We start from the raw sequence: 72,089 nt of genomic DNA, 5'->3' as shown, positions 1-72,089 counted from the left end.
TTGAGGGTCCATATCTGAGCTCTCTACTCTGCTCCATTGGTCCATGTGTCTGTTTTTGTGCCTGTACTATGCTGTCTTGGTGATCACAGCTTTGAAATAAAGCTTGAAATCAGGCAACATGATACCCCAGCTTTGTTTTTCTTTTTCAACATTTCCTTAGTGATTTGGGGTCTTTTCTGGTTCCATACAAATTTAAAGATTGTTTGTTCCAGCACTTTGAAAAATGCTGCTGGTATTTTGATCAAAATGGCATTGAAAATATAGATTCCTCTAGGCAGCATAGATATATTTTACGGCGACTAACACAACACAATTAAAAAAAAAAGTCTTAACTGGCCCCTGCTCTCCTAGTAGATGCCTTAGGATTAGCAAACGAATCTCCTTTACATATAATCCAGTCTTCTCTCATTCTGCTGCCTTTGTGCTGGTTCCTGGTATAAGTGAGTCTACATGCAAGCTTTCTGAAAGAAGCATTCTAGATCCCTATGATTCCCAGGCCTCAAGGACATAAATCCTGTTGGCTTCCAAAACCAGATGTTTGGGAGTCCTTGTTTCTCTGGTTCAGGTCCTAAGGGTTGAAATGTCCAATGTAGGGCCAAACCCCCTCACTCCTCAGGGGAAAGCTCCAAACTCTAAGCTCCTGCCCTATTGTGTGTCACCACACTGGGGGTGGGATTTTTGGTGAGACCTCATCTCTACCTCTTCTCCTCATCTAGATGTGGCCCTTTTACCCCTTGTTGTGGAGGCAGCTGCTCAGCTACCAGTTCTTTTTCAGAGGGATCTATTCCACATGTAACAATAGATTTGCTATAACTGTGAGAGGTGGTGAATCCTGGCTCTTCCTATATCACCATCTTAAACCCCTATGCTTTACCTTTTAAATTTATACTGGCAACTCACTATAATTAAATTTGGGGGTATGATACAAGGAAGGGATCAAGTTGGTTTTTTCCCATTTAGATATCCAATTGACTCAATGCCATTTATTGAAAAGATCATCATTTACCCATTGCATTGGAGTAACTCCTTTGTCATATTCAGATAATAGGTACACGTGGATTCTGCTTCCAGACTTTCTATAATTGTCCTGAGATCAGTATGCCTCTCTTTTGCAAATACTATTTTAATCAGACTTGACACATCTAGTAGTGTACATCCTCCAACTATGCTTTCATGGATATTAATTTTCTAGAAGCTACTTTTCTCCCCCCCCCTTTTTTTTTTGAACTTTAAGGACTACAGCTGTTTATTTCTAGTTTCCTGTCATGCCTCCTCTCCTCCCACAATCTTTTAGAAATTACTGACACTAATTCCTAGGGTGTTACTGCAAGTGCTGTCAGTTCTACGGGTTACAATCTGTCTGTGCCTGAGAACTAAAATGCCCACAAAGCAACAAGGAAATGTCTTGTTATATCTTGTATCAGTCAAGGTCCTGGAAAGACATGGAATCCCTTCCTTACTCCCAGAGGGATAATATCAATAGACTTTCACAGGCAGAATACTTACAGGGATGTGGACAGACTTAAGGAAAAAAAAAAAAAAAGAACAGGGATGGTAAAAAGACCAGAGATGGCAGGAAGCTGGTTAGACCCTGAATCAATCAGGGTACCAGTAAGAAATAGATGACACACTTGAGGGAATGAATAGTTTGCTGACAAAACCCTGGGCAGTGTTTCGGATAAATGAGGAGTGATAGAGTAAAATCCTAGAGCTAGTAAGGGAGGGAGATTAGGAACAAAAGTATCCCCTAAGCCTAAATGAGTAAGTGGAGGGAACTGCTGCTAGAATCCACAGATATTACAGTATGGAATAGCTCTGATAGAAGCTATATTTGGCCTTTGGTGGAGGCCCACCACCCAAAACCAACACAGCATGGCAAGGGGAGGGAGGATAGAGAGGGATAGGGGACAGAGGAATAAATACCCCAATCTCACTCTCCCCACCCCCACCATCCAAAATCCTACTGATGCCTCTCATTGATTGAACACACCTGGGAGCCAGAGAAAAGGGAGTCTTTTGGTGAAGTCCATACAGAGTAGCCTCCTAGACACAGAGCAAGAGGGACAATAGGGGTAAGTAGATCCAGAATTGCAAAGGATAGCCAGCATATCTCCTTTGGCTGAAAGGGACAAAAGGATGAAATATTACTGGAGCCCGCTGCAAACTAGAACTGGAGAGGAAGAGGAGTCATCTGGTGGAAAGCTGTAGATGTGAAGGAAGTAGGCACCAAAGCAGGGGAGGGTTCAGGGAAGAACGCCACACCTTCTCTCTTATCTAGCTCTCAACTCCTGCCCCCTGATTCAAACCCAACAAGAAGCTAGTTAACAAAGGAGCTCTTGTGATATAATCCATTTAGGGCTGTCTCCCAGAATGGGGAGCAGAGCAGGAAAAGATAGAGATGGAGACTAACCAGCAAATTCGCTCTTAGAAATTATCTTAACCATGTTTATTTTACATATCTCAGTTTGATGATAATTTTCCATTGTAGAAAACAGGGAAATGAAATAAGAATTTATTCATTTTGTCTTCTTAATATCATTTCATATAATCCCTGGCCAAGGAGTATGTTTTCCTTCTTTTTTCTCCTTTCTACTAAGTTTTTCAAAAGCTCTTTTTTTCCCCCTTAAGAATTTTTTTTAAGTTCTTTCTTTTTTTTAACACTTTTCTAGATATGTCTAGAAATAAAAGCAAAAAGAAACTATTAGGATGACATCAGACTAAAAAACTTTTGCACAGCAATCAACGAAACTAAAAGATAATCTACTAAATGGGAAAAGATATTTGAAAGTGAGATATTTGATTAAGAGTTAATATCTAAATACATAAAGAACTTATACAACTCAACACCAAAAGCCACAATGGTTCATCAGGGAGTCCCACATTTTGCAGAAATAGCCTGCATTCGAATTCTCACCCTTTTAGTCATTGGCTGGCAGCAGCCCACAGAAAGTTTGGGCCTCTATGTGAACACAGTGTCATATCAGGTTAGGGCAAAGTTGGGGACACAGTCAATCATGCTCCTTGCAACAGGAAAGCTGAGTGACATGTTTTCATGTGCATCACAACTACATTAATAGATAAAGACTAGAAAAGCTATAAGATTGACTTTATATAGCAAAAACCTTGTTTAAGTTCAATGTCCATTTGTGATTTTAAAATAATCCTTAGCACATAGGATTAGAAGTGAATACAGTTAATTGGAAGAGAAAGAAAGAAAGAAAGCGAGAGAGAAGAGAAAGGAAGAAACCTAGAGCAAATATCAAGCTTAACAGTAAATATTGAAATCCTTCTCTTTTAAATAAAGACCAAAATAGGAATGCCTGCCCTCACCACTTCTGTTCAACATTGTACTGAAGCTCTTAATTACAACAAAAAGCAGGAAAAAGGAATAAAAAATATTAGACTTGGAAAGGAAAAAGAAATCATCATTATTCATATGTGAATATATAACATAAAAACATATGTAACAAAAAAGAATAGCCAGAAAAATTGTTAGAATTAAAAAGAGGGTTTGACAAGATTGTTGGATATATGGTTAATATATAAAAGTCAATTACATTACTGTACACCACTAACAAAACATTAGAAAATATATCTTCAATAAATTTTTTCTCCTTTATTACATATGTTTCCCAGATTCATTCCTAGATACCATATTTTTAAAGATTTTATTTATTTATTTGACAGGGAGAGAAACCACAACCAGGAGGAGTGGCAGGAGAAAGAGAAGCAGATTCTCTGCTGAGCAGGGTGCCCCATGTGGGGCTCAATCCCAGGACTCTGGGATCATGACCTGAGCCAAAGGCAGACACCCAACTGACTGAGCCATCCATGCACCCCAGATACCATATTTATATTACTTTCTAAAATGGTATTTTTTAGAAGATGAAATACATGCAACATTCTGCCATGTATTTAGATGGGAAAACTTAATATTATAAACATGTGAATTCTCCCCAAATTGACCTTCAATTCAAAGAAACTGCAATCCAAATCCCAAGAGAATTTTTCTTGGAACTTGACAAAGCAGCATATATAGAGAAGACCAAATAGGTAAGGTACTGCTGATGTAGAAGCCCAGAAATCTATTGCAATTAGGGGAGCACAATTTCAGCTCAGCAAAACAGACAACTAGACAGTTGGAACAAAAGAGAAAGCTGAGAAATTGGCCCATACCCATGTGGGGGCTTGAGGAAGAGGTGGCATTGGGTTTCAGTGCAATGATAGGACAAATGGAATCTACATGGAAAAAAATAAAACTATCTCAACTTTGTACTTTATTCAAAAATCACTTTCAAATAGATTGTCGGCACAAATATGAAAAGCAAATCATAAAAATATTTGGAAGGGAATATGTTTATGATCTCAGATGAGAGGATTGTTTTAAAGATGTATTTATTTTACAGAGACAGAGAGAGAGAGAGTGCACGCATGGAGAAGAGGCACAAAGGGAGAGGGAGAGAGAGAGAGAGAGATGTCCGGCAGACTCCCTGCTGAGTATGGAGCACAGAGCCAGATCCTAGGACCCCGAGAGCATGCCCTGAGCCAAAATCAAGAGTCAGATGCTCAATCAACTGAGCTACCCAGGCACCCTCCATGGTAAGAGGACTTTTTTTAGTATATGTGCTGCCGAAGCGAGCACGTAAGAGGACTTTTTAATGAGACATGAAACACACAAAACCAAAGGGCAAAACTTATAAACAGAAATTACCAATTTTATCTTAGCCATGTAAGAGGACTTTTTAATGAGACATGAAACACACAAAACCAAAGGGCAAAACTTATAAACAGAAATTACCAATTTTATCTTAGCCATGTTTATTCAAAGGCGCTATAAAGATCAGGCAAAGGTAAACCTCATGATAGGAGATCGTATTTGTAACACAAATCAGTAATAGGGAACTAGAATTCAGAAAATCTAAAGAATTCCTTAAAGTAAATGATAAGTCAGCACCTACTCCGCCCCCCACCCAAAAAAATAGATAAACGGATAAAAGGCTTGTCCAGGCATTTCACAGAAGATAAAATATAAATAGCCAAAAAAGTTGAAGAAAAATACTCATTTGTAATCTGAAAAATACAAAGTAAAACACATTGATATACTATTTTATACCCATCATACTCACAAAAATTAAATGATAATGATGTTGGCAAGGAAGTGGAGAAACAGATATCTTAAACATTGCCAGTGGGAAAGAAAACTGATACAATACATACAATACCTGGAAAGAATTTGCCATTATCTACAAAGGTTAGGAATTAACATAACTTGTAACACAGCAATTCTGCCTCTACGTATGTGTTCCTTAAAGAAAATCTTCTGTGCATGCACAAGGAGATACTAGCTCTCTTCTTTATCATAGGGAAAAAGCAGAACACAACTTAAATTGGAGACTGGACTAAAATATAGTCAAACAACAGAAAAACCATAGTTCAGTGAAAATGAATAACATCCTAATGAATAAATACCTTAGGTTGAATAGTGAGCAAAAAAGCAAGTTGCAGAAGAAAACGTAAAATGACTCTTTACATAAAGGCCAAAAGCATGCAAAACTAAAATGTACCTTGCTTAAAGACACATACATATGTAACAAAATTAAAGCAAACTAAGAAAATGACAAAACACAAACCAATATTTATTTCAGATAAGGAAAAAGGGGCATGGAATAGAAAATGAATATAGGAAACTCCCAGGATACGGCTGTGTTCTGCATTTCCTTTCTTATTCTAGGACCGTTGTCTGCAGGTTTTCATTATATTATTTTGCTTCGAATCATGTGTGTGTACACACATTACATGTACATTATTTGGAATATTTTGTATGTATGATATAGCTTATAATAAAATAACACTTTTAAGGAAAAGAAGAAGACAAGCTCACATTTCAACCTTTCTCCTTAGTGTTATATAGATATGATTCCCAGAAATGAAGTAAATTATACACAACCTTGAAGACAATAGCCACATAAGAAAGATGGTGGCATGGGAAGACAGAAGAAGCCTGGGTTTTGTTTGTTTGTTTGTTTGTTTAAGATTTATTTATTTACTTATTTGAGAGAGAAAGAGAGCAGAGCATGCAAAACAGAACATGGCTGGCAGAGGGGGTGCAGACTGGGGCTCAATCCCAGTACCCTGAGCCAAAGACGGACACTTAATTGATTGAGCCACCCAGATTCCCCCAAAACAGGTTTGGATCATGTAGTTGGGCCCCTGTATCAGCCCTAGACAGTCTAGGAAACTTCTTGTGATTGAGAAATTTGCTACTAAAGCCAGGCTGTCTTTGGTTCTCGCTTGAATGAAATCCTAGAGCAAAGGTTATTGATGAAACCCTCAGGATTCTAGTCCCAACTATAGTCTTCTGTCTTGATCCTCTGGTCACACTGATGTCAATGAAATATATTGATCCATACCCCATTCTGATATTGATATTAGATATCAAATCTAATAGCAACATGTTTACAACACATTCCCAATTTCTTCACCTGCTAGAACTTCCATTTTCACCTATACTTTCCAATTCAACCACTTGCTTCGTTAATTATGTCTAGATTAGTATAGCTCATTATGTTCCTATGCATCATTACCCAGGCAAATGCTGAAAATTCAGAAAAATTCAGTAAAGCTCTAACAGAGAATTATGTTCTGGAATATTATCAGCAAATAGTCTCCTACAAAAGCAATCTATAAAAAATGTTCTCTGTATCTATAAAGATTATATTTTTAGAGATCCTTTACTTGAAGGAAGAAAAAAGTATGGCTTCTGGGCATGTTGTGACCTGAATTTCTCCCCTCTGTTATTTATAAGTCTTTTTTCTTGTTTATGATTGTTTCTTGATTTGTATTATCAAAAGATCAAAAGATGTCTTAGGACATGTTAATTTTTTTTATGCTAGAAATCTATTAATAGACAGAGAATAATAGATTTTCCCTTGAATTCAATAGCTGACCTTAAAATTAGGTTTCTTACGAAGTTCCTGTAGTCTAACTATATTGTGCTTTGTGTGGTCATAGGATCATACAACCACACATGCACATAGTGTCGCATGCATGTGCATTAGAGATTAAAACTTTGATTTGATTTTGAGAACGGTATTGTGAAATTTCTAATTTCACATGCCATTAAGAATGCTTGTTAAAACTTTTGGCTGTGACTATTTAGAAATCTTTCTGGGAACTGACAAATTCTATTGCCCTTGTTTTTAATCCATGATCCAATTACCAAATACAGGGATAAAATATTCTGCAGTTCTGTCATGGTGCTGTGTCCTTTCTTCCCAATGATTAAAGTGTTTAGTTAAAAAGAATGTTAACTGAATCATTCAAATCATGATAAACATGGAGTCATTATGAAATCCATGTCAATAAACAAAATAAACCATTTATTTCCAGCATCCACTGGAGATATTGAAGATGGATGGATTCTGCACCCATTGGTCTGAATTTCCAGAGTAGCCCAGCCTACTCTTCTCTCCTTAAACTATTTTGGTCTTCCTTTAGGGCAACCCCTGGGGCAAAACACCAGCCTAAAGAGAGCAAGAAAACTCTCCACATCCACACATCTGCTCCAGCAGGGAGTGCTGGTTGTCCAGAGAAAGACTAGGACCTTCACTGATGTTTACGTAATAGTACCCTTCTCTTTCCTCTCCCTTTCAGCCAGTTACATATGCTCAATTAAGTATACAGATTCATTTAAAAATTTTCTAATAGTATAGTGAGTATGGGTCTGTCCTTAGGATGCAGAAGGCTAAGGTTCAACTCCTTTCTCTAATGCATGTGCTACCATAACAACCTCTTCAACTCTCTGTGCTTGGTTCCGTCATCTACAAAATTGGAACAATATGTCTACCTTAGAGTGCTGCCATGAAGATCGACAGAGAAAGTATATATGACAATGTTTCATAAGCTGAATTGTAATATGCAACTTTAGTTTTGTTGCTATTATTTTTTTTCCAATTTATTTATTTTCAGAAAAACATTATTCATTGTTTTTTCACCACACCCAGTGCTCCATGCAAGCCGTGCCCTCTATAATACCCACCACCTGGTACCCCAACCTCCCACTAATTCTCAGCTTCACTCTGGGTAAGACAAGTATTAGCAACCTTCTGTAGAGGCAAGGACAGAAACAAAAAGAATCCTAAACCAGCATCCCAAAATGTGATGCAGAATACTCTTTCTATGAGCTACTAATAATTATAGTGTGTTAAAAATAAGTGGAAAGATCAAAATTAGTTGGGAAACATTTATCTAAAAAGTAAATCAGTTTTTGGAGATCATTAACACAACCTATAGAGTTGTCAAATCGCTATGTTATACACCTGACACTAATGTAACATTGTATGTCAACAATACTTGAATTTTTAAAAAAGGTGAATCAGTTTTTTAATTACAAGACTTCTCAGAACATTTAATGTGCTAATGTACATGGTCACTATCTGAAGGGAATATTATCTGTAGTGTTTCCCCAAATTTTTTGAACCCCGTCTGTTTTCTTTTTGCAAAATGCTATCTCTAGCAAACACAACTTTATCTTTTGCCCATTCTCTTCCATTTTGTTACTCTTAGGACATGTTAATTTTTTTTATGCTAGAAATCTATTAATAGACAGAGAATAATAGATTTTCCAAAATACTGTTTTGTTGGAGCAAAAACTACATGGGTAAGCCCATTCTATATGATATATTATAGCATATAAGAAAGTAAGGAAGAGGCACCTGGGTGGCTCAGTCAGTTGAGCATCTGCTTTTGGCTCGGGTCATGATCCCAAGGTCCTAGGATTGAGTCCCACATCAAGCTTCCTGCTCAGTGGCGAGCCTGCTTCTCCCTCTCTCTCTGCCTGCTGCTCCCCCTGCTTGTGGCCTCTCTCCCTTTCTCTCTCAAATAAATAAACAGACCAAAAAATCTTAAAAAGGAGGAGAAGAAGAAGAAGAAGAAGAATGCAAGGGATCGAGGATGCCTGGGTGGCTCACTCATTTAAGCATCCAGCTCTTGGTTTCAGCTCAAGTCATGGTCTCAGGGCTGTGAGAATCTTGAGTCGGGCTCAGTACTCAGTGGGAAGCTTGCTTGAGATTCTCCTGCTCCCTCTCCCTCTGCGCCTACCCCCATCTGCATGAGTGCTCTAAACAAACAAATAAATAAAACCTTTTTTTTAAAAAAAGGAATACAAGAGAACAAATTATTAAAAGGAATCAAAAACATGAGTTATACTGTAGTTATCCTTTCTGACCTACAAAACAGGGTTTCGTAAAGATAAATAATCAACATCATAATTTATATTTAATTATTCTTTCTTATGAAATAGCAGTATGAAATGAAGTCTTAGTTGTAGGTTCCTTTACTGCAGATTTTCCACACCCACCCTCTCAGTTTTTCAAGTTTTGAGTTACATGGTAGTTTAGGTGCCGGCACTATACAACATGGGGTTCAATAGCATTGGTTTACATGCAAATATAAAGACAGAATGCGTAGTAGGTTTTTTTCATTTAGTACATTTTAGGCCTTAGCACAATATAAGTGACACTCAGTTCCTAATCTGGGGCATGAAAAAGTTCCAACACGCTCTCAAAGTTACAAATTTGCTGTCCTGTGTGTGTCCATTCATATCTGTCTAAAGCACACACCTTCCCCTTCTCTCAAATGTTTTCATGCTTCTATGAGTCAGATCGTAACTTCTTGGGCCAGACCCAACTTCCCTGCCCTGCTTTTTTTTCCTTTTGTATTATACTTAGTACTTGTAATCCTTCCCAAACACCCAGAGGCCCCCCAGGTGTAACATATTTGTGACTGTGGTAGTTTGTGTTTCAAAATATTGCCCACACCTCCCCCAGCACGACCCCCACCCTCCCACAGACCCTCATGGCTCATTTTCTCCACTCCAGCTCGGGCAAGCAGGCACCAGCTCCACCTAATTTATAAATGACTATATTCTGCAAAGACCCATCTACAGTCAGAAAACAACCTTGGATTTGAGTGTGAAAACCACGTATTCACTTGTTTGTTAGAAGAGTTATGAAGATGTATTAATCACTTCAAATTCTGGACTACTCCCCACCCCCCACCCCGGAAAAATGAAGAAAAACAAGTGGGAAGGAAAACTCATACAGTATGATTTCATGCCTTGACACAAAAGCTCATCGAATTGTAGAATCTCTGAATTAGAAGAGTTCTGAAGGTCACGATGATTTCAGCACCTAGCCCACAACAAGACTGACACAAGCACTAGTGAAAAGAAAGGATGCTTTGAAGTTGGAGAAAATGGCTGACTTTGCTACTTCTTGACACATGGCCTTAGACAAGTTACTTTACGTCCCTGGGTCTCAGTTCCCTCAAATGAAAAATGCTGAAAATAGTGTTCAGGTTTATCATGAACATAGAAGGTTATATGTTTAAGAAGTTTAACATTGTGCTTAGCACCAAATAAATGGTAGCTATCATCTTATTTATTTACTTACTTAATTCCTATATATTTAATAAATGATCATCCACCTATCTTCCCTTTAGAGATGAGAAACTCTTTGCTTGCCTAGTCAGTCCTTTCCTTCTTTGGAAAATTATGTAGCAGTTAGTTACAAAGTGTGGCCTTGATATTGGGGTTGCCAACTGCCCAAGGAGGAAGACACTGGGGCTGGATGGTAGCAAGGGCTATATTAAGGACTAACAGAGGAGACTGTGGATACAGATAAATAGGAATAGATTTTAAAAATTCAGGCTCAGTCAGGTCAGCATGTACTCCTTAGCCCTCCTAGACAAATGTACCCTACCCTCAAGGCCCCTAAGCTTAGTCACAGAGGGTTGAAAGAATTTGACTATATAGTTGCTAGCAAAAATGTGAAGGGGTTGGCAGTGGTAAGCACTTTGGAACCTGCAATATTCAAGCAATTCTTAGCATAGCTCATTCTCTAGGTAAGTGACTTGTCTCCACAGGTGAACCTCATGGGGAAAAAAGTCTCAGATTCACATCTAAGAAATTATCACAAGTCATGGGCACTGATGGAAGAGACTACATAAAACAAAATGGTTAAGAAAGTGGCTCTGGAAATAGATTCCCTGAGTCTGAATCCTTAACAACCCACTTAAATTCTCTAAGCCTTAGTTTCATTGTATCTCAAAGGGACAAAATAATGGAACCAATCACATAGAAAAGTTGTGATGATTGGGTAAAACTATGTATATAATGGACATGTTACAGTGCTTGGTGCTTGTAAGCATTCTCGAAACATTGGCCATACATTACTATTGAAGATTCAAATATTAACTTCTTGAATGCCAATATATGGAAAGCTACACATATATTCATGACATTTGGAAGGAATTTAGAGGTAATAGAGGCTACAGAGATACTGAATGCAGATGAAGGAGTCCCAGCAAATACTGATACTATATTTTGGCATCTTCATCTGCAAGCTTAAGAGAATATAGTGTTAAAGTGAGCTTACATAGCAAACTACCCACCAAGTCAAGTTTCCTGATTCCAAATGTTAGACCCTTTCCCCTTTGCCATGCTTTGTTTCACTGCTACTCCTCCCACCTTGAGATAGAGTTTAATTCTCCTTCCTTAAAAATGGGTTGGTCTCAGTGACTCACTTCTAACCTCTAAGGCAAACTGCTTCTGCTGGATCTCTTGAGGGATCCTTGCCTTTGGCCTCCAGCTGCCATATGATTAGGAATCTTGGGCCATATGGAGAGGGTCCATGTTGGCCAACAGCCTCCAGCTAATAACATCCCCTGAAATTCTAGCCAGACAGGGGCACCTGGGTGGCTCAGTGGGTTAAGCCGCTGCCTTCGGCTCAGGTCATGATCTCAGGGTCCTGGGATCGAGTCCCGCATCGGGCTCTCTGCTCAGCAGGGAGTCTGCTTCCTCCTCTCTCTCTGCCTGCCTCTCTGCCTGCTTGTCATCTCTCTCTGTCAAATAAATAAATAAAATTTAAAAAAAAAAGACCTCAAATTCTTTAAAAAAAAAAAAAATTCTAGCCAATCAGCTGACAGACTATATGAGGAAGCCTTCAAGTTGGAAAGCCTTGGAAAACTTTGGAAAGCCTGGAAGCTTTCAAGCTTTCAAGAAGCTCCAGAGGCCCACTCAACAAGTTGAACCTAGTCAACTCTCAAACAATAAGAGACAATAATAATAATATACTGTTGTTGTTATTGTTGTTGTTATTGCTGTTGCTGTTATATGCCATTAAGTTTGGGATGATTTGTTACATATCAGTAAATAACAGAATGGAAACAGGGGTACAGAGTGAGGAGAGAACACTCACACCTTTCAGTACTATTTGTAGACATAGGCAACAACCCTCAAAGAACCAGCTGATCTACGTAGGAAATAGCTCTCCCCACATGTAAAAGGAATATAGTGCAAGCTCTGATGATTTGCCTTTGCCCCTCTGATATCAAGTCATCCTGCACATTTTGCACGAAGAGAAGAATCGAAGCTTTGCAGAAAACAAATCCCGCTTTGCAGAAAGCAAATCCCACTTAGTCCATTCCTTTCTATTCAGCACATAGTGCAGCAAAAAGGTCAGGATTGGATGGTTGAAATGGCCTTTCCCCATACTCTAAAAGAAATGAATGCTCAGGGCTCTCTGTACACGTATGTATGAGTGAAAGGTGACCAGAATCTCTCTCCAGACCAAGATTCACTGCTCTACCCAGCCCTAGATCCCGTTCCCCAGCACTATCATCTCACCCCATTGCTTAAAGATCTTTCATCATCTATGACTTCTCTTATTCCTTCAGCTTCCATTTCTGCCTTTCTACTAGTTGTCCTGTTTCCTTAAACAGCTTAAATCTTTGCCTTCTTACAACAACAACCAAACTTTCCTTTACCTAATTATTTCCCTCTTGCTTACAAATCAACAGACATTAGAGGGTCTGCCATGAACCAGTTACTACATAGTGTGCTGAACTTTGGAGATACAATCAAAAAGCTCCCAGACCAGTAAAGGAGCTCAGGTGCCAAGAAACTGCTCTTCAGAAGGAAATTTCATGCCATGAGTTCTACTCTCTTGATTTACCATTTTTCCCTGTCCGATCACAATTTTTTTTCCCAAGATTTCACTTCCACCCCTACTGTTTCACTGTAAGTAGTCTTACCCAGGCCCCAAAGATTTAGCCTCAGGCTAAATCCAAAGAGCTGATTTCATCCCTCATCTCACCTAATGACCACTGCTGACCACACTGTCAGACTTAGAACTTCCTTCTTCTTTAGAGTAAATGTAATGTTTTCTCATAACTGTATTTTTAGTTCAAAAATAGTCAAATAGCCAAGAAAGAAAAAGATGATAGTAGAATGCAGGGAAATTTTTTTAGCACAGTGAAACTATTCCGTATGTTATAATGATGAATACACATCACTATATATTTGTTAAAACCCATGGAATGTACAACACCAAGAACGAACCCTCATGTGAACTATGGATTTGATCAATAATGATGCATCAATGGTGTTTCACCATTTATTACAATGGTGATTGTAATAAATGTGCCAGTCTGGTGGGAGATTTTAACTGTGGAGAAGGCTTCTGGGGGCACAGAACCCTCCCCATGTATGTGTATATGGGATCTCTCTCTACTTTTTCACCTCATTTTGCAGTAAGCCTAAAACTATTCTTTCAAAGAATTATGTACTCATTTTTTAAATGTCAAATATTAGCAATTTCACATGATTCAACCTAACAGTTCTACTCCCTTCCTCTCCAGAAGCTCCTTTAAGTCTCTGCAGGTTTTCTTTCTCAATCCTTTTCTTAGCTGTTGGTACTCTCTAGGGTTCTGTGTTTTCTTCTCACTCTGAAAACACCACAGGAAAACATTTTCTGTCTTGAGGATCCTGCGTATGAGGGTGCAGGAAATGCTTTTCTACATCTCTTATCCTATGACCACAAAATGCTGGGTGAATGCTATGAAAGGTTTTAGGTTGCACCTCTGCCCATTTCAGATGCAGACTCTGCTTCCAAGTTTTGAGAATAATTGAATGCCAGGAACTTTTCATCAAAAGAAAAATTAACCCATTAAATTTTTCCTCTCAGTATAAATTCAATAGACCATTTTAAAACAAGATATCACTTCCCACTACTACTAAACATCCTTTTTCTTGCTTCTCTTCCAGTTCTAGTTTCTGGTTCCAGAGGTGCTCAAAAATTAGCACATATTTGCAATAAGGTCACATAATATTTTGGAATATTTTGCAATATTAAACAATTAAAAAGACTCCAAAAATTATGTATCTGTAAGCCTAAACAACATGTATGAAGACTGAAGTTGACTCTTTAGTATCATAGTTTAGGTTTCCTGGGACCAAACTCTGAGACTCAGAATTTATTAGAGCTTTTACAGGGGAAAAAAAAAATACTCAGTAAGGGAGAGCAATGAAGGAATTACAATTGAGCACAGGGAGAAACAAAACTGTGATGCAGTTGCTGTTTTAACAGAAAACTCAGTTAATACTACTAGAAGTTCTGGAGCAGAAATGGTTGGCCCTTCTGAACTCTCTCAATGGCGGAACTTTCAAATTGACCAACCACTAAACAAAGGCTGTTCTAAGGGAGAAGGTGTAACTCTGGGTAAAGCAATTGCCGTCAGCAAAGAGCAATTCCTAGAAAGGGTACCATCAGAAGCAAGCACTCCAACACCTCAGAAATAAAGGGCTGGGTCCTGCAGAGAATCTGGATGGCACATCTTAGCACCCACCACAATTGTGTGGGCAACTAAACGGACATTACACTGTAGAATCATGAAGTATACAATATTTATAAAAACATTATTACCATTTGGTTAAATCTTCAAAAGAAATAAATAAAATAATCTTAATAATTTTTCAATAGTCAAAAGAAAGTCTATGAGAATAAGGCTAACATGGTTGGAAAGAAAAATGTAAGCAAGCCAGAATTTTGGTCCAAAATACAGAGGTCATATAAGACTCATTGTTTGTATTTGGCACTATATGAGATATGACTTCAAATATGCTGTGAGTGATAACTTTCTCTGAAAAAATTGAAAGACTATGCGCAATACTTTATGGATTTGCCAAAAGACAGAAACCTTCATGAAACAGTAAATTTGACTTAACAACTGTTTTTAAACACATGATGGGAATCCAACTAGATACTGTTAAAGCAATTAGAGTTACCTTAGACCTTAGAACCCATTAGAAGAATGAAGTGAAATAACAGAAAATCCTTGAATAAAAAACAAATTGTGGTCTTGTTAGAAAAATTAGTTACTTCCATACTTGTTCTACACTAATTTGGTATGGACTATTACTTGTTACATATTATAAAAAGAAATAGATCTAAGTGTGGATGTTTTCTTTTTAAAAGAAACTTAGAGTATTTTTATTTCAGAATAAATTATTCTTCTAAATGAGAAAAAAACTCCATGTGAAAAATACAACAAATGCGGCATTGTAATAAAATATAAAGAAATGGATATGAAGAAGATCCACCCATAAATTATCCTGAAACTAATTTCTCTATAGATTCTTTTCTGACCATTTGAGATCAAGGCACAATCTCAATTTAGATGAAGAATTATAATGAATTACAATGATAATTCATTGTAAGTTGTCTCATTCAACATTATAGTCAATAATACATACACAAACTGTGTTTAAAATCTAGATTATAACACTTATGATTTGTGCTGAAATCAAAACAAGAAGAATAAATTTTATGGCATTAGTATATGATAAATTTAAAAACACTTTGCTAAGGTAGAACAATACAGAAAAGTGCACAAATCATATGTGTACAGCTCGGTGAAGTTTCAGAGCAAATAATAACCAACACGCCCCCCCCCCCAAAAAAAAAACAACCAGCACCCAGTTTCACCCAGTTTAAGAAACAGAGCATGCACTGTGTTTTAATCTGACTGCTCATCCAGACATCTCAGCCCATTAACAGAAGGCCGAGTCATGTGTGACAAATTCAGTTGTCCTTGACAACTGCTAACTCTTGGTCTTCACACATATTTTTCTATTTTATCATCATGAAGGTATATTTGTCCCAGTAGGGAATAGAACATATTTATTAACACTTTGTTGTCTTGATTTATGATGTTTAGGTATTTTCTGGGTCCTCCATCCGTTGGTACTTTATCCCGAGCTCCATGAAGATTAGGGCTTGGTCTGCCCATGACTTCTACTATAAAAGGCCCCCTGTTTAAAGACCTCCTTAATGCTCTGCACTCTGCAGGTTCAATAGAGAAAACTTACCTACCCACATATTTCTCCCCCTACCCCCAGTTCAGGTTTGTTTTATGCTGTTATTATATCTCATAAACCATATTCTTTTCTTCGCAGCGCCTACCTCAATCTGTAATTATGCATATTTTTGTAAGTTTTTGTGTTACTGTCTATCTCCCACCTCTCTGAAAGCTCCATGAAGTAAAGAGACTTGTCTGCTGTCGCCATTTTATACCCAACATGTAGCTCATAGAACATACTCAATAAATATGTGTTGAAGGAATAAATGAGAAAATGAATGAATGGATTGATGTCTGACTCAAAAATCTATCTCCTGGCCCAGGTCTGACTCCTGAGTGCCACAATTCTGTGTCCAGCTGCCTGAGAAGGCATCTCTACCTGGATTCCCAGAAACATGTCAAATTCAACATAACCAAAGTGAAATTCATCATCTTCCTTTCCCACTAAAATCTCTGTCTCCTCCTGCATCCCTTTCTCAGTGTAAGTTCCACCTGGTGTAGCACACGTTAGCGCCCAAAGAGCACCCTCTCCTCCCTCTAATATCTCCTAGTGAGCTTCCATCCTAACCTTTCCAAGTACCTTTCAGTAACCCCACCCTCCATCCTACATTCTTGCCCCAATTACTACAGCAGCTACTAGAGCACACTTCACATGCTAGCAAAACTCTCTTTCCAAAATGCTAATCTAATTAGGTCCCTCGTATGCTGAAGACTCTTCCAAAAAATTGGGAGGGTGAGAGTTAATGGAAGTGAGCTAAATTCTTCATCTTTCCCTGTGGAGAGTCCGTAAGTACTGTAAAGTTTGACAAATCAAGAAATATGAACATAAACATATTTTTTAAGATTTTATTTATTTATTTGACAGAGAGAGATCACAAGTAGGCCGAGAGGCAGGCAGAGAGAGAGGGAGAAGCAGACTCCCCGCTGAGTAGAGAACCTGATGTGGGGCTCAATCCCAGGACTCTGAGATCACACCCTGAGCCAAAAGCAAAAGCTTAACCCACTGAACCACCCAGGTGCCCCAGAACATAAACTTATTTATTATGAAAATAAATAGAAACTGTAAAAACTGAAGACCAGAACTAAGGGAAGGGACAAGGAAGTGGAAGACTCAGTTTTCATTTTGTGGCTTTCCATAATGTAAGGTTATTAATTATAAATTATAATAATTTAAAGTGAAGATATATATTAAAATATATGTAAATATTTATTTATTTATTTAGCTTTCCAGTGCCCTTGGAATAAACTCTGAATTTCTTGGCATGAGTTTGTTACAATATGATGTCAGCCCCATGCTCCTCTCAATTCTTACACTCCCACATTTAACCTGCCCTCTAGCCGCTCTGAATTCACATACTGAACTCCTCAAAGGCACTGTGCTTGTGTTTTTGTACAAGTTGGTCTCTCTACCTGAAATATAAATCTCTTTTCTGTGTTCTGGCAAAGTCTCCCTTGTCCTTTAAGATTTGGTTGTGTCATATGCTCCACAAATACTTTCCTGAGTCTCCCCAACTCTTCCCATGGTTAAATGGTGCTGCACCCTTGAGCTCCAAACTCTCCCTAAAACTTATTTATAATATATCAATAAAACATGGGAAAGATACTGTATCTCCCATAACCTGGAAGCTTTCTGAAGATGGGGGTTATTTCTAGCTCCCGTGCCAAGTTCAGGGCAGGCATCAAATGAGTGTTTCCTAGATATTGAAAAATGAACAATGAATCAACAGCTTACCTCTTTCCTCACTAAAATGAAGGAGTTACAACCAAAAGGCTAGTTTCCTTAAAGGGTCTTAAATTAAAAGGCAATAGAATAGCTGAAAGAAATGAACAAAAAATATGAATTGACAGGTCATGAAAAATAAGATATAAATTACTCTTAACCATGTGAAAAGATAATGAATCTGATTCATAAAAAAGGAAATGCAAATTAATTCAGTGATAAGATATCATTTTTGAACTATCAAGTTGGCAAAGATCAAAAGTCTTGATAACACTGTATTATTGGGAACAAATGGGATGAGAGCCTCTCTCGAACATCAGTAGGACCTCTATGCAAAGCAAATTGACAATAAAAATTAAAAATGTCGGGACGCCTGGGTGGCGCAGTTGGTTGGACGACTGCCTTCGGCTCAGGGCGTGATCCTGGAGTCCCGGGATCGAGTCCCACATCAGGCTCCCAGCTCCATGGGGAGTCTGCTTCGCTCTCTGACCTTCTCCTCGCTCATTCTCTCTCTCACACTCTCTCTCTCAAATAAATAAATAAACTCTTTAAAAAAAAAAAAATTAAAAATGTCAACACTCCTCCTCAAAGCATTTCTATTTCACACAAGGTTGAGAAGATGCATATATAGTAATATTCATTCCAATCAAGAGCCAGATATGAATTTCCAGTCCACAATCACCTTTCACCTCTGAATTTGAATCCTGTATCATTTAATCGGAGCTTAGTATCTATTATTTATGACCAGTTATTTCCCCAACCAGATCGTAAGTTTCTGAGGTCAGGATTATGTGTTAAACCACTCTGTCCTTCTCAGTGTCTATCACTATAATGAACACATGCGTGTTCAGTGTGCATTCTTTTCACAGGACACATGGCTTCCCCCGGGAAATCCCAAAGTCACTCTACAGGTTCATGTGTCATCCCAAGGAAAATCAGTCTTACCTGAGTAACCACTGCCAGAAGCTAAGAGAAACTGAATCAGTCAGGGTCAAGCCAGGTAAATCTACTTTGATCTTCTGATAAGATTTCATTAAAAGAAAGAGGGACTTTTTTCCCTTAATTTTAACCCACTAGCCTAAATTAATTTTAAATTTTAAATATAATTTTTAATTTTTATTTTTAATAAAGTATACTTTGATTTTTTAAAATTTAATATGTTTTAAAAATATTTATTGTTTTACACCTACTATGACCTCCCTCTCTTACTGGTCCCTAGAATTTAAGGAGCATTAAGAAATACAGGAATAGAATAAGACCACTCAGCTAGAAGAATCTTGAAAGACTTTACTGGTGTGTAATGTCTATACTGCAAGGAAGTAAGCCAATGTTCCTGGTCTTCACATATATATTTAATTCAAAAATAACTATGAATTTCCGAGACTCCTTCCAAGAGGTGCCCCTTTTTATTAGTTCATATAATAAAAGGAAGAGAAGGAGAACATCTTACTGATCTCTTGTGGGGGTCTTGTATCTTCTGCTATTCTACAATCTATAACACCCCATTGGGTAGTATGTTTGAGGAAGCAAGGGTCCCAAGTTTCACATGTCAGCAGATATGAATACTGTCCTGAGTGTGGCAGTAACATTTAGTTATTCAGAGTTATCAGAGACTAATTATTGAGCAGATCAACAACACAAGATACTATTGAGTCAAGGTCTGTGTATCTGCAAGTAATATAATCTATGAGTATTTATGAATATCAGTAAGCATGAAGATGGAATTACTAGTTACATGCTTTAAGATTCACAAAATAGAAAATCCAACTCAAATACCTTAAATAACACAGCTATTTATTGTCTCACATGACAAGAAGTTGAAGAAAGAACAGCTTCAGTGTTGGTTCAATCTGCAGGTAAACAATGTCATCAGAATCTGGGTTCCGTCCCTCTTCCTGCTCTGTCTACCTCAGCAAGTTCTTCTCAGGCTAACTCCCCTCACAGTCCTAAAATGACTGTTCCAGATGCCGCTTACAGACACAACACTCTGAAGCAGAAAAGAGACTTTTTATTTCCGCAGATATTTTTTTTTAAGAGCAAAGGAAAACTTAGAACACACTGCCATGGCTATTGGTCAGAATATTGTCACGTATCCCTGCTTAGGACAGTCACTAATCAGAAGATAGGACCACTATTCTGGCTTAACCAATCATTATCCACTTCCTGGAACTCCCCCAGAAACACGTGGAGGGGAGATACCTGAACACAATTACAGTTCTGTTTGTTGCCAAGGAGGGGGAAATGGGTATTGCTTCTGAATGTCTGAACAATGTCTGAAAATGTATATACTAAGAGAATACATTTCACCAATTTAAGAAATGTTGAACCTTCATCAGTAGTCCCCAGTCTTCCCAAGTCTTTTCATAGTAGTCAGTTCATCTAACCTGTCAAAGACCAAAACAGGTTGCAGATATTTAATCACATAAAAGATATTCATTCATCCATCATTTATTCATTCAGTTAAGATCACCCGAGCACCTGTTATATTCAAGACAGAGTTCAGCATGGGAGACTAAATAATATAAAGTTTATATCATAAAGTAGTTTATTATTTCAGGGGTGCCTGGTGGCTTACTCTGTTAAGTGTCCGACTCTTGATTTCGACCCAGATCATGGTCTTAGGGTCATGAGAGTAAGCCCTGCATCCAGGCTTCGTGCTCAGTGGAGCGCGAATTCTTACGATTCTCTCTCTCCCTCTCCCTCTGCCCCTCCCCACTGCTCACACTTTCAAAAAAGAAAAAAAAAAGAAAAGAAAGAAAGAAAATTATTATTTGTAGAATGACAAACTCTAAAAATGATGTAATAGTTTCTTACGTTATCATGTGAAGGTGCTTTTTATTTATATATATATATATATTTTTTTTAAGATTTTATTTATTTGATACAGAGAGAGAAGTCACAAGTAGGCAGAGAGGCAGGCAGAGAGAGAGGGGGGAGGAAGAAGGCTCCCTGCGGAGCAGAGAGCCTGACGCGGGGCTCGATCCCAGGACCCTGGGATCATGACCTGAGCCGAAGGCAGAGGCTTTAACCCACTGAGCCACCCAAGCGCCCCTGAAGGTGCTTTTTAAACTAAACTCACAAAAAAGCCCACAAGTTCCAAAAATTTTTCATGAGTTCTAGCCTAAACTTATGAATAAAATTCATTATTTTCTTAAAAGAAAGTGATGGAAAACCTTGGTGCTAAATTGTTGAATTTAAGAGTTATAGGAAATTGTAGGTGTATTCAAATAATCCTTACTGACAAATATCAAACATAAAATATTTATATCTATAAAACAGGAATGTGATGGTGGGCAAAACCCCAAAACAATGGCATTTATTTGGGGCAGAGTTATAATAAAGAATATGAAAACTATTATAAGTATCAGGCTTGAGGTTATTTAGTCTAAACCCCTCACATACTGATAACTATAAAGTAAGAGTAGACTCTGCCATTAACTGATAAGTTCCAAGGACATCCCCACAATGAATTCCAAACCTAGTGTTCTCCAGGTCACAGATTTTTTCTTCTGAGATCTGAGCCAGGAAGCTCCTTCTCACATTACTCCTAAAAAACAACCTCCCCCTCAAGCCCATCAAGATGCATTTCAGGAAAAATCAACCAACTGAATTAAACTGCGCAGAAAAGACTCAAGAAGGGACCCAAGAGAGAAATTTTTATTGTATTAAGAATCATTCCACTTTTTTGGTTGATTTTTAACTCTTGCTCATCCTGGATAATTCCTGTTTCGAGAATGAAGATCTAATTTATTCTATAGAGAACTCAGTAACCAAGGGCAGAGAGCCAAGTATCCTATCAGCGCCTCAGCAGCCCATATGTGTGGCCATTAGAGAAAGGTGTTCTCTCCCAGTGGACATAGCTCTTGCAGGTGAGTAGCTTAAGGGGATCCTACTGGTTTTCAGCCCCCTCCAGCCCCTTGGCTTGGGGGCCCTTGCGCGTGGCATACAGCACATAAATGCACACAGTAGCCCTGAATGATGGAGAAGAAAAATCTGGGAATTCCTGAGGCTGTTCATGTAGACTCAGAACTTGAATGCCATCAACAAAGTCAGGATAAATTCATTCTGCCAGAATCTTTATTCATTACTGACATCCTAGACTGCTGGTGCAATGATCTTAATCATCTGACCTTTTAGAATCAATTTCCTGATCTTGGCGGGACAGATCAGGCTAAATGCTCCGTTTGGCCCTATTTTTAAATTGCCCAGATGGTGTGAATGGGTGTGTGACTTGGGGTGCCCACGTATGCTGGACTGCTTCCAGGAACTGTTTGTACCTTGGGCGTAACCAGCAGCTGTAGACGGGAGTCAGGAGTAGGGATGAAGGAATGGTAAGGACCGGGTCAGTGCCCTCCTTATCTGAGTAAAACCAATTTCACCAGTTACCTGTGAAAGTTTGAATTCCAGTGTGGGGCTCATCCTTGGTCATCCATAAAATGACAACCAAGTTCAGACTGAAAGCACAGGTGATGGGCAGAAAGTAGGAGCCTAGTTCTGAGGAAGCTGCTTCTGACCTTTGCAGCACCCAGCCCATGTTGAATTTGACTGTGCTATGTGTGGAAGAGTTTGTGGGGAAAGTAGTTCTATTAGTTACATAAGACAAGGCCATATTTTTTGCCCTCTGCTTGCTGTGACTCAAAATTTACTTTGTTTCCTTGGAGATGAAGAGGATTTGATGCTTAGAAAAGAGCAGAAAAGGCAAACACGACTTGAGAGAAGAGTAACCACAATTCCCGAGATTTGTAGGCTTTTAGCAATAACGTGCAGGGGACTCCATCATTCTGAAACGGCTTCTCCTCCTCTTTACTTATCATGTTCCCATTCCTTCCACCTAAAATGGCTTTCCCTCTGATGAAGTTTCTTTCTTCTTCTTGAATGATCCATGCCCTTCTTTCAAAACAGATATTTAACATTCACCACTCCCAAGAAGCCTTTAACACATCCAAACTGATTGCTTCCAGCCCTACAAATGCAGATGGTGGCTGGAACTCAAAGATGTGCTTGTAGCTAAAATTGTGGCTTGGGTCTAAGTCAGCAAACTGCAGCCTGCAGGCAAATCCAGCCCACAGGCTGCCTTTGAACAGCCCATGAGCCAAGAATGGATTTTACGTGATAAATGGTTGAAGGAAAAAAATCAAAAGAATACTCATATTGGGTGACATATGAAAGTTATATGAAACTCAAATATCAATGTCTACAAATAAAAGTTTAGGAGAACACAGACATACTTATCTGTTCACATATTGTCTATGGTGGGTTTTGCACTCCAGGGGCAGGAGTTGAGTAGTTGCACAAGACTGTGTGTTTGCCAAGACTAGACTAGTTATTCTCCAGCGCTCTCCGGAAAAAGTTTGCCCATCCCTATCTAAGACATTAAATGTGTTAGCAATGTTAAATAAGAACATCTTAAAGAAATAAATTTCAGGTAAACCAACCAAGCAAAGGCTATCAAAGGATCACCTGAAGGTGTAAGCCCATAATTCAGAGTAAGTGGTTATCCAGAGGAGGAGCAGAGCCCTTCAGAAGAAGGAGAAGAGGAAGGGCTAGACGAAGTCTACATCTTACACTTCGCAAGGGAGGAGAGAATAATGCCCATGTTGCTCACTGCCACGTCCCCAGGACCTCGCCTGCTTCTTGGAGTGGAGCAGGCAGGTGCTCATAAAGTAGTTATTGAGTGAATGAAGAGGAAGGGAGGAAGAAGAAGCATAAAACAAGTGAAACAAGGGTTGGGAGTTGAAAAGTCTCCCCAACAACAAACTCAAGTCTGTCTGCCCTTGTATAATATGCCACGGGTTCTCAGGAGTTCGGAGCTAACATACCATTTGGAAGCTAACATATCAAATGTTAAGTATGCACCCAAGAGACGAAAGATATGACCACACTGTGGTTACAGCCATGATGCCCATTCGAGCCCACCTTTCTCCCCCACCTCCATCACCAGACACTTACATATTTAGTCCAGAGACTAAATTGAGACTTGGAGATTAACGAGGGGAAGGAAATCGAATATAAAGCTCATGAAATAAACAGCACTACTTGTTGATCTTTGATTAACTGGCTCTTCTTTCCGAAATGGGGCCTCTTTTTCTTTCTCTCTCTCTTTGCTTGCAGGTGACACCCACACATATCCTTCAGTGTTGGCAGAGATGCTCACTCAGATAACAACTGGAGTTCATGCTGCACATTTTCATCTTCATGTGTCATCATCACCAAGTAAAACCACAACTATAGGAAAACAAAGCTGTTTGCTGCTCTCTTGTCTCAACTGACATTTCCAGCCAGTTCTCACAACTTGTTCTCTGGAGCCAGAGGCACGTTTAATCTGTCGTTGAGATAGCACTATCAGATGCAGTGTAAGGAGAATCCAGTCCACCCCTACCTTGAGATAAATTCACCCTTCTGTGACTTTTTGTCCTCTCAAATTTCTGGCATGCCAAAACTTTCACAGTTTCAGTTGGCAAAAAGGATAGAAAACAGGGCTTGGAAAGCATACAGTCTGGTCTTCAGAGTGGCCTCAACAATGGGGTCAGCTTATAAAAGACCAAGTATTCTTGGATCACATATTTCATCCCAAGCTTTTTTTAGTTATGGAACCCAAGTGTCCATACACACTGAAAAGAACTAAAAGAACTGTCAATAAAGTGTACTCTGGACAGTGGTCTAGGTTTCTAAGGGCTGAGAACCCATGAATCTTCGAAGGGAAAACACACACTCCTTTGGGATGGCAAAGCAGCGAAAGTTGAGAGGTCCACCCACTCAGATTTGATCCTGAAGAACGAAACTTCCTTTGAGGACCAGGAAAACTGACGAAAAGTCAAGAGTTAGAGGGGTACCTCAGTTTAGGGAACACAGATAAGTTACCAAACAAGGGTCTGGTATGACTCCCCTACCCTCCGTTTTGCTGCTGCTTAGCGTGATGATTAAACATCTTTTAAGATGCATCCAGAAGTTTCCTTGATTTTTCTCACTCATTAATTATCTTTGTTACAGGTAAGATGAGAGAGGAGAAAGGGGGCTGCTTTATCAGATTGGAGAAAAAAGTTAATTCGGGGCTGTAAACAATTACACCATTCACATAGTTAGTAGCTAGAACATGGTGGGAGGTCTGTCAGGTGAAATTATGAAGTATGCATTTTATTTCTCTTTGAACTTGGGTTTCAAGGTACTAGAACCTTTTCACAGAACTAGGTTACACTATTTTTATTAGCCCAACAAAGGAGTGCTTACTGAGCAGATTCATTTAAGGCTAATTTTAACCAATCTTGTCCCTTTCCGACTGAATTGTTTCATCCAGTTGAACTCATGAGTGACTAGCTAATTTCAGTCATTCTTGGAGTATAATGACACATATAAGCTCATTTTTTTTTCAAGTTCACCTTTATTTAACTTAATGAGCTCCATTTCAACAAAGAAGAGTCGCTTTGGAGAAGAATTCATGGCACACTTATCTGACTTCAGGCCACTTTGAAAGCACAGTTTGCAATGAAATAAATAGGAGCTTCTATGTAAATTTCAGAACCAGCTCTGTGTATCCTGTTCAAGGACATTCCCCCACCCACAAGCTCTGTGTCTATGCGTCTGTCTGTGCATGGTGACTAACATGTTTGATTTGAATTTTCAGCTTACTCCAAACACTCCAATTTTGTTCATTGTTGTTCTTTTATTTTTAAATTATTGCAAGCCATTAGAGTGTTCAATTATGAGCATAACAGGTAAAGCAGCTGAAATTGTCTGTCCCCAGCATTCTCATCTTTGAGCTCTTTTTGAATCATAGCCAGGCAAGGGATTTCTAGAATTTGTTGGGGGGGGGGGATAAAGAGGGAGAGAAATGAGTAGCAATTCAATAGTAAAATGGGATTTAAACTAGGCAACGTTTTTAGAAGTCTTAGTCTAAAGTAATATTTAAAACATAGTCAAGAGTCCATTAAGAATAGATGTGGGACAATCTGAGGGGTTTGAAGTGGCGGGGGGGTGGGAGGTTGGGGTACTAGGTGGTGGGTATTATAGAGGGCGTGGCTTGCATGGAGCACTGGGTGTGGTGAAAAAATAATGAATAATGTTTTTCTGAAAATAAATAAATTGAAAAAAAAAGAATAGATGTGGAGAATTCAGTGGAGAATCAAACTTCTCTTGACTGGGCTTATTTAGCATGACTTTTCAAGATGTTTCTTTCTAACATTATTAGTTTTCCTCACTGCACAAAAATTTATAAAATGTGAATGAACTTCCATCCATCAGGTTTTCTTTCACCAATTTCAGCAGTAAATATATATATGTATTACCTCCTGTTTCACTGAAAAAATGGATTTTGGTCCTTATTAATAGAAAAGTAGAAAACAGAACTGTCTTTCTCCTTCTCTGAATGTGATTGGTACATTTAAACTGACCATTAATCCATAAGGTATATTAAAGTCATTCATTCAATAAATATTTATTTCATTCCAGGTACTATTCTAGGCATTGGGGATATGGCAATCAACAAAGCAGACAAAGTTCCATCTCTCATGGAGCTTACACTCTAGTTTGGGGAAATAAACAATAAACAAATAAATAAGTAAAAAATCTAGTGTAAGAGAGGGTGAGATGCTATGGAAAAAAGGCAAGTCAGGAAAGCATATAGGGTTCGGTGGGGTGGGGTAGGGAGGTTGTTAACTATGGTGGATAGCGACATTTGAGCAAGGGCCTGAAGGAAATGAGGGAGAAAACCAGGTGGATATCTGGAGACAGACATTCCAGATATAGGAAACAGCATGTGCAAAAGTCCTGAGGTGAGAACATGCCTGTGATGTTTGAGGAGGAATATGTCAGAAAGTATGTATATATCTATAACAGAGATTTCCTAAGCCTCAAATTTCAAAGAAGTCACTCAGTCCAGGACTTGAGAAAGTCATTGCTATGGTCCTTGACTTGGGTTAATAACCAGTCTATGGCAGTGATGACCCTGGTTCTGGGTCCATCACTGCCACCATCTCCAACCTCCAGCATGTACTTGAATTTAACACTGGGATCAGTCCCTAGGTAGGCCGTGGCTCTTATCCAGCAGAGCAAAATGCTGGAATAAGGGATCTAACATCCATTTAACCATCAACATCCCCATTAAATTTGCCATGAGAACTAGTGGTTCACTTAGTGAATCCAAGGGACCAATGGGGTCAAGTCTGATCTCTCTCACAGAGCATTCACGTCACACAGAATGCACACATCCCAGAGAGATAAACCATTGGTTTGATTAGAGATTGTGACTGAAGCCAAGTAAACAAACCAGGAGCGTACCTTGCTTGAAATAGAACTAATATATGAAAGTTTGGTATATTTTTAAAAGGTTGAACTGGAGATTTATTTAAAAAAAAAAAAAGATTTATCCCACACTATTTTTAAGTAGCAAGTTTTCTCCAGATTCATGACCAAAAGTTAAACATACCTGCTCTGAAAGACAGATACTAAAGCTCAAATTAATAACAGGCACATGGTAGTTCAGTAATTTTACCACTGAATACACAGAATATAATGTACACTTGGTCTCTTTAACTTGGCCTGCTCAGCCCAAAATAAGTGAGCTCACAATCAAAAATTATAGAAATACTACTAATTATCAGACTCTTACAATAATAGCAGCAAATGACATTGTTTTCTTCATAATTATCATATCGGAAACTGTAAAAGCATTGCTCCAACCACTGTTTTTAAACCATTTCTTGGCTCATACTAATAGTGAAAATGGACTTCCCTATTAACATTTCTACTTTGGTTCTGTTCAGAGTGAGTAAGAGAAAACTAAAGTGTGATTCATCTTTGGTAAACCTATTTTTCCCATCAGAAAATAAAAACCATTTTTTTTAACCAAAGATCAGATCTTTCCATTTTTTTAATTTATTTTTTGCCATTGCTCTTTATAAAATTCTCTAGCTCTATCATTTTCAAATCCAATTCAGTAACTTAGATTAAAGAACTCTGTGTGCCAAGAGGCTAGCAATGCAGAATGTGTGCCAGTATAAATTCAAGAGTTCTTTGTCACTCCAGTTCTAGTGAGTTTGACCTTCTCTGGATTAATTATTTTCATGGAATGGATGCCCATTTCAAAGCCAACCAAAGTACAATATTTTCTGCTGTAATTATAGGATTCTCCTCTCCACATCACAAAAAAATTAAAGAAGAACTCTTTTTATACATAAAAGTGGGAGACAGAACACTGCACATTTCATAACATGCTAAAATATTCCAAAACAGGAAAATGGTGGAAGTCAAGAGGCTCTCAGATTTTATAGCACCTTATCCCCAGATAGTGGGTTTAAATCTGTTAAAATATTCTCTCCCTTCTTGCAATATGAGCCAGGATATCCTTTTTTTTTTTCTTTTTTTTTTTCTTTTTTTTTTTTTTAAAACTTGAGAAAGAGAGAGCACAGAGGGAGAACCACACTCCCCGTTGAGGAGGGAGCCTGATGCAGGACTCAATTCCAGGACCCTGAGATCATGACCTGAGTTGAAGGCAGATGCTTAACCCACTGAGCCACCCAGGTACCCTCCCCCAGTTTAATCTTTATACCTTATTTATATGACAATAATAATAGTAGCTAACATTATTTGTCAGATATGGCACTAGTGCCAGGGACAAGCAGAAAAAAAAAAAGACAAACTTGGGCCATGCCCTGATGGTGATTATAGTATAGGGACAAACAATTATGATCATTACCTCCATTTTATAGTTGAATAATAGAGTCTTAGAAAGTCAGTGACTTGCTTAAGGCCAACTAGAAATGGGACTTGGACCAGATCTATTTTACCTGCTTCCAAAACCTAGACTCCTCTAACAGCTGAGTAAATCAAAGCACAAAACAAATTGTAAAGGCAGCAGTAAAGCTGTACTTCAAGGTCCCCAGGCATACACCAGTTGACGCCAACCAGAGGCAGAAAAATATCCATTGTCATGACAAGATCAGGTCTTACAGGGTACGGCTTTGCAGGGTATCTTGAGAACTTTGATGTTGTCTTAAAAGATACACCCCAAAATAATTTTCCATGTCAGTGGAACTCCAGGGTAAACACACAGCTGAACCCACAGAGTTCTGGAGTTCTGAGCCCTAAATCATATAAAGTCACTGTAAAGGAACTCTCGCATTGTCTCCTTCTGTCTTCTGGAAATCTTCCACCAGATATTGGCCACTCCCCTCAGTACATTGGCAAGAGTCACATGATTCCCTTCTATTCTCCTCCTCCAGAAGAAGTTTCTTGGGACTCATCCCCCATACCCTCATGAATACCAACAGCCCCTTTTCAGAGTACCATCACTGCTCTGGATGTCCTTTCAGTCTCCCACTTCAGACTTCCACACAGATGACAAAAAGACCAACCAGGCAAACCTGAAATACAGGGAACAGAAAAGCCCCCTATATGATTTGACAGGAATGGTCTTCTGAAGAAGTAACCCTTCTTCAGAGTATTCAAATGATTTTGACATCAAGTGGCTTCATTTCCTGACACATTCTTCCTCAGTAAGGGGGAAGACTATTTTATGCTTTTCAAATCATATTGTGAATACTACATTGCATTCCCATCACAGGGAGTAAAGGAGAGCAAGACTGTTTGCCTCAAATTGCTTCGAATGAATTCCATTGGTCAAGATGACTAAATATGACCAGAGTTCATCAAAAAAATAACGTCTATACAAACCAAAAGAGACTCTTAATGTCACAAAACAAACTGAGGGAGGCTGGAGGGAGGGGTGTAGGGAGAGGATGGTGGGGTTATGGACATTGGGGAGGGTATGTGCTATGATGAGTGCGTGAAGTGTGTAAACCTGGCGATTCACAGACCTGTACCCCTGGGGCTAATAATACATTACATGTTAATAAAAAAATTTTAAAATTAAAAAAATAATGTCTATATCTTTCTAAACTAAAACAGTATTAATAGGAACTAAGTGGTTCATTTCAGGAATGAGAGAGAGTGTTTTAATGGTTTTTGAAATGTGTAAGTCTCCGCCCTCCTCTCCCCCACTCTAAACTATCCCCACTATAAACCCCCATTTAACCAAAAGGAATGTTTTTCTATCCTTTCTTCTCCATCTAAAACGTCCTTCCATATTGCATTTCACTTGACCACAATGTTCAGGTGAGTGAGAAAGGAGTGAAATGGAAAGCAGATTTCAAGGTTGACAGAATCCATGGATTTTGTTTGTTTGTTTGTTTTCTACTATAACCTCTTAAGTCAATAAATATGTGTTAAGTTGGTATTTGGGTCATGGCACTACAAGATAGAGCCTGCCACAATAATATTCTTCAACTTCATTTCGGAGTCTCAAAGTAATATTATTTGGTCTAGTCATTCAAGAAAAATTGGCATCAGTGGCTTAAGAAGAGCCTATAGAAGGAGCCCGTGGCCGGCTGAAGACGAGGCAGGTGTTTCCTATCCAGAGCAGTTGTGTTGAGCGGGTGAAGAGCTGCCAGCCGGCTTGCATCTGGATAGGCGTCCATGTCAGGAACGGTATGCTGCAAAGTCACGTGCTGGTGCATAGGGTTGGTAGTGCCTTCGGGTGGGCCCCGGTCTCCGGGGGGTCATGTTCATGTAGTCACTCTGAAGGATCCTGCTCCTCCTACTCTTCATCTGCAGAAAAGAGAAGTGTCTCTGTGAAGGGGTGCCAGGGAACAGAACGAGATGTAGCGGGAGTAGCTCTAAGACGGAGTGGGGGCAGGCAACTACTCAGAATATGGACTGACAAATGAAGCTGAACACACCTGTATTCATTGAGTGCCTTGGACCAGGATCGTGCCTCATCAAACCTAACTTCTTTGGACTCTTCTAAATTAACATGCAAAATCTGAATCAAAGAAGGTATTTGGGTTGAATATACCCATGTTGCCCTCAATGCAGTCATTTGATCTAAATTCCAAAAGCACGTCTAATTAATATACCCACCGTTGATGTGTAAATACTTTTGAAGGCCCTTCCTCCTTTGAAAAGGTTAAGCATCCCCACTGCAATCTTCTTACATCTGTCATTTACTTAACAAGCTGTTTTTGCATCATTAATCTGAGAGAACCTTCACCCCTCTAGAGTCTGAAATAATCATAAATTCATAGCCCTGGAGTCCAAATTAGTGGAGAGGTATAGTTCAAGACAACAAGTTACATTCCTACTCTCTTGTGTGTATGTACATTTCCATAAAGATAATGGTGTCACTTATCTCTGTTCCTCAGATTCACCTCCTTCTCGATGAATTTCTATCAGGGGTGAGGGAAGTAGGGGCAATACTAAACCCAGAGCAAGAGTTACATGCACTATGAATCTTAGTGTAGTTTTTACTGGAGGTTAGGAGCATCTTTTCTGAACCAATGTGATGGCAAAATTTACATGTTTGTTAAAAGACCCATAAAAAATTCTAAAAATAGCTACCTGGGTTTCCAAATTCAGAATTCCCTATTATGGAAAAAAAAAAGTGTCTATTTCTAGGCACCTAGGCCTGATGCGTAGATACATGGAACGTGAATGACATGAACACTTGAACAAGTAAGTGAGCAAGAGACTTCTGCCCTGGTCTTATTTCCATGCTCCTCCCTGAGGCTTGTCAAATGAGCAGGAGCAAGCTGGAAAACCCTAGCCTTCACATTACTAAATCCAACTAACATGTCCTCATCTTTCTCAGGCCTCATCTTTTGACATCTTGGTAGCATTCTCTACTAATGATGACTCTTGCCTTTTTGAGATGCTCTTCCACTTTGCCTTCCCTAAGACGGCACCATGATGGTTTTCATCCTACCTATCTGGCTACTCCTTCCTTGCCTCTTTTGCAAGCTCATCCTTCTCTAAGTAGCCATTCAGTGTTAAAGCTCCTCTCTCTCTAGGCAAACTCAAACCCATTTGCAGCTTCAATTACCACCTACTCACCCAAATTTATATCTCTGGATGGGACCTCAAAGACACTTCAAACAAAACATGTCCAAAAGGAAACTGAGATCTTCCCCTAAAGTCTGGTCTTCTCCCAGTCTTTCTATCTCAGGGAGTGACACTTCTACATATACAATTGCCCAAGACTTTCTAAGCCTCATCCTTGACACTGCCAGCCCCCTATCCTTGTCCCAGGGGACATTTGACAATGTCTGAAGGTATTTGGGGTTGTCACCACTGGGAAAAATGCTATGGCATCTAGTGGGTAGAGGCCAGAAGTGCGACTAAACACACTATGTTGCACGGGGAAGCCCCTGACACCAAAGCATTACCCAGCCCAAAATGTCAATAGTGCCAAGACTGAGAAATTCTGATCTAAGGAATCTGATCATGAAAAGGAAGGGATGAAAAGGAAGCAAGTGATACAAAACATGGGACCAAATTTAGAATGAATACTGTCGGATTGCTTGACCTTTCCTTTTTGCTCATCCTCAGAAATGACCAATGATTTGAGCCTGGTAGACTGGAAGGAGGCTGTTCCATCCATGGATATAAGGCAGGACAAAAGGAGAAGTATATTTGTAAGAGAAGGTTACAAATTCAGCTTTGGTCATTTAGGATATAAATGATGGATGGGTTATTCAGCTGAAATGAAGAAGAGGATAGTGTTCAACAGACATAATTGGGAGACTCATTCAAGAGAGGTAGCCATGGAAACAAAGTGGGTGAGGGAAGTTGCTCTTCAAACATCGTGGCTTTACATCCTTTCCATAAATAAGGACCAGCGTTCTCTCGAGCACAGGGTTATGGCAGGGCAGGATAAGGGCAAGGAAACCTCTGCCTCTGACTACATGTAGAAGGCCGCTGCTGATACCCTGGAAAGCACTTTAGTACTTACTCCTGCTCTGACTTCCCTTGCCAGAACACCAAATAGCAGTCTTTGCCTCCAAACACTCAAATACAACTATAGCTGGTAGAGAAGACCTGATAAGGTCTTCACCGTTCTATTAAGTCCACTAAAGATGTGTGATCTCAGGACCATTCCTCCCTTGCCCTCGCACCACCCCCACCCTTACCCACCTGTTTCTTGGAAGCAACAGCAAGACACAATTCACTTAAAGACACAGTCTTCAAGGGCACGCTTGGTTTAAAGGAAGATACCATCTATCCACACACTGTCCACATTCCCTACATTGTGACTGATCGTGGAGAAGACCGTGTTTTCAAAAAGGTTCCTTTAGACTAAGAAAGAGAATAGGTTTTCCAGCTCAGCTGGGTGAGTGGAGGAATGAGTGACAGTAGCAGGTGCTGTTCCGCAGCAGGCTGGTAGAGGGGAGCACTTTATTTATTCAAATGTAAGCAACAAGTCAAGAGCTGAGATAGAATGTGCAGCTGCTCCCAGAAACCCGCTCAGCCTACAACTTCCTACGGTAGCACATCACAAGCCCTCAGGAAGTTCCGGAGAACAGCACCTCGCACCAAGGCATAGAGCAGATCAGTCAAAAATAGGCTCCCAGAATAGGACCCAGGAAATGGCTAATCTCTTGGGATCAACAAGGTGCTGGTTGCTTAAACAGTAACAGCAGCAAGAAAAGATGAGCTTGGGGTGGGGGGGGGGAATGTGATGTTATCTTATAAAATAAAGATATATATTTATTTCACACTATTTTGGTCAGATAGTACAAAGACCTAGGCAAATAAAGGGTTCTTATTGGACAACCTAATCGACTATAAGAGGCCGCAGAAGATAAGATCATGCCAAGCACTGGCTCTTCCTAATTCACAGGGAATTTACAAAACAGAATAAGACCAAAGTTAAGTTTTATCAAGACAAAGCAAGTAGTGCTACCAAAGAAAAACCTGTAGCATCTATGATGTTTTCAAGTTGAATGTGAACTGTTTAAATTCACTGAAAATGACAAGACTTTTGTTCCTCTGGGTGATTCCAGTCACTGAGCCAATTCGTGCCTGATTATAGTAACTGATATTCTAATGTGTGTTTACAATAAGTTTTTTTTTCCAATTTATTTATTTTCAGAAAAACAGTATTCATTATTTTTTCACCACACCCAGTGCTCCATGCAATCCGTGCCCTCTATAATACCCACCACCTGGTACCCCAACCTCCCACCCCCCCGCCACGTTTTAAATGGTGAGCAGTACCCTTCCTGCCACCAAAAGTTAAAGTAAGTCTCAAAACCATTTCCTGGGAAGCTGGTATGACACTGGCCTAGGTCAACAATAACAAAGGAAGTACCTGTCCTGGAAGTGTACCCATAAAGCCACTTCACCTATATTTTAGATTAAGAAGTTGAAATTCCCAAGAGATAAAAATAAGGACTAAGATTCTAACCTCTAAAATCATTGGCAAACACCATAGAGGTTCAAAGTGGGAACGTAACTTGTATGAAGACCCCAAGATCAAGAAAGATGAGGGACGGAACTGACATCAGAGAAAGAATTTAAGCAATATTTCTGTACATAAAAGGCTCTCGGGGTTGGGCAACTTGGAGGAAGCAAGACCGGTAAATATCAAGTTGCTATCTAGTATAAGGGGTTTCTAGGAATCAACAGCCACTTTTTTTCCTACTCTGCAGAAGAGACAGATTAGGCAAACAGGCAGCCTAACCAATGTCCATCTCTGCCCCTAGAGTTTCCCAAAATGTTAGCAGCATGTGGGGATCGATAGAGAGGCAGACTTTGGAAATAAGCCAACAGAGTTTAAAAGGAATAGCATGGAGGACATTAGGAGAAAAAAGGGAAAAAAGAAGGGGGAAAATCAGAGGAGAAGACAAACCATGAGAGACTATGGACTCTGAGGAACAAACTGAGGATTTTAGAGGGTAGGGAGGTTGGGGGGGGTGAGTTGGCCTGGTGATGGGTGTTAAAGAGTACATATATTGCATGGAGCACTGGGTGTTATATGTAAACAATGAATCTTGGAAAACTACATCAAAAACTAGTGACATACAGTATGGTGCCTAACATGATAAAAATAATAATAATAATTTAATAAATAAATAATTAAAAATAAAGGGATCTCAGGTAGGACACCTGGGTGTCTCAGTTGGTTAAGCATTGGACTCTTGGTTTCAATTCAGGTCATAACCTCATGGGTCATGAGACCAAACCCCATATCTGGTGCTCAGCAGGGAGTCTGCTTGAGGATTCCTGCCCTCTGCCCCTCCCCCTAACTCTCACACTCATGCTCTTTCTCTCTCAAATAAATAAATCTTAAAAAAAAAAAAAATCTCAGGCTAGATCCGTCATTTACATGATTGTGAACCCAAGGCTGCCCCCCTCACCTCTGTCCATCCCCTGCCCTGCCCCCTACCCAGCACCAAGTCTTTAGTAAATAGAATGGTTTCACCAGGTGTGGGTTCCAGAAATCACTGACCCATCTACGGGTTAGATATATTCCCATCTATGGGAATATCCATTAAAGATATGTTCATTTAAGTCCTTAGTTTGGCCTTTAGGAAGGTTATTAATGCATAAATCTGATAAGCACTCATTAAGCATTAAAAATGCTTAATACCACATGGATGGTGTATATCAAGAGAAATGGTCCTTTATCCTTGAGGAGCATACATTTCTTATTGAAGAAATGACTCACACATGCATCTAACATAGGAAAAAACTCAAAGACAACATGAAACCAGTGCAGGAGACATTCTGTCCCACACCGTGTACATGAGAAAGGGAGGTTTCTGAGTAAGGGAAAGACCATCAGTAAGGGAGTCCCATCTTAACATCGGTTATGGCCATCAAGATGTGTTCAAACCTTCGACTTTGAAGGAGGTAAAGAAAAATACACCAAGCTCATTACATGAACATTTGCACAAATTGGTAAACTCTAATTCAGTGCTGAGAACTCAGAAAAGTCTAACTCCCATTATGGTTTCATAATGACAGCAACCATACTTGGCCTCACGAAATTCAACTGCTTCAGAGGAGATAAAAATATGACTCAGATAAACAGACCTAGTTTCTTTGCTAGGTTTGAATGCATAATTTCAGTAACCAAATTTCTCACAATTTTGGACCCTGAACAAAAATTGTGCATTGGTTTCAGTGCCTTGATTCCCAAGTTGTTAGATTTTTATACATATATATATCAAAACTATTTTATATATCATCATGATATTGCAAAATGGGAAAAAGAAAAGTAACTGGCCCTAAGACTCGATCCCCACTTTTCAGATTCTTCTTTTTGCATGGTCACCTAATTACTACCTTCTGGAAAATAGAATTCACATTAGATTTTCATCTCAAATAAAGCTAAACAGGTTAAAAGAGAAGAGAAATAACAGCAATAATACTAACAATCATGCATTAAACAGAAAATGAACCACATGGGCAAATTTCTTGAATGTGTTCAAATTACACATGCATGGAAAAGTTATGCAAAATAGTGTTGCTTCTCTTACCCAGCAAGCACAAAGAGCCACTGTTACTAGCAAGCTATAGAAAACTAGGACTCCACACACCACCACCAGTGCCCAAAATGGCTTAGAAGATTGAGGAGACGGCTGCACTGGACAAAGATGTCTTTCTGAAAAATAGAACAGAATGGGTTAAACATGGGAGTGGCACTTGAGTACATTTCCTTCCTTCTGAACTTTATAGAAGAATGGGAAAGGGATCAAAATATGCAAAATATCACCAATTTATAATGTGTAGACTTCCTCTCTGGGACTTATCCAACCCCACCATTGATCATGACCTAGTTTTCAAGACTGCCACTGAAAACTCTTACTTTAGAGCAGTGCCCTGGTAGAGTTATGTGTTACCTTTCACATGGATAATGGTCCCATTGCTCTTCTCATTGTCTATGTAAGGAGGTGGATACATGACCTCGATTTTGCAGAAGTAAATATCTGTTTGGTTAACAAACAACTTCCGAAGGTAGAATGTCACTGTTTCATTGCCCAATTTCCCATCACAGTCGAATCCTGTGCTTGAGTAGAACTGAGGCTGATGGGAGTAATTTCCATTCACAACACAGACTTCCACAGCACTGTCTACTCCCTTATAAAGGGATGCCCGGAACTCCTTTGAGAAGAGGTTGTGGGTGTACTTGCAGCTCAGGTTGACCTCATTGTTGTATACCACAAGCATGGGCAACTGCTTCACCAAAATCTTGTTTTCTGAAGAAGGAAAAATCATTTGCTTAGAATAAGAGCATGAGGACTTTTTTTCCCCCTGAAATCAAGACATAATAATTAACAAAATAAACAGATCTCCAGCAAAGGCTTTCTCTTGGCAGATGAAGTTGCAGGAGTTCTTTGGAAGAAAATTATAGTGAGAGTTTAGAAGTTTGCATTTTGATATTATCCGCATCCTCCTTTGACTGGGACAATGCAGTATGTTTTCACTTGGAGGGCAGAATGTGGCCTTCTGTTGGCACTGAGCACCACAGCTACGCATTTGGAATTTTTGAATCTGTACTAAGATGATGTTAATCATGCTTAATTGTTTATCTTCCTGATTGAGTGGGATCCTTGGAAATGGCTTTGGAACACCTGACATGGATACAAAAATAGATTTGGCTTTAAGTTGTGATACAGGCTTTTGTGAACTAAAATGTTGTGAAACGTTTGGACTTTGTTTATTGGCCATTCCAAGAGTAGGATAAGAGAAGTAGGATAAAAAGTAAGAGAAGACACAACCCAAAAAGCTTAACTCACCTTCCAAATTCTGAGAGGAGCCTTCTCAGGAACTTCCCATATTTGTTCTCTTAAATCACAGCAGATGAAAGGGGTGTACAAGAGCTCCCCCTCTACTCCATTTTTCTGCCTCAATGCTATTCCAGTAAATGATCAAAGAATCTGGAGAGCACCTAGTTCAATCTTTCCACTTTTAAAGCAAAGAACCTGAAGCTAGGTATTAAAAGCCTACATGAGGAAGAGAACACATGTATTCCATCTTGTCTGCCACTGTATCCCCATTGCCTCTCTAAAATCGCTGAATAGTTGGTGAGCAAAGCTGCCACAAAAAACCCAACTACAACCACCTGAGAAACAGACCACTTAGAACCACCATTCTTAACCACTAAGAATCAACTTTGCAAATTTCTCTAAATTTTCCGTCACTCTTAAACAATGAATGTCTCAAAAATAATGAATGGCTTTGCATCTCTGATTCAAAATTGAGTTCCAAAAAAATTGCTGTTATTTTGGGTCATGCTAATAATAATTGTCTATGTATTTGCATTCTTTAAAAAAAGGTTTTTTTGAAGCCACACCCCACGCACCCATACTGAAGACCCAAATAAAATAAAAATCTATTAAAATAAAACCTACAATTTGCCCTGGATTTGCATTCAAGTGCTCAGGTGTTTTGTTTTTGCTTTAGGAGAAAGGAAGATGCATAGAACTAAATTACTAGCAGCTTTCCATCACCTGGATTGTTCTCAATTCTGGCTGTACATCAAAAACTTCAAAAAAAAAACCTTCTATCCAGTTCCCATTTCCAAAACTTCTGATTTAATTAGTCTATGCTGGACACAAGAAGGGCTTTGTATTGTTTCTTCTCATTTTTTTCACACAACTTACTGAGATATAATTCATGTACCATAAAGCCACTCTCTTTTTTTTAAAGTTCACCTTTTAAAAATATACAATTCAGTGGTTGGGTTTTATTTTGTTTTATTCGAGTATAGCTGACACACAACGTCACATTGGTTTCAGGGATCCCACACAGAGAATCAACAACTCTATAGCTACGCTACACTCACCACTGCAAAGCTACCTTCTATCACCACACATCAGTATTTACAATACCGTTGACTGTGTTCCCTATGCCCGACCGTTCATTGCCAAGTCTTACTCATTCCACAAGTGGAAGTCCTATCTTCTACTCCCTTTCACCCGTTTTGCCCATCCCCCCACCTCCCTTCCCTCTGGCAGTTGTTGTTTTTTTATTTTATTCACAAATTGCAAATAAATCGCCACTATCTGATTCCAGAATATTGTATTTTTATTGCCCCCAAACAGAAACCCCCATACCCGTTAACAACCACTCCTCATTCCTCCTTCCCTCTAGCCCCTGATAACCACTGAACTATTTTCTGTCTCTATGGATTTGCTTATTCTGGGCATTTCATATAAATGGGCTCGTACACTATATGGCCTTTTTTGTCTGGCTTCTTTCACTTAGCATCATGTTTGCAAGGTTCATCTCTGTTGCAAAATGTATCAGGAATTCATTCATTTTCATGACCAAATAATATCCTCTTGTGTATATATATACCAAGTTTTGTTTTTCCATTCATCATTTGCTTTCACTTTTTTGCTATTATGAATAACGCTGCTATGAACATTGATGGATGTACATTTTTGTACGGACGTAGGCTTTCAGGTCTCTTGGGTGTATGCCAGGAGTGGAACTGCTTGCTTATACAGTAATTCTGTTTAGCTTTTTGAGGAGCTGACAAACTTTTCCAAAGCAACTGCACTAGTTTCCTTTATTTTTTTTTTTAAGATTGTATTTATTTATTTGACAGAGAGAGATCAGAAGGAGGCAGAGAGGCAGGCAGAGAGAGAGAGGAGGAAGCAGGTTTCCTGCCCAGCAGAGAGCCCGATGAGGGACTTGATCCCAGGACCCTGAGATCATGACCTGAGCCGAAGGCAGAGGCTTAACCCACTGAGCCACCCAGGCACCCACTATTTTACATTTTACCGAAAGTGTCTGAGGATTCTGATTTCTCCATCTCCTTCCCAACACTTGGTATTGTTCATTTTCTTTACCATTGCCATTCTGGTGGATATGAAACAGTATCTTATTGTGGTTTGATATGCATTTCTCAAATGACTGATGATGTGGCGCATTTTTTACGTGCTTTTTAATCATTTGTCTTTCATTCTTTTTTAAAGACTTTATTTATTTGACACAGAGAGAGAGAGAGAGAGAGCGCAAGCACACAGGCAGTGGGAGGAGCAGAGGGAGAGAGAGAAGCAGGCCCTCTGCTGAGCAGGGAGCCCAATCCCCCACTCTGTCCCCAGACCCTGGGATCATGACCTGAGCCAAAGGCAGACACTTAACCAAACGAGCCACCCAGGTGCTCCATTTGTCTATCATTTTTAGAGAAATGTTTATTCAGATCATTTGCTCACTTAACCAGACTGTTTTTTATTGTTGAATTATCAGAGATCTTTACATATTTTTGATGCAAATTCCTTATCATATATAAATCTTACCAGATTTCCAAATAGTTTTTCCCATTCTGTGGGTCATCTTTAGTATTGTCATAAAGATTTCCCCCTTTGATTCTAATATTTAGTGAGGGTTGAAAATCACAGTCGTGTAACAGATTTCTCAAGGTGACAGCATATTAAAATCAGCTGCAATTTAAAAACCCTTGATTCCCAGGTCAATTTAAGCAGAATCTCTGTGTATAGAACCCAGACGTCAGTATTTTTAGTTTCTCAGGAGATTCTAATTTGCAGTCAAGTTTGAGAACCAGTGACTTAACAATTGAAAATTCATTTCTTATCCTCAATTCCCAGGCCTCCACAGGTTTTTCCAGTCTTACCTCCTCAAACCCAATCTTCCCAATCAGCCAGTCTATTTAACATGCCAGCAATATACTGTGTGAGCATTCCTCTTTCCATACTTTGCTAACTAAGCTCATGGCCTAGAGCGTCTCTCCCTTCTTAGGTCTCAAATGATTACTATCTGTATCACTCATTTGCCATTTGGTCAGGTTCTACATGTGGAACACCTCTTGCTTCATATACTTCAGGCTTTTTTTTTTTTAAGATTTTATTTTATTTATTTGAGAGAGAGAGACAGTGAGAGAGAGCATGAGCGAGGAGAAGGTCAGAGAGCGAAGCGGACTCCCCATGGAGCTGGGAGCCTGATGTGGGACTCGATCCCGGGACTCCAGGATCACGCCCTGAGCCGGAGGCAGTCGTTTAACCAACTGCGCCACCCAGGCGTCCCTACTTCAGGCTTTTATGTGTATTTATTTCCTCTAGACTTCCAGTTTCTGGGCCTTCTTTGAGCAAGGACAATCTGTTATGTTTCTTTATATACCACTGTGTGAATGATAAGATCTCATTAAATAATCAATAAGTGAAAGGTGGTAATCTGACTGTGTCGTTGTTATCAGCAGCGAGGTCTGATTACCATCGCATTAAATCTTTGTTCAAGATTTGTGTCTCCAGGGTGCCTGGGTGGCTCAGTGGGTTAAGCCACTGCCTTCGGCTCAGGTCATGATCTCAGGGTCCTGGGATCGAGTCCCGCATCGGGCTCTCTGCTCAGCAGGGAGCCTGCTTCCTCCTCTCTCTCTCTGCCTGCCTCTCTGCCTACTTGTAATCTCTCTCTGTCAAATAAATAAATAAAATCTTTAAAAAAAAAAAAAGATTTGTGTCTCCACAACAATATTAGCTTCATTTATTATTCACTCAAAACCTCCTTAAAGCACTGAAAAGCACATGTAGGTAACCAAAATTTAAACCCATCAAGATAGGGAAATTCATGGGGCGCCTGGGTGGCTCAGTGGGTTAAAGCCTCTGCCTTTGGCTCAGGTCATGATCCCAGGGTCCTAGGATAGAGCCCCACGTCGGGTTCTCTGCTCACCAGGGAGCCTGCTTCCTCCCCTCTCTCTCTCTCTGCCTGCCTCTCTGCCTACTTGTGATCTCTGTCTGCCAAATAAATAAAGAAAATATTTTTAAAAATAGGAAAATTCAACTTGTTTTTGTTGTGTTTCATTTTGCTTGGTTTTATTTTTATTTATGTAGAAAGAATCACTGGGCCAGTTCTGATTAAAAGAGCCAAATCCAGCAAGAAATGCCTGCTTTTCAGGGAGTCCGGGTTAGGCGCTGGTATTTCTGCTTACTGAGACCTCCAGGGATTGTAACTGTCCCTAATTATCTGGATTCTGTGTCAAGAGGAAATCAAATTCTTCCTACTCTGCCTTTGAGAGGTGACATAAGGGGAAAAAATGAGCATAGGAGTAATTTGCTAGGATAACAAAAGGGAGCATAAGCAGGAAAACCGAGGAAAGCAGGAGAGAAACCCTGGACCCAGTTTGGGTTCCTCTTCCTAGCACCCACAGTGAGGTGGAGAGAGGGAAGGGAGAGGGAAGAAGGAAGAAACGCTCTAGCATCTATACTCCAGTAGTTTACTTAACATGTCCTGTATCACTCAGAATGTGACACCCTTCCAAGAGGCACACAGAAGGAAAAAGTCTATTTCCCAAAGAGAACAGGGCTCAGTTTCTATCCTTGGGCAGCTACAGTCTGGTGGGAAGGAAAGATTCATAAACAGCTACTTTTAAGATAGTGGCACAGTGATCTGCAGGGCATTTCTGCAAGCAACTAGAAAACCAGCTAAGGATTTCTCAAGGTGACTGCTGACCTGACATGGAAGTAGGCATGCATTTATTCAATAAGTTTATTAGGTAAAAGCCTTGCAAGATGAGCCTTTGTGTTGGGGTGAAGTGAGGTAGGAGAGTATGTGGTGGAGAATAGGGTGTGAGGTCAAGTACTATAGGGAATACAAGACAAAGAGAGAAAAAGAAGGATCTACGCAGAGGAGATAAGGAGGTGAGAAAGAGTATGGCAGATATAGGGAATTAGAGCTGCCTCCATTTTGCCGGCCCATGACTTGTAAAAGAAAATATTGGCAAAACAAGCGTAGTTCACAGCTTGGGCTCTCTTGCTGGTGATGGGAACCTATTGAAGTATCTTGAGCAGAAAGGTGATTTCATTTGCTATATACCACTTTAGTAAAAATATGGAAGGCAAATTTGAAGGGCACAAGCGTAAAAACATGGAGACAAGTTAGGATACAATCATAGTGACCTAGGTAAGATGTGATAAGCGTCTGAACTATGATTACAGAGAAGTGGATGAGCTCAAGAAATATGTGCAGGTTAAAACTGACAGAACTCAGCGTTGGCTTAGATGTGGTGAGTGAGAGAGGAGGAGTTAGAAATGATTATCCTCAGGCCATACAGACCAACCAGTAAGTAATACTGTTTTTCTTTTACCTATATCTCTTCTTCACTCATTATGAGAAACTGAGGTGAAGGTTAGACATCTGAGCTATGAAAAAGACATTCTTCCAGCCTAAGAGATCACTGCAAAGAGCATATTAGTTACCTCAAAACTAACTGACTCCCTGGAGTTTAGTTCACTGTTTTCTGTTCTCACAAGGGAGAAGTGGTAGTATTTCTCTCCTGGAACTGGCTTTCCTTCACAAAACATAATGTAGTGGAATAACTAGAAGATAGACTTTACTTCTGCTCATCATGGGGCCTCCAAATTCAAACGTGAGCATGGTTATAGGGGATTTCTCTGAACCCATTCCACCTCAGCACTGCAAATTACACAACCTCTCAGAGAGGAGTAATCCAAGTTCTCAGGATCTTGACTGGGGGTTACATAGTCCATATTCTCCTGGTTGATGGCACATCCAACAACTTCAAAGGGGAAAGAAAAGTCCTTTTTGGTGTGACTCCTTGTACTAAAATTTGTTGGAAAAGAACTTGAAAAATAGTGATGACATGGCCATTTGATAAAAAGAGATATCCAATGTATTTGTCAATGTTTACTTTTCTCCGCCTTTCATGTCAGCACATAATTTTAACGTTAGGTGCTATGCACGAAGTGGTGTGCCAACTATGTGCTAGTGTGTGGCAAGGATTCCCTAAGCTTAGGGTTCAACCCAAGTTAAAGATCGGCTGATAAAACTTCTTGTTTTCATTATTTATATCCTGCTAGCCCTTGGTCCCACCTTGGTTCATGTCAATCATTTAGAGAAACCTAAGTAAGAAACCATCTCATAGGATTTCAAAATCTGCTTCTGCTTTGAAGACACACTAAATGAAGGAAATTCACTTTTCGTGGTAGAAAAAGAGAACCAATTTCTCTAAATGATACTGAATATATGTGATCATTATAACTTACCGTAGACACAACAATTCTTATTTTTTTCTTAAAATGGAGCATTGTGAAAATGTGCACCCTTCACTCTACCGGAATGAGTATTAACATGGATAAGTCATAGCTACCAGTAACAGAAACATCAAATGATATTTGGCTTTGAAATGTATTTTTAGTTCTCTGAGTTTCAGGGAATCTGCAAGACATCAAATAATTTAAGAACACATTGCAAAATTTAAGAACATACCCAGGCTCAGAAGACATTAGAGAAATATTTAACTTCCCTGTACTATCTTGTATTTGAGTCCTTTCATGCTAGGAATGAAGAGCACCCTTCTCAGGTTATTTTGGTCTTTGCAGACCTAGACTTTCCATGTAGCCTTTCCTTTCCTTCTTGTGAGTATTTAAGCAAGGTCCACCTAGGTCAAACCTACTGCATTAAAAGAGAAACATGTCAATCCATCAATTGTATTTGCTTCTTGTATCAAAAGATTCGCTTGGCTGACATTTCTCTAACTGAATTGACAAGTTGTTTTGATGATGAATTTAGTGCTTTGCTTTCAAAGCCTTTCCTAGCAGCTAAATCAGCTAAAGGTGTGGAGACAGGAAGCTGTAACCTCAAACCTCTTTCCCTCACAACTCCTCCTTAACAACAGGCAACATGAAGAGTAAGACTGGAGGTGAAAAGGTACTTATCTGCTCCTTATAAGTAAGGCAGTGTAAGCTAAAAGATTTCCCACAGATAATCTGTGAATCTTGTGATACAGCTGACTTAGAAAATGGAAAGTTGCTTGTGCTTCCATGAGAACTGGTCACCAAAAGAACAAAAAACAAAACAAAACGAAAAAAACCTTTCCCTTTTTGCCTGTTGTAAATGGGTCAATTACTATATTAATAATCCATCAATTCTCTGCACAGATGGAGTGGATACCCATCTCTCGGGTGTGGTTCCAAGCACCAGAGAAGAAATCCTGCCCCTAAAAGGACCCTCCTCACCAACTCAGTTAATGCTTGGATTTCAAAAGAAGATGAAGCCTAAAAGGCAATATGGGAAACACATTGACTTAAATTAGTAATTGCGGCCTACATTCACAGGGCTACAAAGTGCGTTTTCCTATTTTATCTCATGTGAACTCCATATTAATCTGTGAAATAATAAATAAGACAGTCATCTCTATGCGCATTTCACAGATGGGGAAACTGAGGTTAAAGAGGTCAAACAAGTTGCCCAAGTTTATAGGACAAGTGACCTTTATGACTTGGCTCATGCTTCATGACTTCTAATCTACTGGTGGGTTTTTTTTTTCCCCCCTCTGTTAGTTTGCATCAAAATTTCAACACAATGTCAGTGGTTGATTCTAGATCTTCTCAAAGTTGGACGATAATTGGATGGTATTAGAAGTGAGAGTTAGGGAGGAAAATACCATTGAATAGGGGAGTAGATGGAGTGGAATCAGTACAAAACTAAGTTAAAATTTTATTTTTTCCAACATGCTGCTGGAGTGCTCAGCTGGAAGGAACTCTTGAGGTGATCTAAACCAAAACCTTGTTTTATAGAAGAGACAACTGAAAACAAAACAAAACAAAAAACGACTTTTTAAGCAAGGACACACAAATAATGGAAAAGCAAAATTTATTTATTTATTTATGTTTCTAGGAATAATGTTTGAAGTCATGAATGTTTTATTCAGAAAGCCAACTTTGTGCATTCAGTAGATTCACTTGATTTCATGGTCATATTTAGAAAAAGTGTGTCTCCAAACTTTCTTGGCTTGTAATGCATGTGCACAAAACACTTTGCTTATGATTTCAGAGACTTCCTAAAGATTATGATGGATCCCAGATAAGGCCTACAGACAATACCGTCATGTGAAATGCCTCTTTAAATTATTTCAGATCCACAACCAACAATGATGCCATCTCAGCTCTCCTACTTCAGCTTGCCCAAGTTTGTACAAAACACTTGAAACTAAATTCGTCAGTATATAACATCACTTTTCAGTCTAAACCTCATTGGGCAAATTCTCAACCTCAAAGCCTTTGTGAATTGCATACATTTATCATGTCTGATTTAGGATATGCCATCTTTCCTTTTCTCTATCATAGCACCACAGAGAAACAGACCAGAGAGTGGAGTAGACAGCACTCAAGACAGAGATGAGCATTGAAACGTTAAGGAAGCAGTAAAAGGAGATACGATAGGTATTTAACTAGCAATGTGACTTTCTTTCGGAACCTCTTAAGAACTTCATTGGGTTCCATTTCTGCACATCACAATCAGTTTCTTTTGCAGCTTAAAAATCAGATCGTAAGATCCGAATCACGTCGTTTCCTTTTTTAAAATTCTGACTGAACAGAATTTAACATGTCAGGCAGGAACCAGAGCAAATGAAAGCTTTCTATTTTCAACCATCTTGCCCCACGATGTTTGTGAACACACTGTGAAGGTGACACTGGTTTCCCTGGCACAGAGCACCTCCCTCCTGACCACAGAACTGGTGAAGTTACTGTAACTTTCCTCTGAGTACATTTCCTGTTCAGGCCTAGGATACCCTTCAGCACGTGGCCCTCTGACCACTTGTTCCTTTTTAGGCTCCATAAGGGCCAGGCTTGTTAACAGGGCAATGCAGTGTTTGCTCAGAAACCTGTAAGACCAATTGCGCTTTCTGGGAGGAAAGTGGCTCTTTCCTCTGTTGGTGGTTCTGGAAATCTAGCTGGTGGCTCAGCCTCCTACAGATGTGAGAAAGAGGAGTAAAAAACACTCATCAGTCTTTGACCATTTTCTTTGAGTTACTAGGAAGATAAAACCAAAGCTACGAATGACCTAGCATACCTTAAATGGCTCCAGACCCTCTGAAGTTCATGATAAAGTGGGCGGAGGTTGCGTGGAGAGTAACAAACATCACATTTTCAAAATAACTTTGTGGTCATTCCATCTAGTTTTCTAATGGCCGTCATCTGGAAATCTCTGTTTTCCCAAGGGTTAAGATTTAAGGAAAGCTCCGCCCAAAAAGGGCTGTGAAAAAGCATGCGGTATATACATATATGTTATCCCATTCAGGAGCCCAGCAGAAAACAAATGGCACACTCAAAATTGGGCAACAGGAGGAAGGTATATATATATATATTTTTTTAAGATTTTATTTGTTTATTTGACAGACAGAGATCACAAGTAGGCAGAGAGGCAGGCAGAGAGAGGAGGAAGCAGGCTCCCTGCTGAGCAGAGAGCCCGATGTGGGGCTCGATCCCTGGACCCTGAGATCATGACCTGAGCCGAAGGCAGAGGCTTTAACCCACTGAGCCACCCAGGTGCCCCGGAAGGTATATATTTTTTTAAAAGTACTGTTGGCAAAGGTGTGGAGGCCACAAGGTAAATGCTAGAAACTGTAGTTCCTGGCAGCAGAGTTATGAGCACCCTTAGGTCTAAAAGCTCATGGGCGGGGTGAGGTTACCAGAACCAGAAGGAAAGAGAATCACATAGAGGAGGCTGCCATGACAGATGCAATGACTTTGTTCAGACAAATAGACCATGGGATCAGCCCTGCCCAAGATTGTGTGTCTACAACTATCAGTTCTGTCCAGCACATTTATTCTTATTGAAAGGGTGACTTTTATACAAAATCTAGAGGCCTTAGTTCAAACAGATGCAAATGATTATAGACAGGTAGCAATAAAAATAGAAATAATAACCTGCCAAACTATGGAAAGAACCAAGATGCCCTTCAACAGACGAATGGATAAGGAAGATGTGGTCCATATACATTATGGAGTATTATGCCTCCATCAGAAAGGATGAATACCCAACTTTTGTAGCAACATGGACGGGACTGGAAGAGATTATGCTGAGTGAAATCAGTCAAGAAGAGAGAGTCAATTATCATATGGTTTCACTTTATTTGTGGAGCATAACAAATATCATGGAGGACAAGGGGTGTTAGAGAGGAGAAGGGAGTTGGAGTAAATTGGAAGGGGAGGAGAACCACGAGAGACTATGGACTCTGAAAAACAATCTGAGGGGTTTGAAGGTGGGGGTGGGAGGTCGGGGTACCAGGTGGTGGGTATTACAGAGAGCACGGATTGCATGGAGCACTGGGTGTGGTGAAAAAATAATGAACACTGTTTTTCTGAAAATAAATAAATTGGAAAAAAAAAGAAATAATAACCTGATTAATACATTTACTCAGCAAGCTGCCATTAACCAGCACCAGTCTAAGCTCCATAACTATTGTGCTTCATACAACTGTCAGGAAGTTAACTCCAAGATCAAATAGTTTGGTAGCAAAAAGTCCCAAATGAGTATCTAGTCATCAATTATGAAGAGAGAAAAATTATCTAAATGATCAACAAGCACTTTCTGAAAAGAAATTTCAATGTGTCCAAAAATTGTTCTTTGGTATTCTGAATTCTGCCATGATGAAGTCATGGATTTATTCAGTAAATAAATAATAGAACCAATGTACTAGGTTCTTGGGAGATGGAAGATGTAAAAGATACAACCTCTTTCTTCTAGGAGAAACCCTAAGGTAAATACACCATTAGCTACACTCTAGGGCCATGTATGGTCCATAAGCCCTGTCTTAACAGTCATATAAAAGGGGCCTTGTTTCCAGTCGAGATGATTTTGGAGGCTTTTATGAAGACAAACTGGCCTTTAGCTGGGCAATGAAGTTGGGGGTAAATTTAGACAGGCTAAGATGAAGGAAATAGCTTTTAGTATAAAGGTTTATTGGGGACCAGCAGAGCATTCCGTTTACATTAAGGGGAAATAGGTAAAGATGGTGGCTTCCAATCACAGAGAGACTTTAATGCCAAGAAAAGGCACATGGATTTTGCTAGGAAGGCAACGGGAGACGATGAAGACACCTGAGTTAAGAATAGGGTGGTAAGTGCCCCTTCAGGAAGGTTAGCACAGTAGTGCAGAGCACACTTGCTGGAGAGGGTGGAGAGGAGGCAGAGACCAATTGGGAGGCTGTTGCAATAGCTTTGATGTGAGCCCACAGGGTGTGAGGTGCAGAGGAGGCAGCTGGGATGGACAGGACAGATGAGGAGTGGGTACCTGGTTGTACTCACTGGCGGTGAACGAGAATCAGAAATGACACGGAGTTTGTGGGCTGGGGAAGGGTGAAAGCAGAGGCATTGCTGGCAAAATTAGCTTTGTTTGGAGAAAAGCTGCTGGGTTCAGTTTCAGATACACTCGGTTTGAGTGGTGGGTAAAGCATTCCGAAGGAAAGGTCCAGGAGTTAGATGTGTTGGACTCAAGAAAGTTGTTGGACTCAAGAAAGTTACAAATAGTTATGCACATCAGGATGTCATCTGTATTAGGATGACAGTTAATATTAAACATGCCTAAAGCCATTGCCTGCACTGTCATCCACCCCAAATGCTCAGACACACTATCCAGCAATGTAGGGTGTAAGCGCTCCAGGATTGAAGCTTCCTAAACACAAAGCAACATAAATGGGTATGATGTGACCCAGCCCCTTCAGTTCAAAGGTCTACAATTGTCCTCTGAGTCCCTAATGCTAGAAGATAATCTAAGAGGCCAAGAAAGCAGAGCACCTTATATGAAATCTTCCAAACCCCTCCCAAATATCCAATTTTATTACCCTAAAAGGTTGCCTGTAATCCAAACCATAGGTAACTAGGGCTTCATAGCTTTCTACATGAACAGTATAACAATAACTCAATCTTACATCTCCAAAGAGTCTGTGCAGGGCCACCTTGACACATACAGAATCTTCTAGGCAAATGTCATGACTTGGAAGTTTGAAAATAATTACTATGTGGAACCTTAACATTATATAGGAAGGTGGAGGAGAAAAAGAAAAGAAAAAGCCAAGTCCTGCCATAGTTACCAAGCATCTTTGGACCTAACACTCTGGTTTGTGGTCTCTCCAAGCACTTTCAGATATTGTTGTTCAGCGGTTCTTTGTATTTTCTCTCTCAGATCATGAGAGTATCCACAAAGTGGTGGGGTGGTTGAGTTGTCTTGTTAAAACTGATAAAAGCCAGCACTTTTATTGCATGTAAGAAGGATGTTTAAGCCAGAAATAGACCTAAGATGTCTTCAAGTCCAACCCCCTCACACATCAGACAAGGAAATGAAGGCCTAGAAAAGATTTTGTCACATTTCAACAGACTAAAACTCCTAATCACATCCCCCCTATTTTGAGAAATCAGTGGTGTTAGCTTTTAAGTTTGAAAAAAATAAAAGGGAATGGAGGGTAGAAAAACAGACGTGGCCTCCCCAAAGCCAACGGCAAGCAGCTACATCCTTGGTCCAAAAAACACAGGGAGATGCTGAGATTCAATTTCCTGACTGGAAACTGGAGCTCTGCCCATGATATTGGGCAGGATTGATCTGAATCTCGTGACCCTCTTATTTCAGCCATGAGCTGAGGCCAGGCCAAGCCATATTGTACACTTTTGAAATTCTTTCCTTCTTTGGCTTTAGTGATGTTCTATCAAGTCTCTTTCTCCTCTTATCTCTCCAGGCATGTTCTTTGTCTCCTTCACTGGCTGATCATCCTCTTCAGCTGACTCCTAACTGAGCAATTTTCCAGATACAGTTCAACTCTCTCCTTTCTATTGCCATCCTTTCCCATGACATCAGCTTTACTCCAAAGATGAGGATTCCTAGATATCTTCTTCTTACCTGGCTCCTATAGCTTCAGGTTTGTACAGACATTTTTCTGCCATTTCAAGCCTACACTTCAAACTCAATGTTCTAAAACTAAACATCAGTTTGCCCCAAAACTCAACTGCACAACATCTTGATTGCAGGCGGTGATACCACCGTTCCTCTAGGAAGCCAAAAATCTTGACATCACTCTTGATCCCTCCCTCTCTTTCACAAATCAGGCACTATATCCTGGAATTTCTCCTTTTCAAGCATCCCTCAGAATAGTCACTTCTTGCTGTTCCCACCTTTGCTACCCAAATTCTAAACTACTACCCCCCTCCTGGCAAAGTGTTATAATGTGAGCCCCTTGCCATTAGTCTCTATACATTCTAGACCATCCTGCTTCCAAAAGCTTCCAACTGCATCAAAATGCCTTGAAAATAAACTTGGGGGACCAGTGCTCAGTCCTTGGTTTGACCTGATTCTACCCTACCTTTCTGCACTTCCACACATTCAGTTCTGGCCAAGAACACAGAACAATATCCCTGGTTTAATTTCTTTATTTGTATTGCTTCTCCCTTCTGAAGTTACATGGAGTTGGTTAAGAACATGAATCCTGGAGCAAGGGTCTGGATTGACTCACTTACTAGCTGTGTGACCATAGGCAAGTTGCTCTGTTTGCTCCATCCTTCAGTTTCCTCATCATATAGATAGATCGTCGCAACTGTTTCAGAGGATTTCAGGGAAGAACACATTATTTAATATAAGGGAAGCCAGGGAGAATAGTGCCTGGCACATTATAAGTGAAAAATCAGTATGAGCTAGGAATTATTATTAAAAACATTATCAATTGCACTCCTGGGTATTTACCCCAAAGATACAGATGTTGTGAAAAGAAGGGCCATCTGTACCCCAATGTTTATAGCAGCAATGGCCACGGTCGCCAAACTATGGAAAGAACCAAGATGCCCTTCAACGGACGAATGGATAAGGAAGATGTGGTCCATATACACTATGGAGTATTATGCCTCCATCAGAAAGGATGAATACCCAACTTTTGTAGCAACATGGACGGGACTGGAAGAGATTATGCTGAGTGAAATAAGTCAAGCAGAGAGAGTCAATTATCATATGGTTTCACTTTATTTGTGGAGCATAACAAATAGCATGGAGGACAAGGGTGTTAGGAGAAGGGAGTTGAGGTTAATTGGAAGGGGAGGTGAACCACGAGAGACTATGGACTCTGAAAAACAATCTGAGGGGTTTGAAGTGGCGGGGGGTGGGAGGTTGGGGTACCAGGTGGTGGGTATTATAGAGGGCACGGATTGCATGGAGCACTGGGTGTGGTGAAAAAATAATGAATACTGTTTTTCTGAAAATAAATAAATTGAAAAATTTTAAAAACATTATCGATTCAAATCATATCTAGCTTTAATGTCCCATTCAATTCCCATAAATGCTTACTATTCTACGTTACTATTCTATATTAATCTTACTAGAATATTGATGTTATGCTTCCTCATTTTAGTACTAACTCATTCATTTCCTTCTTCAACAAAGAAGGTGTTTATTTGTTAAACACCTAATAATGCTTCCAACACTGTGCTAGAATCTTCAGTTATATCTTTGCTGTGCTGTGAAGTTATAATGATGAATAAGACATGATCCTGCCTGCAAAGATCTCGTAGTCTAGGAGGAGAAACAGACGCATCACTGCACAGTAACAATTTTGGGAACCCTGAGAAGGAAGGAAGTCCCTCACTTTGCCGTTTAGGGTCTCAGAGAAGGAGTGAGTAGGTGAGTGAGAGGTGAGAGGTGTAGGGGACATTTCAGATTATAAGCATAATGTATACAAAGTCATTAAGGCATGAAACAGCAGGAGAAGTAGCCAAAGACTTAGTTATTGTTTTCGCACTGCTATATCATGTCATGTATGGTCTTCTCAGCTGGATCAAAAAGTCTATGGCTGCAGAGAGAACTTGGTTAATTACACAAGCAGTTCTTGTGTGCTAAGTCCTTATACTCCTTTTCCTCTTTTTATATTCCTTCAGACTCCCATAAAGATTAGAATATAACAGAGGTTTAATAAGTCTTTGTTAGATTGAGTTATACTGCCACTGGAACTCCTCTTTCAAGTCCATAATAAAGGCTGAATACCCAGGGAGAGCTTCCTCAAAAGAAGTGAATCTTGCATTACAGTCATGAAACGAAAGATGAGTAGGATTTGGATAGGTGGAAAGGGGGGAGAGAGGGAACCCCAGGAAGGCTATAGCATCAGAAAGGTCAAAAACGCCCAGAGCAGTCTTCACTGTGAAGAAAGCTGCAATTTGGGGTTTGAGGGTCTTATATTAGGGTGTGAAAGAAGATTGATTGGATAAGCAAGAGGGGTCCAGCCTTAGATCATCCAAAACACGCCAAGGAACATTGCAAAATGACTTTTCTTTAGCATCTTCCAGGAGCCATCATCATAGCCACCTTTTCAATAGCTTGAGAGATATCTAAGTCCTTGCCCATCTCTAAATGTCTCTGGTTGAATTCACCAGTTATATGGATGCTGCTGCTTATAACTAAATTAAATTATTACATACAGAGAACAAATAAAATAAATTACCACAAACAGTGAATCATTCACGATGATGCTAAATTGAAAGAAAAAAAATTCTAGAAAGATTTTACATTTCTCATTTTTACTTCATTGAAGCTCAGACTGGGTTTTTTGTATCAGTCATAGAACCTGGAATAGCATCTAGAAGATGTTAATAAATACCTATCAAATGGGCACATGAATGAAGACTTGTCTTGCTAACATGTAAGAAGAAGGAGGAACTTTACAGAACAGGAACCTAGTACTTTAGAGAACAGTAATCTAGTAATACCCTGTTTTAGTCCCCCCGGAAGCTTCCGTAAAAGGAAACATTCTTCCCTTATGTGCCCATTCTCACCCAGTTTCTATGGTAAGAGTCTGTAGATCAGAAATGGAACCCTTCTGGACCCAACATTCCTAAAGATGGTCTTAAATTCTGTAGCCTTATTAGTAGTAGTGTTCAGTACCAAAGAAAGTCATCGGGTTACATGGAAGCTAATTACAGCCACAGAGATGTTCTGATACTTCAACATCTGTTAGGTATCCCTAAGCAATGAAAAGCACAACCCTCTACCTTCTCAGCAAGTGTTTAAAAAAAAAAAAATCAAACAACCACCTATGTTCCTAACAAGGGAATCGATGTCAGTATTACAATGTAACACATGTCAGTAATGCAGATTATTGTATCAATGAGTGGGTGATGAACAGGAATTCCTGATGTAATCAACACATTACATGGTGAATTGTGAGCCATGAAGTTCACTTAGATACTGCAGAAAAGGGTCCCTGATTAGATCAGAGGTCAGAGAGAACTATGAGTGGGTGCCATTTATGACACCATCAGGAACCATTAACACTGTTACCGTGGCAGCCAGAGTCCCACAGATAATGAAGATGATGACAAATGAAAAGATGACGATAATGGTGATGCAGAGATAAAGTTGCAGCTCAGAGTTAAGTAAGAAATTCTCCACCACAGAGCAGGTTTTCATCCAGCACTGAAAACATAAACACATGTAACCTGCCTGGTGATACACAGACTCAGTCAAGATGCCAGTGACCTTAATATTTAAATACCAAGACCAAAGGAGTCTAAACTCTCTTTCTCACATCCTCTAACAAATGACCAAGTAGCCCTTGACCCCATCCAGTGCTCCTGTCTTCTGAAGTTCAGGGTCATTAAAATGAAGGTAACAAGCAAGAAGTTAGACAACCATTTTGCAGCCACTTCCCCATGGGGCCCGTGTTCCCTTCCCCGGGCTTCAGGGATCCATTCTCATGAAACAATTCTCAGTCTGAAAGCTTGGGGTACCATGTTTTGATGACAATGCGGTGTCAAGAAATCGCCATAAAAGAGACAGATTTTTCTAACACAGCTTCGAAAACCTGAGACCCCTTCAGTCAGTCACAAAACCACCCAGACGTCATTTTTTCCCAGAAGTTCAGCCAAACCATCTACTGAGAAGAATACTTATACTGGCCTCTGTGTATTTCCATCAGTAACAAACTTCTTGAAGAAAAGAGGCGAGCAAACATTTAACCAAGATGAAAGGGGAAAATGAAAGATTTTATCCTTTTCAGTGACCTGCTGCAAAATAACTGTGCTTTGAAAGATGGCCTGCCCTCTGATTTGTAGACCAGAAAGTTGGCAATTGTGTCTCCTTATCTATGCCTACACTAGTTAATACAAGAGCTATTGTTTTAGAGATGATAAACCACAAACGGAATTTTCTTCTAGGATATTGGTAGCATAAAAATTTTCATTTTGTAAATGTCAGCACACTGCCTACAGGAAATACTTGAAGGGAAATATCCACACAGGGTAAAAGCTGAATGGTACTCGTGTGACATTTGTCCACTCATGAAAATAGAATAAAGACATGAAAAGAGAGGACAGTCTATGTCTTAAGAAGAGACAAGCTCCCCACCCCCCCACCCATAAGAAAGGTTTTAATGTGAGAGCTTCAGAGTTACGATCACAGATTCATTTCTCTTTCTAATCTGTCTGTGAAAATGACGCATTCTATTTCTTGATATTGATATATTGATATTTATTTTACAGTCCTTGCTGTAAAAGTTTTTTTCTGGATGGTTGCCTTTGAAAAAAAAAAAAAAAAAGAATGTAATATCCTGTCTTAAACGACATCTATACATTTGAAATGCCCATTGAATTTACTTGAGATAACAAAACACCCAGTCAATTTTTTAAGTCAAAAACAAACCAGGCTACTGTGCAGTGGACATCAGGCAGACAGGCAATCTGCAGACGACAATGTCTTTTCAATGCTCAACTCTCCCTCTCTCTTCCTTTCCTAAGCCTACCCTCATGGCAGCACTACCCTGTAAGAGGTCAGTTACTTGCCATTATGAACAACTACCTCAAAGGGGGCATTTGCTGATCTAAAAATAAACTCTTTCATTACCTTGCTTTGCTGATGATTTTTTATTAAAAACCAACCATCTTCCTGCCTTCTGTGCCTCTCTCGGGGAAAAAAAAAAAAAGGTGCCAAGAGAAATCCAGAAGCATTGGAGAAATCAATCATGTTCGAACTGGCCATTTTGACAGTGTATTTGCTGAGGTTTGGGGAGAAATGAAAAGAAATCCTCTCCTGGAAAAATAAGTTGTCCTGATTTTTATCTTCATTCTGGATGATTAGCCTTGCTGAAAAATGACCAATATTGGCTGAAAAATCTATGAACAATGCCATCTATTATAGGCACACTCCTTCCATCATCCATCACAAATTGGTTCCCTTTCAAGGAACTACAGTTTTAAGTCAGACTCCTATTTGAAAATCCAACAAAATCCTCTCAATTTGTGGATCTCCATTGCATAATTACTCAAATCTGGTAGGAAACATGGGACTTTAGGAAAGGAATTGTGTAAGTGAATTTTTCCTCATGCTCCCTAAATTATACCTCTTTAAATTAGTCATAAAAATCTTTCTACAGCATCATTAAAATCATGAAGATTCAGGTTAGGTTGAACTTTCATAGAATAAGCATTTTAAGCTATGCTGGGAGCCAGTGAGTTTGAATCTTTAAATTAGTGAGGAAAAGGACAGTTCTCCCTTTTTTCCTGATTTTTAAAAAACTTTTTATCAAATTCCAGTTAGTTAAGATACCATGTACTACTGTTCTTCCTACACACACGCATACACAACACACCACACACATCTCAACACGGCCATACCAGAAAACTTTCTCAGTGCTAGGGAGGACAATGACGCTGTGACCAGAGAATTTTACCTTATCTATAATTTCTTCAGGGAGAACAAATACAGACAAAAACATATGACAGGCTTTGCACCATTGATTAGAATGGACTATGCATTTTTGGTATGATGTAGTTATTTTATCACAACAGGTTTTTTTACTGAGAAAAGCACTTCAAAAGTGCCTTCTCTAGCCCTTTCCTACTTCATTTGATGGCCACTCAGCATCAAATCGTAAATGTTGTTTCAGGGGTGAGTTGGTCTTCGCAATGTAGATGTATCTCAAAATAGAAAACAAAGGTGCCACATGTGTGTATCCTTAACAGGGCTCTGAAGCTAACCCCCTTTCAATAAATGTTCTAAAGGAAAAATCTAAAGCTTTGTGCCTTACCAAAAACATCTTCAAAAGAGATTCAGTGAGTTAATGACAGATGGATGTCCACAGAGCACATCAGGAAAGTATTTTGTGTACAAATACTTAAATAGTTTCTGTGAGAATGAGCTGCTCTTTCCTTTCTGCCTATTCTGTCTATCCTTTCCTTGTAATTAATTAAGAAATTTTAAATATTTTTAAAAAATAAATTCTAAAGATCCCTTAAGATAGATATTAATGACCTTCTTTAAAATACATTTTAAAGATTCTTTTGAAATATATTTGGTAGCTCTAAATTCTTGGCAACCAGATAGATGCTGGGGCATAACCCAGCTCACCAGCTTGTGTCTTTCACTGAATGGGTACATTTTATTAATACACAGTTTGTAAATACGCTCACTGGCACAGAAGGCAACAAAAATAGATGGGTGTAATTGTAACTATGTCACTTGGGCACATTGGGAAATTATACCCTTTGGAGCCCATGCACACGATGTTAAGAAAAACAGCAAATAACGCAGTCTCTACACCCACCAAAATAAATGAGGGAAAAAAAAACGGAAGATACTGGCTTTTCGATGTATCTTCAAGAGAAGAAAAACGATTCTTATTTAAACGTGCTCATTCATCAGTACAAATCTTGAGACAAGCAAGACAATTTTCTAACTCTGAGAACAAGTCGAACAAACACCTGTCTCCAGCCCACCAAAGCAACAAGCTCTTTCTGTTTGGAATTGTGATTTTCCAAAGATGGTTTGCCCCCTGGAATTTTCTGGAGCTATGAAATTATAAACCATACCACGTTAGGTGGAATAATGTCATGGTCAAGTGGCATAGGCCGAAGAGTCAGATTAAAGGTGGTTCAGACCCTGAGTCCCATAACTAATATCTGTATCTCCTTGGACAAATTCACATCCCTACTCCTCAGTCTCTTTATCTGAAATGGAGCTCTGTTATAATAGTGTTAGGTATAGCCTCCTCCTCATCATTGGGAACGTAAGGGATTTTAATCTAAGATAACAGATTTCAGCCAACTGTAGAAGAAAGTAATTTATTGGCATTTGTATCGTGTTGTCTTCTATAATGACTCCAAAATTCATTCTGACACATTCGATTCGAGTAGAGTCGTAACTACAGCTAACATTCATCTTGCAAGATAAGCTCTGACTATACTAAGCATTTCACACAGATCATTTCATTTTATCCCCACAATGAATTTGAGATGAGGTTATTACCACCCCCAATTTATAGAGAAGAAAACTGAGGCTTAGCAAGTCCACATACTAGTCTAAACCTAGCCGGTAAGAAATGGATCAACGGTATGAATCCTGGCAGTCTAAATCCAGAACTTTCAGGACCCACCTACGTATAGCGGTTTTCACACAGTTTTTTTTTTTAAAAAGCAACATTTTCATAGCTTCCTGTGACACTATCAATTAATAGCTAAATAAACCTCATTCAATTCCAAAGAATGTTTGTTAAAATATTATACTGTAGATGGAGACTCAGTGGATTTCTAAGTAACAGGCTGCCACGGTAGAGCAGAACTACATTTCAAAAGTCCACATTTCATAAGTTGTCTGAAATTGAAGAGAAGCCAAGCCCACCAAAGACTTGGAAAGAAAAACCCAGAGGAGAAAAGAAATAAAAAATGTTTACCTGCCACTTGAATCGAGGGGAAGAAGTTGAGGGCCAGAAGGAGCCTGAGGATCATTGTGCTAATGGTGGGCCAGGGCTCCAGCCCCTCCTCCCCGAGGAGCCCAGAGTGTGAGGGGAACAGAAGATGCACCTGCTGAAGCCTCAGCGTCTCCGTCATCCACAGCCCCCCCCCAACTTATTTCCCTCGGGGCACATGATCAAGGGACTCAAACCACAAGGCATCATGACTGCAACATTTCACACAGGATATTACATTGTTTTGATGACTTTAGACTTTTCCTCTTCTTTTAAAGACAAGCTTTTCTTGTCACTGAAAAAGAATGTCAGTTACTCTATGATGGGCTCGTGAGACTTATTCTCCATACACGTGTATCAGAACTGGGGACATAGGGGCTTCGAATTCAGCAGGAATTGAAGGGCAGACGAACAAAGTGTTCTAAAGGAGGAAGAAAGCCAATCGCAGAGGAGAGGTTTTCGGAGCATGGGGAGAGACTGTGTCAAGAAGACAACAAGAATTACGTGGGATTTGGGAAACATGCACATCAGTGTGGGAGGAGTGCTAGATATTAGGAATTGAACTTTTGTGTGAGGCATAGGTAGCCCTGTGGAGCATTTAGCACACACTGCTCAGTTTATACCGAGCCTTCCCCAGCTCGCTTCCAGGAACACACCCCACCTACAAGCGCCAACCAGTGAGCATCTGGAGGGGGTTTCCTGAGCAAAGGGAGACTCCAAAAGCATGACAAGGAGCCATTCCAGGCTGAGTAAGAGGCATGAACACAGGCTCTGTAACAGGCTCCCCAGGCCAGCAACCGCACCTCTGCAACCCTCTTCGGCGGGCCGGGCCTCCTACATGGAGTCCTCCCACTGGGGGGGGCCAACCCTGCTCTCTTCATCTGCCATCTGGGTCAAGATCTTGTACTCAACAGCTTCCTCAAAACCTTCCTGGTAATTTTTTTCTCCTTCCCTGATAATCTATGCTTTATGTGAGTACCCTAAGTTGGGGTGTTCTGTATTTTTTAAAGATAACTTACACGGTTTTTTATTCTGACTGTTAAGGTAGGGTATATTCACATAGAGAACTTAGTAAAAGATACATTTTACATTTTTATATGTTAAAAATAATTATTAAAACAAACTCACCCATAATCTCACCACCCTGATACAAACATTGTTAATAGTCTGCCTTCCATATGTTTTTCTATCAAGATTTTTACGTGTTTAATATCATGTTTTATTTATATTTTTCAACAGATATATACTATTATCTGTTACACCTTAAACATTTTCCCATGACACTTAAGCATTCTTTATAAACATCATTGTTAATGTATAATATTCCATCCTATAATTATGTCATAAATTGTTTAACAATCCCTTAGTGTTGTTACCGATTTTTTTGCTATTTTAAAATGTTACCATGAACATCTTTGATGATCTAGCTATAAGTGAAAGAAGTCTTCATGTCTCTTTCTTCTCATCTGAGAAATGATAGATCAGAAGCATTTCATCTGCTGACAGACCCTCTTTGTCCCCATTTCAATTTTCTCACAAACAGATCTTGGTGACCCTTTTGTACTGACATCTCCCTCTGCCCTTTGGAACAATTCATCCTTGGAAATGGTTCACTTACACTTCTGAATTAAAGGTAAATGATAGGGGCGCCTGCATGGCTCAATGGGTTAAAGCCTCTGCCTTCAGCTTAGGTCATGATCTCAGGGTCCTGGGATCGAGCCCCGCATCCGACTCTCTGCTCAGCAGGGAGCCTGCTTCCTGCCTGCCTCTCTGCCTACTTATGATCTTTCTCTCTGTCAAATAAATAAATAAAATATTTTTAAAAAATTTTTTTTAAAAAAGGTAAATGATAAAGTCATGTTCCCAGCCCGGGGGAAGATTTACTTCTCGAATTTGACCCAGGATTCCCGGTTCTGACCCTCTATATCTTACCCAGGGCCTGATGTCATTCCAGGCACAACTTACAGAAGGCAAGGTGCCCTTCTCTAAAAGATAATCCCTATTATGGAGCCACTGGACAGCTCAGATCTACCGTCTGAGGCTCTGAAGATCATTACACAGATTAAGAACACATACAGTAGAAACAAAAACTCCCCAAATTTTCCTATGATTAATAACAAAGGCTAAGGCATGAGTTAATAACTATATTCAAGTATATTAAAGATGACTGTATAGCATCTAGTTAATATTATATCTATGGCAGTGCTTAATAGAATCAAATTAAGTGGAAAGAAACCATGCAATTATCTGGTCTAGATCCTTTACTTTGCAGAGGAGGAAGCTGAAGAAGCCCAGAGAAGTTAGAAGGTTTACACTAACTCACAAAACAATAATTAAGTGTACTTGATTTCACTACTTGACCAACTTTATTTGGTTTTCATTCTTTAGCATAAAAAGAAACACGGACTTTGAATGTTTTTATCCCACTAAAGAAGTAAATCATTTCATTAGAATCCTTTCACATTTCTTCTTGAAATTTAATAGTATTCCCATATACCAGGAAGTAGAAATGATAGAGGTAAAATAAGGGACCCCATTTCAGTACAGGAGTACCCTACTCCATTTCCCATAATGAGAGCAAGTGCTAATGTGCCAAGCGCTTTACCCTCCTGATCCCATTTAATACTTACACAACCTGTAAGGAAGATGCTATTGTTATCCCCATTACACAGAAGAGAAGACTGACCCTGAAAGAGAGAGGGTCAGGAATGAGTGCAACTAGGACTAAAACCTAATTCTTTTGGGGTGCCTAGGTGGCTCAGTTGGTTAAGCTTCTGACTTTATTTCTGCTCAGGTCACAATCTCAGGGTCATGAGATTGAGCCCCACATGGGGCTCCGCACTGAGTGTGAAGCCTGCTTAAGATACACTCTCCCCCTCTTTCTGCCCCTCCCCTCTACTTGCATGAGCCCTATCTTTCTCTCTTTCTCAAAACAAAACCAAACAAAAACCTAGATCTTTCAAACTTGAACTGCTGTTCCCTAATAACAGCACTTTACTGATTCCCTACTTTCAATCCTCCCCAGTATTGTAAATTCCTTCAGGATGAAAGAATAAGGAATGTGCATTACCCTTTCATTGTAAGGCATATTTAACAAGATGTCTTACTAGAGTTTGTATTCAGAGTCTGTGTGACTGGAGTACGGACAGGAAAAGAGCTAGTGGCCCAAAATGGCACAGGGGAGATATAAATCAAACTATGTTTCATAAAACTGCACCTGTACTTTCCTGAAGAAATTCCAGATTGCTTAAATCCACACCTGGTCTTGAAATGCAAGGACATATATATCATGACGAAACAAATGACCTTAATCAATCAAGTTTACTAAAGTCCCAACTACATGGCTTGTCAGAAAAAAATATGTAATACAAGTGGCCAAATTCTATAGGCTATTTGAAACATAATAGGAACTAAGCCTGGGGGTAAGAGTTTTATGGGGGACGTAGGGGCACAGAGAATCTCAGAACATATAAGATAGTGATATAAGACATATTTTGGTCTTTGTCCTTGGCTCCCGCCAATAACTCCTAAAACATTTGGAACTTCCTACTCAATAAAGGTGCTAGGAGCACTTTCGTTTTACCCTTTGAGTCTTTGACCTTAGTTTCTGATGCAGAGCTCCTAAATCCCTTGGAATTTCCTAAGTGACAAGAGCATCTTATATTTGAAGGAGGCAACTTTGTTGGGTTCCTGGATAGCTTTAGGATGGGAGCTGGTGACCAGAAAAATCAAGCCATTATTGAAAGTTTGGAACTTTCAACACCAGCCCCTATCCCCTAGGCAGCGGAGAACAGTTAGAGATTGAGTTAATAATTGATTATGCTTACGTGGTGAAGCCCCCTGAACTACAGGGTTCAAGGAGCTTCAGGGCTGGTAAACCTGTCACAAGCTGGGAGGGAGGTGCACCCCAACTGCACAGGGAGAGAACCTCTAGAACTCAGAATCAAGACCTCACCCTATGTATCTCTTTATCTGGCTGTACATTTGCATCCACTATCATATTCTTTATTATATAATAAACTGGTAAATAAGTGTTTTCATGAGTTCTGTGAGCAGGTCGGGGCAATTTATTGAACCTGAGCAAGGAGTGGTAGAAACCCAGTTTAGGGGCCCCTGGGTGGCTCAGTCAGTCAAGTGTCTGCCTGCCTTTGGCTCAGATCATGATCCTGGAGTCCCAGGATCGAGCCCTACATCAGGCTTCCTGCTCACTGGGGAGTCTCCTTCTCCCTCTGTCCCTCACCTGTCTCAAGTTCTCACTCTCTCTGTCTCTCTCTCAAATAAATAAATAAAATCTTTAAAAAAAAAGGGGGGGGGAAGAAGGAAGGAAGGAAGAAAGGAAAGAAGGAAAAGAAAAAGAAGGAAGGAAGGAACCCAGTTTATAGGCAAGTCAGACGGAAGTGTAAGTGACAACTTGAGGCTGGGAATCGGCATCTGAAGTGAAAGCAGACTCCTGGAACTAAGCCCTTAATTTGTAGGATCTGACACTCACTAAACAGTGTCAGAAGTGAACTGAATTGTAGGACATCCAGTTGGTGTTGGAGAAATGGTAGATATGGGAGAAAAATCACACATCTGGAATCCCAGCAGCTAAAACTCAGGATTTGCAGCCTTGTGCTTGGGGGTCAAATCCCAGTTGGGCCACCTCATAGCTATCTGATCCTAGAAATGGGTAGCCTGAATTCTTCACGTATAAAATGGAGATGAGATTACTTTACTCAACAAGTTGTTCATATCTCACAAAATGTGTAAATCTTGTCCCCCTTAGGATAGAAATCAAGATTTAATGGATCTCCATTGCATACTCATTTACAATGGGCTGAATAAATGTTTGTTGGATCAACCAAAATGGATCGTTGAATATATGTTAATATATTTATGTGGATTGATTTTTCTTCATAGCATGAGTACCACAAAAACTCTGTTTTAGAAATTAGCATAGTATTCCTCCTTGGTACTCAGTGCTTTAATAATAATATACACTAGTGAAAAACTACAAAGTGTCATTGAAGAGTATGAAGATTTCTAGTTGTCAAGCCAGTCAACCATAAGAAGCCATGTGGTTATCTCTAAGTCATATACAGCAAACCTACCAGGATAATATCTTCTTTGATCTAAATTCCAGAAACTTGCCTTTCATTTTAGTTTCTAATACTCCCCCAAAGCCCTGACTTACAGAATGTCAAATGCTCACATGGGAAAATAATGAAGCCTGAGATTCTCTATGAGCTCTGTGGTATCACCCCAGCTTTTGGTAGGAAAAACTTGCTCAAAACATAGACAAAGATGACATTAAGAAAGTCATGTATACTAGCACAAGCCAGCAGGACAAAAGCCTGAAAAAAATTACACCTAAAAGAAATGAAAAATAGGAAACTACTGACATATTTGCTGACTACTCCCACTGAATAAAAAGCTATTACAAAAAGATCTTTCTGCATGAACAATCTAGAAGGCGTTATCAAGGATTACATGAAAAAATATGGTTTAAAAAAAAAAAGTAGCCTAAAACAGTTACTTAGGAAGACCTACCACCCCAAGTGGTAAAAGTGGAACTAACACTTCCTGGAGGCTTTCCGCAAGGAGCTGTTGTAGCTAACTAAGCATTACACTATATTACCTCATTTAATCTTCACAATAAGCCTCGAAGGTGTATACTATTAATATCTCCATTTTATAGATAAGGAACAGAAACTTAGAAAGGTTAAGTAATTTACCCACCACCACACAGTAAGTAGAAAATTAGGGATTTGAGTGATTTGGTCTAGATCCATGTATCATGGTAGAAACAGACGCAATCATGGTAGAAACAGACGCAATCATGGTCAACCAACGGCTTGAATATGTAATTGACGGTGCAGTGGTTAGGAGCAAGGTTTTTAGAGAGAAAATGTCTTTTTTAATGGGCTCATCTGAACGTTAGCACCAACTTCATAAAGAAGCAAAGAAACAAACAACAGAATAGACTCTACTTTTTATTATTTTTTATTATTATGTTCCATTAGCCAACCCAAAAAAAAAGTAGACTCTTAAACATGGAGAACAAACTGGTGGTTGCCAGAGGAGGGTAGGGGATGGGAGATGAATGAATAGATAAAAGAGATAAGTGGATAAAAGGTACAAACTCTCAGTTATAAAATAGTCACAGAAATGAAAAGTACAGCATAAGAAGTATAGTTAATACTATTATAACAATGTCATATGGTGACAAATGATGACTACACTTATCTTGGTAGCACTGAGTAATGCATAGAATTGTTGAATTAGTATGTTGTGCACCTGAAACTAATATAACACGTTAAGTATACCAAAGAAAAAAAAAGATTCAGCAAGAATTCTATGTGACTTGCAAAGTCTTCCTGAAGTGAAAAGTAGGCCGTTCTCATTACCTCCCTGCTGACCCAGCCAAGAGGAAGAAACAAAATGATGTGTGTAGTTTTGACATTATCAGGAAAGGAATCCACCATGAGGAGACCAGGAATCTGTGTACCACCAGCAAAGACACGTGGTGAGCCTAGGCAATGCTAAACTGAGCTTTAGGTCAGTTTCATGACCAACAAGTTCATCCACTTGGCAATCTGAAGAAAAACATAAAAATAAAAAGCAGAAGGGGAGTGGCAAGTACTGAAAATATTAGTCACCATCATAGAAGACTGAGAAAGACGACTTCCACTACTACCAATCAGATTCTGGCTAAACTGTTATGACCATGTAAATGTATAGGTTTTAGGACCCTGAGGTATTGTTATGAGGGAAGTCTACTCTGCTATTCTCAAATCTTATTTCAGAAACTCTAATGGTCTCATGGAGCCATGTTCTTTCAGTCTCCTACAAGACCCACTGCCTGCCTTACTGCTGGCATTACACAAAGGTACCAAGAGCCCTGAGTCAGGCTGAAATTTTTTTTTTTCCCAATTTATTTATTTTCAGAAAAACAGTATTCGTTATTTTTTCACCACACCCAGTGCTCCATGCAAGCCTATGTGCCCTCTATAATACCCACCACCTGGTACCCCAACCTCCCACCCCCCCGCCACTTCAAACCCCTCAGACAGGCTGAAATTTTGATTTTTTGAAACCACTGGGACATTTGGATATTTTCTAGTAACGGGAATGTTAATTAAATATGACTGGGGTTAGGAGGGCAAGGTGAGGAATGTATTTCACTCCACATCTTGTATTAACCTGATTTGACCCTCGCCTATTCCCTACTGTGCAATCAGCGGAATGGTAAGGAGAAAACCTCTGACCTCTCCAGGAAGTGCAATCTTGTCCTGGCCTTGGGAAAACTGTGATGCCTGGTTTTCCTCATTTTAGAAAAAAAGTTAAAGGGCCTTCATCCCCTCACATGTTTTTAAGCACAGAACCTCCAGGAAATTGAACTGTTCTCTTCAACAGTATTTTCAGTGATCTCTCATGTTACTGGGCCCCAAGGGAACCTTCCCACCCTCCCCGCTGTGGCATCTCCCTTCCCCCTACCCCTTCCCACTGGTTCCCACACTCACTGAATAAGGAAGGTCAATCCGAATACATCTGTCCACATCTCTGGAATGCCACAGAGGAGTAACAGCTGTTGACCTCTGTTCCAAACACATGATCCTGTTTGTCCCAAAAGTAGCTTGGATGAACTCCAGCTAATATATACAATCTCCACTTCCTATGGAGAAAGGAGGCCCAAGAGAGTATATTCCCCACATATGCTTTGGTATAAAAACAACGTGCTTTCAGGTACTGAATCCTTTTATACTAATAATAACATTAAAAATTATAAGAGCAATTGTAGCAAAAATGTATTAAGTATTTCCTATGTGCCAGATGTACCACTAAGCTAAAAGTGCCTCAAGTTGTTTAAGTTCTAATTTTTCCCTTAAGTTTTAGAAAAAGAAGGATTTTCCTCTCACTACATTTCCACATCTTTATACACACAACACACACACACACACTTTAACTAACCTTTCATGTGTACAAGTTATAAATTAAAGATATTACGTTTACGCCTAGAAATGGTAGAGGAGGGAAAAAGAAAGGTAAAGAGGATAAAAAGAAAAGAAAAAAAAACTATAACTGAGATGGTGCAAGAAGCCCAACAGTAAGGGAGCAAGAATGTTATATGGTGACACATGACACTTCTCTTGGTAGCCCTGAGTAATGCGTAGAATTGGGGTGGGGGGGCCAAGGCTATGATCTGAGGCAGGGTCCAGACAAACCTGGTACTTAGAAACACCACGGTATGTATGATGTCTTTCATACATGATCTGGAGGAAAATTCCAGACTAAACTTGTTTAGTTTCTATTTTATGAGAGGCCATATATATATTGTATATATTATATACATCATATGTATTGTATATGTCTTTATGTATAGCCTATACATGTAGGCTGCTCAGATTTGAAGTGACTAAAAGCTAACTCCTCATTCTATTCATTGAGGGGACAGAATCTATATTGGAAACACAGAGAAATCTCACCCATGTCAAGACCTCTAATCTACTCTGATTTCTCGCGCTGTTGTTCATTGTGTGAAGTTTACCCAGCTTTGCTATGCCAAATTGTTACAGAAATTTTCTAGAGAAATGGGAATTATTTAGTGCGCTTCAAAGCAGGACAAGAGTAGGAAATCTAGAGTGACCTTGAAGAGGCACTCATTCACCCAATAATCCCAAGCTCAGTGCCCACGATAGAAAAGGCCTTGTTCTACACCCTGAGGGTCCAGGGGAGACTCAACTCTGGAAGAAATTCTGAGGAAGAAGCTCCTAACTTGTTTAGAGAAACTTCTCGGGGCAGGGATGCTACAGTTAGGAGGATAAACAAAATGGGCCCCGTCAGCAATGGGGAAGAATGGTAACTTCCTTCTGGGCAAAGTATATACTATTTGCAAAACCCCAAAACTACATGGCTTATTTAAGGCACCACAAGAAGCTCGTTGTGGCCGGAGCAGGAAGAACTCTGAGGAAAGGCAATGGAGGTGACAGGCGCTCAAGGCAGTCATGCCACAGGAAGAAGTTTGCTCTTTGTCCTGAGAACAGTCTGGGTCGGCAAGCCTGTCTGGGCCGCTGACACAGTTTAAGGAGCATCAGCAAGCGGGGTCCAGGCTTTCAGATAGGTTTAATATCTTACATCAATGCCAGTGGATTGGTATAAGCTTCACAGATCACAGTGATGATCAGGGTTTCTGAGACAGCATTCGGGTTCAGCAGGAGCATGGGGAAAGCCAGGGGAGGCAGGAAGGGCTCTCTGTGGCTTCCTGACCAGGATTATAATAAAACCACGAACACAGATCAAATTGCAGCCGACTTTTCTCCACCTGTCCCTTAAATCTTGGCATCGCTCCATCGTTGGGGTTTGAGGAGGCAAACAAATTATTCCCTTCTACTTGCTAATTCAGTCCTAAATCAAGTACAACTAAAAAAGGCAAAGGAATCAGGCCACTGGGAATGCAAATATGGCTGCTAGAGTAGTACTCAAGACTATGCCTAAGACGGGCAGCCCCAACAAGCACCCCAGAATCAGGCACCGGTTGGGGGCATTACTAGAAAACCCCAGGCCCCACGTCCAGGAGCAGAGTCTTGACCACTAAGCTACCACTGGGACCAGAGCAGAACACAACTCTCTGCACACAGATGAGTCCCAATCATGGGGACAGGAGGCAGCAGGAGCCAGAGGGAGGTGTGAGTTCAGGAGGCACAGCTGATTAAGGCAGAAGGTACAGGGAAGCAAGCGTATTTTCATGCTCAGACAAAGAAGACACTGCAGAAAGACTGAAGAGGTAAGATGGGATCGTCTGAAGGAGGAAAAGGAAGAGGGTAATAGGAACTAGGCCTAGATCATACTCTAATACCTCAGCATTAATTAAAAAGGAGGACAATTCTTTGAGACCAGCACATTTGTTTAGGAAGACAAAAGTTACAGCAATCCAGATTAGTGAACACTGACCAGGCACTTTTCAGTTCACACACGTGAACGCCTAGACACCCTGTATTGGAGCCATGATTGCTGGTTCATTTTAAAGCGCAGAAGACTACTAAGTAGCAGAAAAGGCCTGGAATACACCGATCTGGCTCTGAAACTGATCTTAGGAAAGTTGAATCCTCCGATCTGGTGTTCTTTGCCATGAAACCATCATTCCATTAACCCGACCCTTTAGAAAGAGCTTCCACTAGACCATAAATCAACAGCAGAGACATTTTCAGAAACCATCCTTCAGTTTGTGTGGTGGGAAGTCGAGAATGGGAGCAAGTGAATGGCCTCTTAAGCTTTAAACTCGATTTTTAAAATCTCTGAAAAAGTGAGCAAACATCTCTTTTTCCCTCTCGTCTCCCTCTCTTCAAGATGCAGAAATAGAGGGACACCTGGGTGGCTCAGTCTAAGCATCTGACTCTTGATGTCAGCTCAGGTCTTGATCTCAGGGTTGTGAGTTCAAGCCCTGCACTGGGCCCCATTCCGGGCATGGAGCCTACTTTAAAAAAAAAATACAAAGATAGAACTATTTTAATTTCAGCAAAGGGGCATGAAAGGATTTCTTATCTCTGGGTGCCACCTCAGACTTGGGAAACCAGGCTGAGTTCTCAGGGCTTGCTATCAGTGCTTTGTCTCTGCAGAGAAATTAGACTTCTTAAAATAGCAACTATCAGGTGGCTAAGCTGTAGGAGGTGGCAGACTGGCTAATAATTTGCATCGTGTGTGTGTGTGTGTGTGTGTTTGCGATGTCACCTATGAGACCCTGAGGCTACAGCCCAAGGAAATGGAGAAGGCTCAGTCCTTTTCCAGGAGGTCAGAGTTATAAGATTATGGTTGCCCTTTTCTGGCTGTCTGCTTAGGAAGGGGCTGTGAAAATGCACTCTTTGCACCCAAAATTATGGACATGTTCCCTCCTCCTCTCTGTCCCTAGATTAGTCCTTCTCTTTTCATTTCTCAGAAACTCAGTCTGCACAAACATGGGGTTGACGAGTACTTACTGCCCCAATCAGAAGACAAAAAGGTTTCCTATGAAAGTGGACATGTGGACATTCAGTCCCCAACCTTCCTATTACATTCAAGTGGCAAGACTGTGTCCATGAAGTCTGGCAGGTCTTAGCTTTTTTTATGTCAGGGACCCACAGGCAATCTGGAAGCCTAAAACCCTTCTTACAATCATGTTTGAAATTCAAAACAATAAAATACATAACATAGCAAAGAAAACCAGAAGTACTGAAATGCAGTTTTCAAATATTTTTAAAACATGATATAGTAATAAATGTACTGTATTAACACATTAAATAACAAGATCCAGCTGTGGCATGATAACTACCGTAATGTTCAAGTAGTGATACACGTAAGTGATATTTTAAGATACCCGCAACAACTATGGGATATGAAAAATCTGTGATTCCAACTGATGACAAAGTCACAAGTACGGCTGAAATTACTGTGATTTGCGGCCTAAGTATATTGTTGCAATGCGAAATCTCAGCTACAGGGGTTAGTGAGAACAAAGATGTAATTTTTTTCCTGCCCGAGATTCCATCAGACCCCTGGTTAAGAAGCCCAGAATAAACCAGTGCATCTGGCTGATTTCAGCAGCTCGTCTACCAACCTGTGGGACACATACACACACACACACACACACATCCCCACAAGCACTACAAGCCCTGCAGTCTCAACTGGAATCTGACAGCATCTTAATGACTTTCAGAGGACACTTCCCAGATGTCTCATAGCCTGAAAGATCAAGGAGCAGAAAGTGCAAATAACATTAGAGACGCCAATGTCAGTTTCTCGTTAGCCCCCGTTTCCCAGGGCCGACCGGGCATGGAGGGCTACTCCCAGCCACGGTTTTCTCGTGTGGGCCAGATACTGGGCCCGACTCATAAGCTCTACAGCTCCACCTGCCCTTGTTTTCCTCCTGCATGTTAGATGAATTCCCGCTTTCCTTTCTGCCCCACGGTTCCTCAACAGGGTGAGACCCACAGCACTGACAGTTTCCACACATGTGGAAGGACCGCACTCAGGTTCAGACCCCTTGCTCTGCAGGATAACCTCAAGCCCCCTGAGCACTCTGCAAGCTCCCCACATCTTCCAATGATATTGTCCCTGTGGTGGATCAAAAAATCGTTGGAGGACTTCTGCCAGTTAGAGCATAGTCCTCCCCCGCAACCCTCCACTCTGCTGCAGACCTATTTCTACTGAAACATCCATTTCTTTTAGGCATTAGGTCATTCACATGAGTTTTTTCCTCTGTCTGGAATGTTCTTTCCCTGCTCTCTTCTCAGGATGTGCTTCTCCTCCTGACAGTCATTTCCAGCCACCTTGGATAAATTAGGTACTTCTTTCCTTCCCTACCTCAATATCCAGCTTATTTTTTTTTAATGCCCACAATGTATAATTATTTTATATATTTGTGCTTTTGTCTATCTCTTCCATTAGAGGCTAAACGTCTTCAGGGCAAGGACCACATCGGGCTTGTTCCCCTTTATATCTCAACACCAGTGCAATGCCTGGCACATAATAGGTGCTCAGTAAAAAAAAAAAATGCCGAGTGCATTCATCAGTAATGACATTCCTTTTTATAATCTTCAGCTCTATCATCTGTAAGGTACACACTGAACTCTCACCGCAGAGCAGTAATGGAAAGGTAAGGCAGAGTCAAGTGTCGGATAGTATCTATTCAAAAGCATTCCTCTGCTTTATGGAGCAAAAAGGGTACCCCATTTAGCCTAGTTGGACTGTCACCTGTTGATCCAGCTGCCACAGCTCACCGTACTTGCTACGCCAGTCTCTAACTGGTGTGGATGATTCTGTGCCTTACTTCTCCGATCCCAGGGAAGATGATGGTAGGAAGTAGAGTTGTTTAATCTCTGGAACCACAGTGGTTGTTGCCTCAGGGATGCTCCGATACTAGCTGCCCAGGCACTCCTTTGGAATACTGGTCCCCTCCCTGAAAGTCACATCCGTTACAAGCCACATCTTCACGCACAGATGACTAGTGAGCATTGTACTCCGTGATGGGCCTGTTCGTGGGGGTTGGAAAAGACAAAAGCAAATGAAGCATGCCCTCACGTGGCTCAAGACAGACAAGTAAACCATTAGCCACTTGTACAAAGTGAGCTGCTGCTTTTACCTTCAAAGGACCACACAGCATTTTCTTGGTTCATATAGACATTCTCTTTCTGAAACATCCAAACCAACATAAGGGCATCAGAGATAGTGTGTCTGTGTGTATGTGTGTGTGTGTGTGTGTTTCCTTCGGTCCATCTCTCACAAGATCCTGAAAGTGAATCTCTCTCCCCTCCAAGGGGCATGTGAACATGATCCCTGTTGCTTTAAGGGAATGTCTGGGGTTGCAGCGCTGCCCAGCCCAGTAAGCACAATGGAACATTTTCCTTGGAATTACCTCACTCCCAATGACCCACACAGGAAATAATTATTTTGGTAGTCGCCAGTAAACAGTGAAACACACTTACTTGAAAAATAAGCTCTTTTTGGCCCTGCAAGACAGTGGCTTCACAAGCATAGCTGAGCTCAGTTTCTACCCAAATTCAATAATTTTGTACGTAAATGGTTCCTTATTCTTGGATTGTGGGTTTCCAGATCCAGGCCACGCTTCAGAGTTCTGCCAAAACACTACAGCAAACAGTGGTTGCCTTGTATTTCTGGCTAAAGAAGAATGTAGCATCAAAGAAACATTCGATTTCTTTCTTGGGAGAGAATATGGAAATTCCATGGATGTCCTGGCAACAAATTCAAACACTATAGTCATGTCTGAGAAAGTACTTCTGCTCTTATAGACATCACTCATGGGGAGTACCAGAGAAATATGGCAACATTTGGACTAAGTGACAGCTCTGGGCAGGATTTTTGAGTCTAAGTGAGAAGTCCACAACTCCACTCTCTATTCTAGCTGAGGCCTTTCTTGGAGTGACCTCAGAAGCTCACAGAAAAAAAGTCCTGGTTAGC

The 72,089-nt window shown here is 40.0% G+C and overlaps 1 protein-coding gene across 1 annotated transcript; it reads right to left on the bottom strand.

Annotated features, from left to right (window-relative positions):
• Nucleotides 1–29,735: 29,735 nt before the first annotated feature.
• Nucleotides 29,736–58,302, bottom strand: CD28 (CD28 molecule). Its single transcript, XM_044240821.1, has 4 exons — nucleotides 58,146–58,302; nucleotides 36,592–36,948; nucleotides 36,229–36,353; nucleotides 29,736–30,517 (listed from the first exon to the last, which is right to left on the bottom strand). The coding sequence occupies exons 1-4, from the start codon at nucleotides 58,300–58,302 to the stop codon at nucleotides 30,389–30,391; spliced, it is 768 nt and encodes a 255-aa protein (XP_044096756.1). The 3' UTR covers nucleotides 29,736–30,388.
• Between the last annotated feature and the right edge of the window lie 13,787 nt (nucleotides 58,303–72,089).

Source organism: Neovison vison, chromosome 3, assembly GCF_020171115.1.
Source record: "Neovison vison isolate M4711 chromosome 3, ASM_NN_V1, whole genome shotgun sequence".
NCBI classification, from domain to species: Eukaryota; Metazoa; Chordata; class Mammalia; order Carnivora; family Mustelidae; genus Neogale; species Neogale vison.
This window is presented reverse-complemented; position numbering and strand designations above follow the sequence as displayed.

Excerpts from the sequence above, each read along its gene's own strand:
- CD28 (XM_044240821.1), bottom strand. The coding sequence starts at position 58,302 with ATGACGGAGACGCTGAGGCTTCAGCAGGTGCATCTTCTGTTCCCCTCA. Across the intron at positions 36,949-58,145 it reads CCCCTCGATTCAAGTGGCAG|AAAACAAGATTTTGGTGAAG; the intron begins GTAAACATTTTT and ends TTCCTTCTTCAG. Across the intron at positions 30,518-36,228 it reads TGGCTCTTTGTGCTTGCTGG|ATGAAGAGTAGGAGGAGCAG; the intron begins GTAAGAGAAGCA and ends TCTTTTCTGCAG.